Source organism: Salminus brasiliensis, chromosome 1 (assembly GCF_030463535.1).
Source record: "Salminus brasiliensis chromosome 1, fSalBra1.hap2, whole genome shotgun sequence".
NCBI lineage: Eukaryota > Metazoa > Chordata > Actinopteri > Characiformes > Bryconidae > Salminus > Salminus brasiliensis.
Genome location: NC_132878.1, coordinates 46,979,099 through 47,051,187, shown reverse-complemented (window position 1 = coordinate 47,051,187; position 72,089 = coordinate 46,979,099). Strand labels below are relative to the sequence as shown.

At 39.0% G+C, this 72,089-nt stretch overlaps 3 protein-coding genes across 6 annotated transcripts in view; 2 read left to right on the top strand and 1 right to left on the bottom strand.

Annotated features, from left to right (window-relative positions):
• stum (stum, mechanosensory transduction mediator homolog) overlaps positions 1 to 5,955 on the top strand; it is a 23,066-nt gene extending 17,111 nt beyond the window's left edge. Inside the window, exon 3 of one of the 2 annotated variants that reach the window (XM_072680243.1) lies at positions 144 to 5,955. In XM_072680243.1, coding sequence (XP_072536344.1) covers positions 144 to 253 — 110 coding nt within the window. In that variant the 3' untranslated portion in view covers positions 254 to 5,955. Of the gene's footprint in view, positions 1 to 76; positions 100 to 143 lie in introns of those variants that run through there. The other variant, XM_072680252.1, reaches the window with a different exon arrangement.
• Positions 5,956 to 14,523: 8,568 nt separating this feature from the next.
• On the bottom strand, positions 14,524 to 42,661 carry itpkb (inositol-trisphosphate 3-kinase B). Of its 2 annotated transcripts, XM_072680220.1 has the most exons (9): positions 42,377 to 42,661; positions 41,267 to 41,317; positions 39,122 to 40,382; positions 24,000 to 24,099; positions 23,492 to 23,705; positions 21,913 to 22,117; positions 20,070 to 20,171; positions 19,061 to 19,132; positions 14,524 to 18,272 (listed from the first exon to the last, which is right to left on the bottom strand). In XM_072680220.1, exons 3-9 carry the CDS (start codon positions 40,199 to 40,201, stop codon positions 18,060 to 18,062), a joined length of 1,986 nt encoding a protein of 661 aa, XP_072536321.1. In that variant the 5' UTR covers positions 40,202 to 40,382; positions 41,267 to 41,317; positions 42,377 to 42,661; the 3' UTR covers positions 14,524 to 18,059. The 2 variants fall into 2 exon arrangements, with proteins under 2 accessions (XP_072536321.1, XP_072536330.1); XM_072680229.1 differs by lacking the exon at positions 41,267 to 41,317.
• A 3,132-nt stretch (positions 42,662 to 45,793) lies between these two features.
• Positions 45,794 to 68,400, top strand: coq8aa (coenzyme Q8A, genome duplicate a). 2 transcript variants are annotated; one of them, XM_072680209.1, is made up of 15 exons: positions 45,794 to 45,900; positions 50,318 to 50,495; positions 50,941 to 51,198; positions 51,581 to 51,647; positions 55,575 to 55,649; positions 58,574 to 58,699; positions 61,020 to 61,105; positions 61,247 to 61,387; positions 61,990 to 62,071; positions 62,873 to 62,966; positions 64,144 to 64,285; positions 64,803 to 64,910; positions 65,405 to 65,470; positions 65,592 to 65,678; positions 65,764 to 68,400. In XM_072680209.1, the coding sequence occupies exons 2-15, from the start codon at positions 50,337 to 50,339 to the stop codon at positions 66,055 to 66,057; spliced, it is 1,785 nt and encodes a 594-aa protein (XP_072536310.1). In that variant the 5' UTR covers positions 45,794 to 45,900; positions 50,318 to 50,336; the 3' UTR covers positions 66,058 to 68,400. The 2 variants fall into 2 exon arrangements, with proteins under 2 accessions (XP_072536310.1, XP_072536300.1); XM_072680199.1 differs by having other exon boundaries at positions 50,866 to 51,198.
• Positions 68,401 to 72,089: the final 3,689 nt, after the last annotated feature.

Genomic DNA, 72,089 nt, shown 5'->3' with positions numbered 1-72,089 from the left:
TCTGTTTTCCTGCTGTTTTGTAGCCTAAGTGAATTTGCATGGTGAGTTTACACAATACTTGTTGCTATTCTTGTAGACTGCTGAGATTTAACTTCAACCATTTTCCAATTTCTTTCCAATGCTGCCCCATTTGAATCTTCAAGTCTCTGAAGGTAAGTGTGTCGTTTTGTGCATAAATCTTGCTCTACAACACCTTCTCAGACCTTCCTCAAACCTTTTCATTTTAAAACTTACAAAATGTATCTTGAAATAAGTCATACTACAGCATTTTTTTTTCAAATCTATCTGCAGCATCCACAAGGACCTGTGTTTTTGCCTGTACTATCCTCTTTACAAATAAAGCATTCTGTTGACTGTTGTCACTTTGTAAAGTAATGAGTGAGAGTCATATCTTTAATTTAAAACTAAAGACATTACTCATGATTTTAGGCAAAATGCTCATGAAATCACATTTATTAAGGACCAGACAGAGGACCTCAATTATTCATTTATTTATTTATTTATTTATTTATTCATTTACAAATATTTGGGACAATTATTGACTGAAATTTGAACATTGTGAATTTGAAAATTTGCAGTGTGAAGCTGTATGTTAAAAAGGGCTCAAGTATTTCTCTTGATTGAGGAGACTGTCCTATTTCTACATTGACAAAACAATTATGACCTTATTGTATCAGAATTTTATTTAATTGATTTTCAGGGTGTCAGGGTTTGAAAATCTATTCTTAAAGAACAGAAATATTCTAAACTACATTTTTAGCAGGCTGGTTGTTAAAGCACCATTTTAAAGCGGATGACTGCTCTAATTTTACATGACAAAAGCCGTCCTTTGCATACTGATCTGTGTTTTGGCTCTTATTATTCTGATGATTTATATGAACAATACCTGACGTTGCTGGCCCATATCTGCATAATTTTATTTAGAGGAGGGTTTAGAAACAAACATTGTAAAAGACACCATTTGTCCTTTTAGCTTTTATATAGTAATACAGAATTTAAAAAACATAATATTTAAAATGCAATTAATGTTATTAATTAAATTAAATAATACAAACATGTATACAATATATATTTGAGTATAAATTTAGTGGAATTTATTTATTGGGCTGCCATTGTCAAAAACATCTCAATTTCCATCTCCAAAATTTTACCTGAGACCTTTCGATTGGCCTATTCATTACCAAATTTTACACAATGCAAAGAGCAGCTGGTAAGCTACAGTATACTAAAAATGTCAAATATATTTTTTTTTTCAAAGATTACAATGGACAGTAGTTTCCCTGTACCTACAAAAAGTACTTGCATCTGCCCATTATCTTCTAGTAGTAAATGTGTTAACAGGTGTTAACAGTCAACAGGTTTTCTGTTACTTACTTTTATGAGAAAGTAAACCTTATGATATAGGCATGCTAGTTTCACATTAGATTAAAAAATGCTGGAGTATTCTTTGAAATCTTTAGGTGCATTGATGCAGGTCTGAACACAGCACAGCCTGGCCAGACAACCTTTACTTGCAGCCTGTTTGCCCTATTGGTCCCTTTTTGTTTACTTCAATCCATCTCTGCTTCTGTGCCTCCCACCTCCTCCCATCTGTCAGTCTCTTTACAGGCCGTTTGATCTGGGTTTTGTCTGTTGCATGTCTGCAGAGTGACGTCTCCTTGCAGAATAATAGAGACATGGAGAGAAAATGGCTACACTTCCTTTCAGCCACACATTTGCCCTTGGTGGATGAGGTTTCTTAGATACTTAGATGTCTTTATCACAAAATGACTTTGGAAATGATTTTCTTGTAATTAGCAATGGCACCCCAGCACTGAGTTGGAAAATGAGCTTATGACCTTTCTCCTCAAGCTTTTCACACAGTCCTCATAGAGCCAATATTATCATTTTCATGTTTTGACCCAAATAAGCACAAGGATGCTCTTTTCCGAATTGATGAAACTGAAATTCTATCGCAAAATCTTTAAAAAGACATTAGCTTCAAATAATGTAGCACCTGTAAGGGTTAGTCATGTGATAACAGCAGTCTGATCTTTCCAGGCGACCTGCTGATGTGTCAAATGCAGCCCAGATCCAGGTGGCTCCTCAAGCCCCAGTCAAGAATTGCTGCAACTGGCAGGATTGTTTTTGTCATGGCACAAAAAAACAGGTTATTTATGTATCCGTCTGTTCAGACTACAGCAGTCTAGCCCCTCCCATTCACACTGCTGTTATAAGGAATCTTTTTTAATTAAGTACAATACGTCAGCCAGTCAATTAGAATAGCAAATAAGACTAAAGAGTAACAAAACAGACTGATTAATCTTTTGGGATAAACTAGGTTAAAATAAATAAAAAAAATCTTACCCAAGATATCTTTATATATGAATCTTTATATATAAACATATATGCAGAACTCATTTTCTCATTCTAAATAAAACAGTTTTATGTAGGTTTAAAACTTGACACCTGTTTGCTGTTGGTTTCAGCAAAAAGTAGTTTTTAGACCGTAGTACAGCAAAGAAGCTATTCTTCAACTGTGATGCTACCAAGGTTTTAGTAAATTAGTATAGTGCAAATTGCATGTGTAGGCTGAATTGCCATTCTCTGTTTAGTGTAGGTTTTTCCTCAAAAAGATAAGTCAGCAAAACTCTATGAACTCCAAAAAGCTATGATGTCACATTTAGTGAGATTAGGATGGAGCATTTGTCAAACATGAAGTATTTTTAATAAAAACATTGTCCCACCTTAAGTAAATGCAACCTATCTAGCACAGACAATGTGGAAACTTAAAAAAAAAATTAAATTGTTCAGTAAAAGTGTAAAAGTGTTCTGTTGGAACATTAAACCACTTTGGAAAGATTCTGTAAATCTGTAAATCTGTCAATAGTCTATATAGGCTTTTGTTTTCCCTATAGCTGTTTTATGTTATGCTACAAGGCTTTCCAGAAATATCCCATGTTTGGAAATTTTGAAAGCTGATATTTATATCAGGACCACCACCATCATTTTCTTACCAAGTGCTGCTCTCTTTTGAGTTGAATCTTTTTAATTCCCTCACACTGTGCCTCCTCCTTTTGTCAGGCTACAGAGAGCAGGCGGCTGCCCAGCAGCTCTGAGATGTCTGCCTGCGCAAAGACAAGAACATGCACTTTTTAACCGGTGCTGTCTGGCTGCCACTGACAGGAGCGTTGAGGTAGCCTCCACTAGGACCGGGAGAAGGGCTAACTGCAGTAAGCTTCTCAGTCTAGAATCCAGGCTGCCGGAATGGCTGGTGTACACTACCGAAATGCAAAGTGCTCTGTAAATATTACAGGAATACCGCTAATGTGCCAACTCTCTGTAAGCTAAACGTATCTGTTCCTGTCAGGGCTAACGACTTAATTACTAAATCTGTCTTCTTTTCAATACTGTACCATACATGGAATGTAAGACTTGTACTAACTGTACAAAGGTGTACATATGCACATGCAGATGGAAGTGATTTAGGCACAGTTCGTTTATTCTCAAAAACACATGATTCTACTCACATGCTAACTGCTAGGTCAACAGACTGTGTTGGACTGTAGCCCTCCAGGACCAGAATGAAAACCCTTGCTCTACACCAGTGGTCTCCAACCCTCTTCCTGAAAAGCTACCTTCTTCCAGGTTCCAACTCCAGCCCAAATCTGACACACCCCATTCAGCCAATCAAGGACTTGTGAAGGCAGTAATTAGTTGTATTAGTATTCAGGATGAGGTGGAGTGAATTAGGGTTGGATTTAGGAAAGTACCGCTGCAGGAGCAGGGTTGCAAACCACTGCTCTACAACCTAAAGAACATTAATAATAGTAAATAACTTTGACTACTCCACTCAGTATTTCTATATCATATATTAATATTACAATGGGGTAACTTTCTTTTAAACTTTCCTCTGATTCTGTACTGTATTTTTGTTTAAATACTAAATTTATTAGCACTCCACCGCCCTCCTAGATTGTAAGTATAAAACAGGGCGATGTATACTATTTATTTAAAAAAATATTTTATACAACACAACAGTAGGCTAATCTGCATGGATACCCTGAGTGTCAGTATAAATCTGTGTTTGTCTTACTCCTCTTGACTTCAGAGCAGAAACACAAACAGGTGTACACTTTTGTAGTTTATTGTGTAGAAATTTATTGGTGGTTGTTTATTGGACTGCATAGCAGACGGAATGCTGTGATGAGTTATGTCCTTTCAGTGGCATGGCAAGTTCTGAATGGCCAAAATGGTATTACATTTTAAGAGTGAACATGAAAAATTATCCCTTTGTTCAAAATGGTTCCTTATCCTTATCGATCATATCTGTACTGTACAATCATTTTAATATGTTTCTCTGGATTTAAAAAGAACAACCAGCTGGGGCCCAAGAGAGCACAATTGGCCTTGCTCTCACAGATGACCCTTTCTCTCAAATAACTTCGGTGCAATGCTGGCCGGCACTGGCATTTGCTGGCATCGGTGCATCAGAACTGGGTACGCAGTGATTTCCTCCAAGCACATTGGTTGCCTGGTGACGTTGCATCGGCGGCAGTTCAGAAAAAGAGGTGATGGCTGGCTACGCATGTGATGGAGGAGGCGTGTGTTGGCCTTCACCCTCCCAGTGTTAGAAGCATTGTGTGTGATGGGCGAGAATATGCATGGGTTGGGTAATTTGCAATTTAAATTGGGAAGAAACTGGGTAAAAATCAGAAATACAAAACTTAAATAAAAAAAGAACAATGAATTCTGCCACTGTCAATCAAATCTTACTCCAACTCGTTAATGCCACACACCTCTTGCCTCCCAGCCCCTCTTTTTTTTCATCAAAGTATTGTGACTTTTGAATTGTGAACATTGTATTATGGATTACTTTGTGGGCTGACTGGATCCTCACTCTACAATAATGTGGCTGTATAGAGCCTTTTAAATCTCCACCTACATGTTGGTGATAGTTTAGCACGATTTGTTTTCTACAAAGTTAGTCCCATATCTGCACAGGGAAACAGCAGCATTATTCCCCATGATAATCAACTATGGATGTGTTTATTAAATATAATATTCTACAGATAAGGCAGATAGAGATCAGGCTGAAAATGTTGAAGTATTCTCTTAATAAATAGGGGCTGGTTTTTGGAACTTGGATACAGTAGAAGTCAAATGTTTGGACACTCATAGAAGAGTCTTTAATATTATCGTATAAAATTGTTGCAAATAATAATAAAGACAGTGTTATAAAAATAACCCATTTGGAAAGATCGAATACATCAAACAAAAGGTCTGAAGAAATTCAGATGATCTTATATTTTAGCTTCTACAAAGTAGCCACTGTTGGTCTTGATGACAGCTTTGCATGCTGTTGGAATTCTCTTCATAGAATGTGCTTGTAGCAGACTTGAAGACACTCCAAGGCTTGAACAAATAAAAAAAGGTGTCTACACTTTTGAGTGGTACTGCAAGTCAGTGACAGTACTGACACCCACAAGTGATCTTACAACATTCTTGCTACATCAGTGCTTTTGGGAAAAACAGGCTTGTTTAATTGCTAAACAGTGCATTTACAAAATATTTGTCCAATCAATATACTTTATATATTTCTTTGTTTACAGAGTAATTTCTAGGAATTTCCAGAGTAAAAATGCATTTAAAGGTCTATTATTAAACTCCTCTGGCAAGTCCCTTATTATTATTGAATAGGAGTCTTTGCAGATACCTTCTGTGGTGTATGTGTGCAAGTGTGTGTATGAATGTGAGTGTGTGGTCATTGTTGTGATACCAAGTGACTGAAACAATCTAAATATGTAACTCATATGTAACTCACGTTTCAAGTGCTGCATTTTGTATGCAACAGAATACAAAATTGGAATCATTGTCGTTTAAAGGTTAATTCAGGATTCAATTCAAAAGTCATGTATAGTGCCACATTGCTGTAACTTGAGAGGTGCCGTATCTAATAAAACATGTCAATAATTACCCTGTGCTGTAATTTGTTGTTGTTTTGGGGATTTTAATGGTGTTGGTGGTTTAGACAGAATTGCCCAGAAAAATTCTAGACAACTGTAATCCAGTTACTTTGTTTTGGAAAAGCCAATGAGCTACTCCATGGTAAGTCATCTTAAGCTTTCTTTCTCGAACTATTGCCTATGTTCACCTATGTCTTATAAACAGAAACATTGTTTAACATGTGACTTGGTGACTCTGAATGTAGTCTAGGCCTTTACCAAAGACCTAATGATTAATAGGAATTAAAAATACTGTTCCATAGATTCAGGCTTGTGTTAAACTCTGCAATAAATAACTGTTTTGGTTGAAAACAAGGGTCTGTCTTGAAAAACCCAATGAAAAAGTTTTCTTTGTGATATCTAGGTAGATACAGCCAAGTGGCTGTGAGATTCACACATTTGACTGTAATCTCATACTCTCACACCACATTTGCCATTCTTCATGCATATTTCCCTATTGGTTAGAACTGTAGTAGCAAAGGCATAACATCACATTCAGCTTAATCATCTTTCATCTTGGCAGTTGGACGGGCTTCGTATGTTACTGACTATAAATTCCAGATCTAGAATCAATCTGTAGAAATGTGAGGCAGTGGTGGCAGTTCTATACCAGGACTGCTGAAAGATAACTGCTATATGTTAATGTTACAATGCATATTACCACTGAATCTCTTTAATTCACCCTTACTTTACTTTTTTCCCCATTTTTTTTTTTATTTCCGTTTGTTAAATGGAAACTGGTACCCTTTTAGCTGGATGTAACTGCTTCTTCCAAGTTTTTAATCCAATTTTGTAGCTGTTTTTGTCCATTGGTCTGGGATCTGGTCTTCAATTTCCAACTCTCCACAGCACAACTAAGCTTTTTATATTCCCCTGCCTTTTCATGTAGCATTTGGTTAAAAAAGGGCCCCACTGCCTCTCCAAATAAGGAATGATGTTTAAGACCTCAGAACTGTTCCCAGCATTCCATTTGACTTGCTCCGGATTCTTATCTTCCAAGAGACAAGCAGAGGTCATTTGCAGGAATTGTGGTAAATGTGTCTCATTGTCATACCAATAAACTTTTCTTTCTAAACATAATATACTAATTCAAGTGTATTTTGATAAACAAACAGGCTGTAATAGCTGTACATTGGGTGTCTCCCCACAAACATTTAATGGTGCAACAAGGAATCACATAAGTAAATCGTTTGTTTTAAAGACTGTATTGCTACTAAAATACCACATATGTAAATTCACATTTCACTCTTTATGCTATACCAAGGATGTAAAGCTATTTTGCAAAATCCTCAATAGAATCTAAATTTCATATTTAATATGTACCCCATAATAAACTGCTCAAAAAATAAAGGGAACACTAAAATAACACATCCTAGATCTCAATGAATGAAATATTACAGTTGAAAATCTTTATTCATTATATAGTGAAATGCATTGAGAACATAATAGAAATAACATACAAATGATCAATGTAAATCAAAATTATTATCCTATGGTCTGGATATGGAATCATACTCAAAATAAGTAAATAATAAAAATACAGGCTAATCTAACTTCAGTGGAAATTCCCTAAGACAAGTTCAAATGAGGCTCAGTAGTGTGTGTTGCCTCATTGTGCCTGTATGATTTCCCTACAATGTCTGGGCATGCTCCTCCCAGACCTGGATTAAAGCATCAGTCAACTCCTGGACAGTCTGTGGTGCAATGTGGTGTTGGTGGATGGAACAAGACATGATATCCAAGATGTGCTCGATTGGATTCAGGTCTGGTGAACGGACAGGCCAGTCTATAGCATCAATGCCTTCATCATGCAGGAACTGCTGACACACATCAGCCACATGAGGTCTAGCATTGTCATGCATCAGAAGGAACCCAAGGCCCACTACACCATCATATGGTTTCACAATGGGTCTAAGGATCTCATCCCGGTATCTAATGACAGTGAGGGTACCTCACTAGCACATGGAGGGCTGTGCCTCCCCACACCATTATTGACCCACTGCCAATCGGTCATGCTGGGGGATGTTGCAGGCACAACGTTCTCCACGGCATCTCCAGATCTCCTGTCACGTCTGTCACATGTGCTCAGTGTGAACCTGCTCTCATCCATGAAAAGCACAGGGTGCCAATAGCAAATCTGCCAATCCTGGTGTTCTCTGGCAAATGCCAATCAGCCTGCACGGTGTTGGGCTGTAAGCACAAGCCCTATTTGTGGACATCAGGCCTTCATACCATCCATACCCTCATGGAGTCTGTTTCTGAAAGTTTAAACTGAAACATGCATGTAAGTAGCCTGCTGGAGGTCATTTTGCAGGGCTCTGGCACTGTTCCTCCTGTTCCCCCTTGCACAAAGGGGGCTGCTGCGTTTTTGCCCTCCTATGGCCCCCTCCATGTCTCCTGGTGTATTGGTCTGTTTTCTGGTATCTGCGCCATGCTCTGGACACTGTGCAGACAGACACAGCAAACCTTCTTGCCACAGCTTGCATTGATGTGCCACCCAGGATGAGTCACACTACCTGAGCAACTTCTGTGGGTTGTAGACATCGCCTCATGCTACCTCTAAGGGTGAAAGCACTGACAAAATGCCAAAGTGACCAAAACATCAGCCAGAAAGGAGAACAGAGAAGTAGTCTGTGGTCACCATCTGCAGAACCACTAATTTATAGGGGTTGTCAGGGTTCAGCTTCCGATTTATACACCAGCCACTGTCTGAAGAAGTCAAGGAGGATCATTAAGGACTCGCCCCAGCCACTGCCTGTTCTAACAGCTGCCCAGTGGCATGAGGTACAGATGCAAGAAGACCAGAAACAGCTTCTACCCTCAGGCAATTAGGATGTTGAACAGCCAGTAGCACCATGTACCAGTCCACAAGCTATCACACCTTCACTCCATACAAACACATCCTGCACCCTGCACTTATTTACTGGAACTCCTATGCTCAGTCACTGCACTGCACCCACAAAGACTTCTCTCACCACTCACACTACACCTGAATTCACACCCATCCAGTGTCTCTAAATAATGTAAACATTTCAGATTATATCAAACCTGTACATTTAAATGGCTTTAAACCAGTGCAATATTCTGAATAGAGACTATATATAGTGTGTATGTACTGTGTGTATATGTATAAGTTAATATGTAAATAGTATTTCTATTTTGTAAATATCGGTGTTCTTTTTTACTACCATGAGAGACGATGCAACTTTATACCTGTGTAATGTGATGTGACAAACATGATTTAATTTGATTTGATTTGGAAGCTTTGTCTTTTTGTTTGAAAGGAACGGTCCATCTGTAGCTTGAAGGCATGGTCTTTGGAACATCAGGAAACACTATGCATCTTTTTTTCTGGACAGTGTGGTAAAATATGGAACAGTTACAAATCCATGATCACACATTATTAAATGTGGCTTAAATTGACTTGACTTTGTTTGACATTCATTGGACTGACCAATACACAGTACAATGGGAATGTCCAAGGAGCTCAGTACAGATCTAAGAAAGATGATTGTAAATTTACTAAAAGTCCCTTTAAGTAATTTCTTTAAATTGTACATTATTGGTGGATACTTTGTCGTCATGCTCTGGGGCTGTTAAGCCTCCATTCGAACTGGTACATTGCACAAAATAACAGAATAATAAAGAAGGAACACTACGACAGTATTCTTCGATATAACTCCTCATATAATCAGTATGTAATCAATATCATTCAGTATAACCACCAGTTAGATGGGTGGAAACAACAGGACAGTGACCAGAAACACCTCAAATGTGGTTGTGGAAAAGATAAAGAAAACATTAAGCTTTTGGGATGGCTTTCCCTGAATCCTGACCTTAAACCCATCTGAAATATGTGGAAAGTGCTTGAAAGGCAGGGTTGTGCCAGAAAGCCAACACATTAAACTCCATCAAAAGTGCCTGGTCAAGGTGCTGAACAGAAGTTTGACCCTTTTGTTGATTTCAGGATCCTCTACATAAAAAAAGAAACAATAATAAAAACCGTGGTGCCCAATATTTATTTTCTCCTATTAAAGATGAATATTGTACACTCATTCTGCCCTAGAAAAATGTCATGACATTCACATCAGTTGATTTTTTTTTATTCACTATGTGTTCACTACAAAGCATTACGCATGACAAGTTATCTAGTTGGGTGTGATTTGAGATGATGTAAAATGCTTCAGGTTGTATTTTACACTGTAACAAATATTCCAGCCTAAATCATTATTTCTGGTGGCTACCAACAAGCCCAGAGGTCCAGCCCATCAAGGAGCCCTTAGCCTTTAATAATAGGCTGAGCATTACACTGTGTTTAGTCACACAACCCACACAACCTACTAAATGAATTTATAGAACTTAGATTCAAAGCAGAAGCCAGTCACACTGTTGAATGTGCTGTTTTAATAAGGTGACACATTAAAAAATTTGATTGCTTAACAAAATGGTTTGGGAAAAAAAATATTTAGATCAATACAACATTCAGCAAAAGGTTATAGTGGTTTGAAATGTTTAAATACACTATGCTATGTGTTCAGTTGTAATTCGTGCTTTATTGGGGATCAAACTAGCATACAACTCCCTACCTTTCATAATTGTTCCTATGAACAGTGAACAGTTTGTGGTGAACAGTGACACCACAAACAGTTTGCAAGGGCTGTTGATTTTGCTATATTAAAAAAGCCACAGTTGGTCTGATGCTCTTGAATTCTACATAAAGATTCATTTAGAATTTATTATTGTATTTATTTGTTGTCTTGGTCAGAACAAACTTTTGTTACACTTTCAATGGTGCAGCAGTTATATTGTGGTGCATGTACAAGCATCTGATTTAAGGTGAAAATTAAAATCTAAACTCAAATAAGACCTTAGCTTTATCGGAACACAGGAATAAAACCAGTGTGGTGTTGAGAAGTGGCCCCAGGATTAAATTAACATGCTGCTTATTAATCTATCCCCATCTTTGCCTGTAGACCTATGTAGATTGATAAAATTCCACCAAACAATAGATGCAAAAATCTGTGAAAGTGTGTTAAAATAGCACAGCTAATTAATTGACACTGAAAATCAACCATAGCCATACAGTTTATTTTTGGCATAATTTAATTCTGGTAGTTGTCAAAATTGCTAAAAGAAATGTTCAAAATGACTTTACAAAATGACCTCCATTAAAAGTTATATCATTTAGGTAGTGGTAGTTTGGAGCATGTTGTGGCTTTAAATGTATTCATGTTGGAGAGGTACATGAAAAGTGTTAAGGCAAAATAGCACCTTATTTGTAAGATGACAATTTCTAAATGGGAGAAAGTCAACAATGACATTTTAATCAATTTTTTTTTTAATTCTATATTTCACAGTTTCAACACAACCCTAAAGCATGTCTGATCCACCCCCAATTATCCCATTTGGATAATTTTTTTTCTCATTAAATTCTGCACTCTATTTTCTCAAGACATGCATTTGTTCATTGTGGGTAAAAAAAATAATTTTAACCCATCAGTCCACAGAACTTGTTTCCAAAAATTGACAATTCTTCCATGAAGGTTATGTTTGTACACAGTCAAGCAGTGCACCAACACTCCAGGATTTTGCTAAATTTCCCTAACCATCTTTTGCAGTCAAATAGGAGGTTTTGATATGCCTTATTACATGATAGCAATATTACATGTAGTTTTCAATAAAGGTTTTCTTCATCTTCTCGACCGCAACATGACCTCATGTATGCTAACAAAAGTGAACTACTCTTGACTAAAGTGCTGAATGTTGTATGGTTAATTTTGGAGATGTTCATCTTCAATGCCCTTAACTACTATTTGCTTTAAACAACACTATTCTGTGATGCTGAATGTTTTTTTAAAAGCTTGATTCTGATGGATAACGTCAGATCTTAGACACATATCATATTCATCCCAATTATCAATGGTGCCCTTCATAAAATGCCTGCCTCTCATATATATTTATTGTCATGATGCAATTTAGTGTCATAGTAATGCATTGCCATCCTGGGCCTGTTGTCACTGATATTTGTTACGGTGTGGTGTGGGGTTTGGACTCAAGTGTAGTTTAAGTTTGTTTTATTATGAGTAAATGGAAATAGAAACTTTCTTGTGGTGTGTGCTTGGTGAATGTTGGGCTTGAACTCCCAACCCTGGTAATGGGAGCCCAGTGTATTTCTGGGCAGGGGGGGGGGCAGTATAAACACTGATCATAAGCCACACACAACTCAAATGCATTTCTCTTTTTGCTTTTCTCTTTTCTGTTCACAACTGTTCTCTGTTCTCTTTTCTGTTCACAACTGTTCACTTTTTTTCTTTTCTATTCTGTTCACAATTTAAACCCACTGTTACCGTTCGCCCCTCTACAAAGGTGCGACGGGGAAGTGTGTTTGGCTGGATATATTTATACCATGCCACACAGGTGGGCCTGGTCTGCGTTGATTACCGCTGGGAATTCTGGGGCTTGGAGTTCTTTGCTCCAACCCCACCAGCTTTCCTACTTTGCTGGCCGGGCCCCCTGCTGGCGGCTGGCGGTACATGCTGCCTGCTCACAATATTAATTATTTCTTGAGTGACAGTTAGGGTTCATAACTGAATCAGCTGTTATTTCTTCAGCTGAAACTGTGTGTTTTATTTTTCTTGTGGGGACTTTACAATAAATAGAAAACCTTAACTGACATTGTTTCTAATATTTCTTGGGCCATCATGCTGCAGTATGTAGTTTATATGCAAAAGGCAGCTTTTGGGAAGGTGTTTATTTTAGTTACAGTGGTTCTGGTCTAGGCACATCAGTGTTTAGCTACACGTATACAGTTGAATTAAAAGCCCCCAAAAGATAGTAATACCATACGTTCACATGTGTGTGCATGGATACTTGTGTGTGTGGGTGGGTTGATTCCTGGCTCTTGGACGTGGCATTATTCCAAGCTCCCTGGTCCCAAGGCTAATATTTCTGAGCTACGCTGCCAACTCAGCGCCCCAGGCCAAACATTACTAAATAAGGAAGTTCATCTTTTTTAGAGGTTAAAAGAAGCCTCCTGATCTTTTACATTAAATGTCATCAAAGAACTACTTTGAGCATCATGTGACTGCACTGTTTGTTTGACTGTGGCAAAAATACCCAAAAACATGAGGAACACCTCCCACAATACATAATGAATTTAGAATTTAGTTAAAAGACATGATGAAATCACTGTGCTGATCAGTTATTAATCTCAGTGTTACTGAGTTCTACTAAAGCATGAGTAGACTGATAAATCACTGTGCTGATCCGTAATATATCTGTTTTACTAAACTCTGCGAAAAGCTTGAGTAGACTAATAAATCACTGTACTGATCAGTTATTAATTTCTGTACCGAGCATAAGTAGACTGATAAATCACTGTGCTGATCAGTTTTTTATCTCAGTAAAACTGAACTCTACTAAAGCACATGTAGACCATTACAGTACGGTGCTGATCACTTATTTTTCAAAATTCTGTGTGTCTTAGCCTGTAGTTTCTACAGTGGCTGAGGTCAAAATGGCTATAAATGAGACTTTGTGACCTTCACTTACAAATGCTGAAATCTGTCTGCATTTACTTCAACCTCTCCAAACAGTCAACAGTGCTGATGTGCAGACAGTGGAGAACCACTAGGTGGCCTTTTCTTCACAGGGCAAAGGACTCTGGTTCCTTTCATATACTTTAAAATGCCTTCTTATGTGAATGTATGATCTTGATATTGATCTGAAATCTCAAAACTTATTCCTTGTGAAATTTATGGTCTCCCCAAATTTCTAGATTCACAAATAAGCTAATTTATTGAAAATTTCTTACTAGCTCTGGGCCTTTTGTTGTCCTACCTGTAACGTGACTAATATTTATGCTGCCAAAAGGGTGACTACATGCTAGTTTGGCATTATTTCTATTACCCCTGATTTCAGAAGAAACAAAGAATGAGAAGGTGGCCCAATACTTTTTGTCCATATAGTGTGTAATAATTACAATAAGGCAATACTTTCTTAGTCTCACAGTGGGGAGATTACAGGTAAAAGCACACTTAGTGTGGAGATAAACATTAACTTTTGCACAGTACTGTAAGAAACAATGTTTCACTGTATGTAAGTGTCTACTGACAATAGACAATACTGTCTATTGCCCATTTACAGACAAAATTAATTCAAATATCTAGTGCAGTTATGTTTCCAAAAAGGGGAAACCTGAGTATCTCCATACGGTTATGTGTATTATTCTCATTTCAGGTTTAGTCTCATCATTTTACTGAGCAGAGGGTTGTTAATTCTCACCTAAAAATGTCTCATTGAGCTTGTTAAGCCTTTCTCTTTTAAAACTCTTCAAATGCGATTAATGCCTGAAAATAGGTCAAGTTGAATGAGGAGATAAGATCAGAGGGCTATGCCTTTTTATGACAGGGAGCAACTCGTTAAACCTGGCTGTGAAGTGTGACAGAGAAAATCCTCTAAGATGATTCTGCCTCACAGATCTACACTTCCAGAATTCCAGTGTTTGCAGCTCGGAAGGAGGACAGGGAACACACACATGAGCGTTTCACCAATTGTTCATTTACTTCCATGAAATTGTACAGCAAAGCATAGTTCATTGCAATATTGACACGCCACACAAATCAGGAAAGAGATGTACAGAGATGTACAGACTTCTGATGCCTCTCAAATTGGGAAGAGCATTTCACATTTCACCCATTCATACTAAGTATTATTTGGCACTAACCTGTACTTATTGTTTTGCCTCATCCAAACCCTGACTAATGTAAGATATTACCAATGGGACAACCGTGGTTTCTCTCCTTGTACAGAAAAAAGGATAAAACGGAAAAAAAACAAAGCCTTTTACCAAGCACAATATATATTAGCCAACATACAGTGAGATGCTAAACTATTAAAAGATGTGCAGCTAATCTAAAATAAAAGTAAGAGACATGCAGCTACATTTAGTGTTTTTGTCCAAAATATTACAGACAATAAATATAAGTATGTGTATGACACCCTTGACCGTTTTCATACAGTTTCGCCTCACACAAACATGATTGAAAAAGTTAAGACACATTAAGGAGAAATAGTTTGTTCTATAAAATACAGCACCAGTTCAGCAGGGGGCGCCCCACACCCATATCTCAGCTATAGCAGGCACTCTGTTTTAATCCCAAAAGAACGGATTGGGTCCAAAACCTTATACCATAACTGCTTAACTGCTTTTACCATACATCAGGAGTGTCCAGTTTTATTCGCAATGGGCCACTGTCGGTGCAAGTTTTCATTCCAACAAAGCATTTTCACACATTACGAACTGTTTGACAGACCAACTGATTAAACAAGCGGAATTGGGTGTGTTCCTGCTTGGCTAAGTAAGACTGGAAACTCCTGCCATACATGTTATACTAATGAATGTACTGCTAAAAGCAGTGTACTACTTTGGACATACTACATTAGTAGCACATGTATGTATAGTAAATATACACCACTTCATCACAGGTTTTTTAGTAAAGGCAATGGTTCCACCTTGAACTATGACAATTTAAATAACCATTTGAATGTTTAAATGGTTATGTGTACAGTTAGATGTTTCTTATCTATTAGGATAAAAATGTTGTCCAAAAAACATGTATATCCAACAACTTTACAAAAGAATGAAGAAGTCACTTTCAATGGAAGTAGAGACGACATGTTTTTTTTAAGAATAAAATATATATATATAGTTCCATTCCAAGCAAACTCTTTTTAGAATCAGATCTTAGAATCAGTTCTAAGTTTTACTTTTGGACTTTTGGGTACATCAGCTGTATTAAAAAAATATTAACAATCTTCAGTCAGGTATGCATGCTTTGGTCCTTCTATTAACATTCACCTTGTGGTTGGTATACATTTTAAATTAGGAAGGCATCTCCACGGCTTTAATGTTCTGATGCATAGTTGACTGATTCACACATTCTCAAAAAAACAAATAAAAAAGGGACAGTGAAATGAGTAACTTTTTGTCTACCCCTGCCTTTTTGGGAACTGGTAAATGCCGTGGAGGAGACTTGCCCACTGATCTATTTTCATTTCCTTAATAGGAACACATATCTATTAAGCTCAGCTAAAGAGCTGAGGTCAAATCTAGAACCATGGCAGTGACTGTTTATACCATTCTAAAGAAGAAAGACATAGTCACACACTGACTGCACCTTTTTGTCAGTTCTTCCTCACTCCTAGTTCACATCAACCATGGTCCATCAACTGTTGAACTCGGTCTTCTGTCAGCGGGCAGCTGCCATTCTTACCCACAAATTAGCTTTTATCGCCGCCTTTTGTTTTGCTTGGCTCGTATCCGATTTTTTGGCTGGGCCTGAGTACGCAGGAGTAGCAGATTTACATAGCAAATGGTCATGCAAAGAGCAATCGCCTCGCCTCGAAATAAGCTTAAAAAAGTCATTACTTTTTTCCACAGGTTGACATCTGAATGCAGAATTGATCTGTAGAAAGAGCGACTAAATGAACACAATGTCAGTCCTGAAGGCCCCAGGTGCAACTGCACGGTTTTGTGCTTTCTGTGCTCTGATCAGCTCAAGCACAACTTGAAAACTAGTCAATAAATGGAAATGATGAGCAGTGCTAATGAGTACAAGCAGAAGTTTTTTTCAAAATTCTGCCTAACTCAATGGTTAAGATTCAGAGAGGGTTTGGTATGAAATGGTTGAATGCATTTCATTGACGATTTATAACAAACACCGAACCAGTGAAGTGTGTTGAATTTTATATGTCACTTTATTAATGAAATTTATTTTAAAATGGTGGTCAATCTGAAGCAGATTGCAGGATTTCTTTTGCCTTACACCCTTTATGTATTTAAAAATGTTATTTAGTGCAAAAGCTTCTCAAACCAAAATAATTTCTTGCATTTATAGCCCTTTTCTATGCATTTCACACCAAACCAAACGGAATAAATGTGTTACACATATTAATGATTTCATTATAAAATCAATGGTATAAAATTAACAATTAAATGTAATTTGGTGGAATTTGGTAAATACATGTTTCTAACAAGTTACAGCTTGCAAAGGGTGACATGCAGCCACATATCAATTTCAACTAGGCAGCAAGCCTTTTAGTCAGTGTTTTTAAGACACAGTTAGGCTAAACAGCAATATATAGCACACCCTATGGGATAACAGTCAAAGGCACTGTGATTTGTTGGATTTTTCTCTATTGGTCAGAAGCTAATTCTGGAGAAAAAAGGCAGTGGGAGACAGATTAGCTGATTTCAGATCAGTACTCTTACTCCAAGAGGCATTACATACTGAGCCTGAACTCAATTTTCTGATGGATTTGTGCTTGTTCTCACCTCTCATCTTGGTCACTTGATTAAAGCGATATTAACTGCAGAATCCCAGTTAGGAATGAAAACAAAGCTATATGTAGCTGTCTGACTTTGCAATCTCTTGTTCTATAAAAGGCATTTAGTATAAATGACTGTAGGCACAATGTTAACACTACAAAAACTAGTTTTCACTCTCCGATAAGAACTACATAATAACAAAAGTCCCTAAGTAATGGAATAACATATAACTACAATGTCCCAAATAAAACCACAACCAATTTAACCACTGCATGCTGAATTTTAGAATAATTTAAAGAATGTTAAAATTAAAATTAAAAACCTTATTCCAATGGCTTATTTTCTGATACATAAAAGTATGTTTGAAGAAGGCACAAGTGCTTGACACTGTAACACTAGTAATACAAACATCACATTGAAGAAAGAAAAGGAGGAATGTAGCATTCAGACATGCATTGACAAAGCACTAGCTGCAGACACCTCCTCTACTGAAAGCACTGTACTGTACACTCTATACACTATATGTACAGTATCCATATCTTTACATACTTACACACACAACATCACATGTGGCTGCCGTTTCTTTTGGGGTGGGGTAATTGGGGTAGCTTTCTATGGTACCCAGGCAGGTCCTGTACTGTAGTGTGGGCAATCCACCCAGGGGGAGATACAGAGATATAGAGAGAAATATATAGAGGGTCGAGAGAAAGAGAGTGAGGGAGATATGTGGGGGTGACCTTGTCTCTCTAAAGAGGCTTTGGCACCACCATGTGGCTGATAATGTCTATAAGATGGTCCAGGCCCCAAAGGTAGCCGTCCTCACGGTTGCCTTCTAACCATTTGTCCCGGTGGCTCAGTATCTGACCCTCGGGGAGTGGAGTGGTCTTTCCAAAGTCTATCATCCACACTTTTGCATGCTCCCTCTTGTCATGTACGAAGAGGAGAGAACTGCCAATCACCTGAGGACAAAGAGTGAGGAAAGGGACATTTATTAATCTATATGCTAAATGGTTAAAATTCTTTCAATACTTGTTATAGAACCTTTATGTTTAGTGTTTGTAACCCCCCAAAAAAGACCTGTAGTCCCTGTAGATTTATAAAAAAAGATTTACTTAATGATATGAACAAACAGCAGCATTAGTACAAAAAGTATTAAAGGATTAAATCAAGCAGAATGCATTAGAATTCCTAAATTCATAATTTTGCATACTAATAAGATGCCAGCACCTTATCTAAGTAGGTGTGACAGCCCATAGCAGAGGATGAGGTCACTCAAGTACTGAGGGGCAAGGCCAGCGGAACAATTTTGTAATCAATGCAGTATTGATAATAGTGAACTAAGTGGACTCTAGCTGCTACATTCTGGACTAACCGAAGCTTATTTAGGCTCTTAGCAGAAAAAAAGGCATTATAGTAGCCTAACCTTGATGTAACAAAGGTGTGAACCAGTTTCTTTCATAACTGGCTCCTACCCCAGTGGATAAAGGTGGTTCCTACCTTTTCAAGCTAGAACTAATTATGTGTTCCATGTGCTCTACAAAGAATTTTTTTTTATTCATATAAGACCTTTCCCTAAAAGACTATCTGTACATAATCGAACATACACTGCACTGACAGTTAACATAGTACATAGTACTAACTCTAATAGTTAAACACAATACACTGTGCTCACAGTGTATTAACACGATGTACTTTTAATCAAAAATCCAATAAATAAATAATTAAGGACAAATGCAGTGCTGTTTACCTCATGTGTCTTGAAAAACGGTGAAATTTCCAGGGTGTCCCTGATTTCCTTTAGTCGGTTGAGATAGGAATTCTGCCCAAACAGAAACAACGTTGATACTACATTGATAAATACATATGAATACACCATGTATGTAGAGTGTTATGTAAATCTACAGAATTATCTGCAATAACTACAGAATTTTTAACAAAAACTAGTCAAACTATAAATTCATATTTTAGAAGATTTTCCAAAATGCCAGGCCTATGAAATAAATCGAATAAATAAATCAGCTTTGTACATGTGGAATACATGAACGTAATATGCATAATTAGCATCTCCCAAACAACCCTGAGTAGCTGATCAGAAATCCAACTTGCAATGAAAATCTGTAGTGGTTTATTATATCTACAATGTAGTTCCATCTACAACAAAGTCAATAAATACATTTACAATCGTACTTAGCATCTGCATATAGTAAGCTTTCTTCAGCAAACAGTCAGACAATTACAGCTGTCAGGCAGGACAAGCATGGTGTCAGATAAACAACCAATGGCTGGACAAGGCCAAACGTCTTTGGATTATTTGTCCTAAAGGTTTTCAGATATATTGGTGTCACAACCAAACCAAGGAACTGTTTGTCGTTTTTTTCTATTGACTGTCTCTGTAAGATTCTCAATGTATGCCTCTTTTCTTACTCTGAACAACACAACTAAAGCATTAAAAAAAGAGAAAAAAGTGTTCAAAAGCAAAAAAGAGCCTAACAATCAAATACTTTCAGTGCAGACTACAAGCTCAACATGAGTGAAAAAAAAGTTTTTTTTCCACTAGCACAGACAAAATGTGATATGAAACAAGTTGTTCCCATAGCATTTCTCTGCAACTGAGGAAGACACAGAGGAAACCCTTAATCTGAACAAATGCCTTTGGGAGTTGGGAGTATTTTTTAAGGTGTTCCCCCAGTTTCTTGGCACTTACTCAAGGGAGTTCCACGCTGGCAAATGGCCCTAACACACAAACACACACTCACCAGGATATTCATGTTTCCTTTGACAAAGTCTTGGAACGCCTCTGTCACCTGCTCTCGACTCTTGGTCTTTTTAAAGTCTCTGTTTACTGTCCCGTCTTCCTTCTGCGGGTGGGCAAGGAAATGGCAGGCGTAAGAGGAATTATTAAAAGAATACTTCAGATAATGATCAGATAATGCTAGCTAACAACAAGTAAAAGTCAACATTACACAAATGGTAGAAATAGAAACATGTCATGGCCTTCACACACTAAGAAAACTAAAGAAAAATAAGTTTAATAATAAGTTAAGTTAAAACATATATTTTTTATTATGTTTTTTAGACTATTTTATTATTTTATAGCATGTTTTACAGTTGTGCTACATATTATGTGCATACACTAAGACTGTAAATCTCTTATCTACTTGTCAGACAATAGAGAACCAATTACTGCTTAGGCATGTAAAAGCATGTTCATTATTATTTATTAAATTATACATTCAGAATTTGAGAATAAAAAATCTTATGAGACTTTCAACAGACAAAATTTCTATAATCTGATTATGCGTCTAAGGCAATATTCTAATTTTCTCCACTAAACTAAATCCTGAAATAGGCTGTTGACACAGTACTTAAGTCAAATTCAGTAGTTCTTCCATCTGTGACTTTGATCATGCATGTATTTCACTGGCTGACAGACATAGCATGGACAATGAGTTTAGAACCAGAGACATAACAACAGCTGCCTGTTCTCCAAACTCGCACTCACTTTTCAATACGCAACACTCTCCGAGGGCAACCTCTGATACCATGACAACAGAAAGGACAAATGGAAGAGAGAGGGAGAGAGAGCCTTAGCCCTAGCCTTCTATGGACATGCTTGGCCATGTGCAAGTGGAAAGTCTGAACAAAGAAAACCGTCAGCCTTTTCCTATTCACATACCACATGGAAATCTCTCCTTAATGAAGACATATTTTGGAAAACTAAACTACAGACCCAACAGGGTCCCCTTAATCCTCTCTTTCCCTGACTCAATGGAACCACTGCAGTGACGTTTAATTTAATTAGCCCAAGCCCTCCAAGCTGTATTCCGTCTTTTTGACATTTCCCTGCAAGGATTTATTTGGGTTTATATAGCAACCACTGCTGTGTGCAGGCAAAGGCCAGAGTTTCGGAGCCAAAATCATGTTGTGAGGACTGCTGCCTGTCACTAACTGATGTTACCTTCAATGGAAGTGCCACCACCAGCCTCAATGTATGACAGAAACATTCAGCAGAGGCAGCAGAGCCCGTCCTCTTGAGAAACGGCACTCCTCCCCTGCCACTTCAGCCTTTTAGCTCATTATGTAATTAAGATCCATGCACCGACATGGGCCAGCACAGTGATTCAATTTATGGAGGCGAGACTTCACTTTCTATTTCACTTTGAGTCACTCTGAGACTCATTTACAAGAGAAACTAAATAAATGGGCCATGAGATGAGAAAATCCCATCCTGTTGAAGGCTGGGTAAAGATACTTTATCAGTAGCAAAGAGTTGGCAGAGGTGCCAAACCCGTCCCTGCTCCAACAGACCTGATTCAACTAATCAGCTCATTAACAAGCTGTTCATGAACTGTAGTGGGCATGTTAGAGGAGGAAGACAACAGGAATGTGCAGCAATGTACAGCAATAAACTGTTAATGTCTGAGTTAATAAGAGAATCTTGGTACTTGAAACAAAATCACCCAACATAGCTAGGTAGGCTCATAATGAAGGAAAGCTTGTCATGACACTTAGGATCTCACTTGCATGATGCTTGCAGACACGTATTGTCTAGATCTAGTTTAACCACTTTTGCAGATGGCTCAGTTCCAGATATCTTACTTTGATGCCCTCAATGCGGAAGCCCAGTGTGGCTGTGGAGCTGATTGTCTCTCTCCACTGCATGTAGCGAGGTTTTGTGACTGCCTTTTGATCTTTCTCCTCTTGCGTTGGTGCGTCCGGGTCCACATCGACCATCTTAAGGTACATATCGTTCCGCAGACTGGGCTTCTTTCTGGCTTTCGTAAGCTCTTCTTCTAGATACGTCCTGTAGTAGCAGAAAGAGAAAACACCATCAAATTCTGTTTTAACACAGGAAATGACTTTAAATAAGCCATTGCACTCAAATATCTGACTCAATTTATGATAAATTCAAATTTGCAATTTCAATATTTTAGAGAAAATATCACCTCAGACAAAATACAGATCACCCCTGGCAAGACCCTAACTTTATATTAATTTATAGTAATTTATAGATTTTTGTTTTTGTTTAAAACAAAACCCTCTTTCTACCCTGGATCAAATGCAGCTTTCTTTGGCAATAGTGCAGAACCTAAAAAATGTGTTAAAATGGACAACAGTAATCCTTAAGCACACCACGGTTTTGTTTGGAACAGGCCTGCATACATTCTGTTAATATCCTGACCATCTGGCTATCTCTGCATTCAGAGCTGTGTTTCAGCCAGGCAAGAAGAACAGAATAATTAGCGTCTTGCAGTGTCAAAGACCATGTTCCATCAACTAAAACAAGTACATTTATCAGACAGAGGCTGTATTTGACTGAATTTTAGAAGTGATGATGAAACCTGAGAAGTTGACAAGCAACACAATTGCATTTGTTACTATTATATGGGGGATAAAATGAGCACTACCAAAAACAAAACATTGTCTCAGCAGTGATGTTGATCATTCTGACATGCAGTGCTTCATTCTTCATTTGAATGAGCTTGATTTCCAATTGTCCCCCTCACCCTCTCTCTTCCTCCATCTCTCTTTCTCAACAGAACAGAAAACTGCTGCCAGAGACAGTCCAGATGGTGTGCCAATGAGTGAGTGTCCACAAGGTTTAGCTTGAAGACTTTACACTATTCATGCAGACTGGCTAAACCAGTGATGCCCAACCCTGTACCTGGAGATCTACCTTCATGCATAGTTTAATATAGATCTACCACCTGATACATCTAATAAAGATTCATCATCTGAATAGTAAAGCCAGGTGTGTTGGATTATAGCTGCAGCTCTATTTGTATATATTATACAATAACGTAAAAAACAAATTTTAATCTGGAACCCCTCGTCTCCCACTTTGTCAATTTTCCAAGAGTAAATTTTTGCTGTAGTTGGGGAACATGAGAAAAGAGCATAAGATAAAGTAGGTTTACATGAACAAAATATTCTGATAACTGCAAATAAATCTGGCAATAGTTTATCCAACGTATCTACACATTTAGTAATATAGTAATAATTTTATTATTGGCCCAGGTCCAGGTTCACATCATGAACTCCCGAAATCCAGATATAAGATATAAAATATATTGTTTATGTGATCCTTTAAAAATAATTAGCTACTATTAATTTGCAAATAAACACACTTAGTCTGAGACCACTGAAATGGCATCTTGTACATCTGCACTGCACCAACCTCACGCCCATCTTGCAATCCATAACACATGGCATGTCAAACTCTGCCAGTAGGTCATCCATCTGGTTGTACTTCTCGCCGTCCTTCTCCACATCACCATGGTATGCTGGCACATATGGCTTCAGAACATCCTTCATCAGCCAGTCTAGGCAGCGCTGCTCACACTCACAGTGCTTTTTCAGGATGCGGCCGTTGGCTCCTGCCTTGAAACTGCCTGGAAGAGGCACAGAGAGGTAATATAGGACATGCAAATCAAATACTTTTATTAAAAACCTTTGATTTCATTTTCCTAAAACTTTGATTTCATTTTGAACAGTAATGCAATTTACCTGCAGCCTACTAGAATACCCGTTTAGAATATTATTTATTTTTGTTCAAGTTCAAAATGCTGCTGGAAGTGCAAGCCAACTTCAAAAACAATCAATATTGTGCCAATCTCAAGCAAGCTGGCTTTGTTTTGTTAAACGTTATGTAACAACATGGTTTGAAGGCCATTGCCAAGGCCTACCTGCATGGCCAGCCAGCTGGATCCAAGGGTACTTCTTCTTGAAGGACATCACAAAAGGGGACCAGTGCACCATGTTCTTGATCTTCTTCCATGATTTATGCTGTCCAGAGATACAGTGAAAAAAGCAAATAAGAAATGCAGCTTTTGGTGGAGTCAGAGTAAGACAAAAACATGGGTTTTTGTTCATGAGCAGTTGACAGTAGAGATAATCCAGTAGAGAGTATCCGTACAAATGTTTATGTAAATAATTACTTATGCAAGTTGGCTGGTTTCTTTTGGGATTTTTAGTGGGAGAAGGATATTTTCCTATATTAGAATACATCAAGACCTGAACGGCTTACCCAGGGCCGCACCAAAGAAATTGTAAAGATGGATTTTGCATGTATTTGACTGTCTTTACCTGTCTGTCTCAACCACTCTTTATCATCTTTCCAGATGCAATATGACAAACAAAAGGACAAGATACTCACAGTTCATATTGTACTTGGGTGAATAGAACTTGCCTACCGAAAGTATTTTTTGCCAAAGTTTAGAGATGAACATATTGGATAGCATGGTTTTACTTGCCCTTTCAGCATGCTAAGCACTAAGCCATGCACAAAAAAACTGATGAGATGGTGGAGGAGACAATGAGAAATGGGCAAAGAAGAGAGAACATGAGCACTAAATAGCTAACAGCTTGGGGTTGATCACACTGCCTTTCTGTTACAGAACAAAACGACACAGTGCACAAAGGTGTAAGGGCAGATGAACTCCGTCTGATCTGACTGTGGTGCATCCACACAACAAGCCTGTATTACATGTATCTAGCTCTACTTTACAGGTGATACCACATGATGTGCCTCTGTTGTTATTATCATACAAAGTAATCATTTTCATTTAGAACACAATCCAAAGTGGACACACTCACAGACAGGAGAGCTGTTTTCTTTGAACTGAACTTTTCTTTCTCAAGCTTTTCATGCTGGCATTAATGCTGCATTCTTTCTTGCAGTCTCTGTGGTAGACTGGAGGGGGTTCCCTTAGTGACTGGGGCAGACCTCGCTAGCTCTCGCAGGGGAGGGCTAAATGGTGGCTACAATTAGGACTGTTCCTGCATCCTAAAGATCCTGGCTTGGCTGGGACAACACAAATAAAGCAATATATATCCTATTCCAAGTCTAGCCACCTTCACTTTTATATGATACACTTTGGAAAAGAGACTACTAAGCTTTTAAATTAGCTACTTTTAAAAAAGGCTATCAGTATCATGCATAGCCTACTTAAACACTGTACTACCCCAGTGGGAAAAAAATGACAGTGCGAGTGTGTGATAATTTTAGCTAGATTCAGATTAAGAGATTTTTTCTGATCAAGCGTTTTCTGCTGACAATAGCTTGATATCGACATCAATACTGATGTCATTTCTGTTCAGCAGTTTTTAATGGTGGAATAAATCAATTACTAGATATGAATCCTCAGGCTTCTACAAGATAAATATTGTAATACAGAGCACAATAAAAAAAATCGGAATAGAAAACTTCTATCATATGCTATAGTGCTATAATTACATTTCCCAGACTTCAGTAAGCCAGATGTTTTAGTACAGAAAATCTTATTCTAGTGATAGTGATGTAATTTGCTACATTAGCAGGCGTACTGCAATAAACTGCCATCCTGTTGCATTATCCAACCAAAGCTGATTTAAATGGAGAAACTGGGGTCCACAGAAGGCATGATTTAAAAAAAAAAATTAAATCAGCAAACAATCAGATTAACATGATTGATCACTTACCCCAAATGCAACTGAATCAGCCATGGCATGTTTGATTTGTTTACAGCAAATGATGCTAGGCTAACGTTGTTAAAAAACACTGGACCACTGGATTTAATGTCTCTTAACCTTCTCAAAATGCCTCAAGCTCTTTATTTGATGTGAAGTATGATTTACTTCAGATTTACTATAAAAACAAAAATAAAGGTCTTTGCAGAGCTCAGGGTAACAAAAGGGTAACATTTTTTTAACAGTTCCAATTCAGCTTAAAAAAGGCCTATCCAACCTTTTTATGTAGCTAATCAGTAGATCTTTAAACCACATAAATGAAGATATATTGAAATACATAGATTAATTAGACTTGTGTGACTTCAAGTCTAGTGTTTGTTGCTGACATTAGCCTAGCATCTTCCATTGTAAACTTTGTAAAACATTGTAAGATACCAAGCATGACATGGCTATTTCACAGCATCTGGGGTAAGTCATCAAACATGTTCATTTAATCTTTTGCCAAACTGTTCCTGTATGAGTTATCATAGTCATCACTTAAGAGCTTTACTGATCTAAAACATGTCTTATAAGACATATTATAGCTCTCTGACTCTTATTATGTATGCTGCTGCCTGGATGCCTGCCATCGCTTTCTCTGTTCCCTTGCAATCTGCGTACACAACCCCTAAAGTAAGGGCATGCAGTGGAAACTCAGTGCCCCCCGGGATTCAGCCGCAGTGCTTGGGGAAAGCCAGTCTTTGGACATTAAAAATAAACCCTCATGATGGACTAGCAAAGGATGCAAGGTTTCCCCCTGGCCCTTGTGCAAAAATATGTGGTCTGGAAGTTATGACCATAGATTGCTAGACAGCATTTATTTCACAATTAAAATACATAAGCAAATGTAATATAAATTGTATAGCCTTATTAGTCCAGGGGCTGATTAAAAATAGAAAAGGAAAAAGAGTGATACCATCTTTAAAACAAGATGAAACATGACACGGTTCCTGGATCATCTCAAATCAGAATCAAAAGATGAAACATGACACGGTTCCTGGATCATTTCAAATCAAATCAAAAGCAGAGCCCATCTAGATATGGTGGCCTGAGCTTTTAAAACATGAGTGGTGATGGACAGAAAGTGTTAACTGAAAAATCACCATAACAAAGGATACTTCCTCTTAATTCTAAACCAATTGAGTCTCTCAGAAAAACAAACTACACGTCTGAGAGCGTTCTACTCATGGGTGAGGGTTGGGCAAAATAGAGAATAAAGAAATGTCTATTAGTAGGGTTGCACAATTACACTGAAAAGAATAACATTTTAACACTGTTAATGTCAAGCCAAGAATCAAGTATCAAGAATTGTTACACTCTATCCAATCCATATGTAAACTTGAAGTGTTGTTGTTCTGTCTTCTGTCAGTCATCTGTAGACTTTTTTCTGGCTGACAGATGGAACAAAAAAAAATCAGCAGTACAGACTCAGCAGCAAGCACAACATAGCCTAACTCCTCATGAACTCCTCATGAAGAAAAAAGTTCATAATAAACACATAAAATAAAGTTTAAGGCCAGTGCTATTACCTGAAACTCTCTGGTGATCAGGATGATTGATGTAGCAAGAAAACTTAATGCAGGAAGAAGGAGACTCCAGACATGTGAGGCCAATGCTGACATGGTGCCAACAGTTGGGTGCCACTTTAGTGTGCTGCACAGAAGAGTGGTATTGACCAGGACTTAATGGAACAAAAAGGGCAGGGCAATGGGTTTCTCTTATTTGTTTTTTTGCATGAACGTATTTTAAAAAAAAATCAGGTCATGCAAATGTACCAGGGAAGCATGCGCTTGCTCTGGAACTATATGGAAACCTCTTTGGTTGCTGACCAAAGCATTAATCCATGCAAATTTGAGGGTTCACCACAAGGGCTTACAAGAGATGAGGAGTGGCTAGAAAAAATCTTCCTTAATAAGATAATCCTTTATTAGTCCCACAGTGGGGACTAATTACTTTGTAATTATTATGTAATTATGAATTATTATGTAATTATTACATTGATCCACACATACTGTCTTACAGTCCTCATGGCATCATACACTTACAAACATGAGGCCAAAAAAATGAAGTCACTTTAGTTTGACAATTGTGACCCAGGCTGCTCTATCCCAGACCATTTTGCAGCTACACTTCCGTGGTACGTTAGACAATGTGGACAGGCGCTAGAGCAGTTAAAATAAGAAAAGGCAAGATTCACTGTTATTTTCAGACTGAGGTGAAGTCATATCCTCGCTTTGACATCACAGAGCTACTTTGTGCGACAGCCAGTTTTCCTTTTCCTGTATCCGACTTATGATGAATTGACATTTTTTAGCCTACAACTGCAGGTGACAGACGACTGGACACTATCTTCCTCTTATGAATAACAAAACAGACCGTGTTTGTGTCTTTTTCTGTCCGTTTCCACACAGTCCCACTTTAGAAAAACACTTTAGAAGTGCAATTATGAATTTGCCTCAGTAATGGAATTTATAAAACACTACAGGGGTAAGATAATTTATTGCAGCCTTTGGCTTTTATGTCTGAATCATCATGAATGGAAATCACAGAGGAAACAATAAACCCTAATTTGCTGAGGTCTTATGCAAAATATACATTTACTGTTGTTTACTTTGGCCTCTGTAAACAGAAAGGCCTTTATTCAGACTAGTTTACAATGATGAAGGATCCCCTATTTGCATGCAGGACTATAATTTGCATGACTGTTGTGCTTTGCCCTGAAAAAAATATCAGCCTATTATAATTTCCACTTGGCTAGTGAAAACTGAACAACAACTCAAGTGGATGTTAAGATTAAAAATGTTAAATATGTAAAAAAAAAAAAAAAAAAGCCTATACATATCTTACTATCTAACAAGCAATAATAGCATGCATATGCAAGTAGTAGTAGGTCAAAAGGAGAACTAAAGGTGAGCAACCTCCCTTCTGTTGATATGAGCAAGCATCGTCTCAAAACCACAAAAGTTTCCGATGCCTGTGTAGGGAGTCACTAGCACGAGGTTAGAGTAGAAGCTTGCAGGCGGCAGCAATAATACATTTCATTTTGATGGGAGGTATGGACAATTCAAGCCTGCTTTTAATCTGATCTCAACAAGGTGTTCCTGATTCCTTACTAGAAACCGGTTCACCAGGTCACTTCTCGGAACTGAGCAAGATACTTGACTGTACACTGAACAATAAAGTAAAAATGCTTTACACATTTGCCTTGTCTGCCTTTTGGGAATGTCTGGAAAGCGAATACAAAAGTCCCAGGGGACATTTCTGTATGTGATGGTCAATGACTGGACAGTGCCACCCCAACCCGACCTTGGCCATTGCATACAATGCTATCAATAGTCTTCAGGTTTCTAGAGTCGGGGACCGGAAGAGGCAGCGACATATCATGGAATAACATTCAGCGGTGCAGAGTATTGCCATTGTTCTGATAAAGGCCGGACAGGCTAAATTGAGCATGAGGAAAGGGATGCCGCTGTTTCGCAGAGTCCCCCCCTCGCCTTCACTGGCGTTGTTAAAGTTTCCACTGAGCGCTGCTGGGGAAGGAAGTGGCTTTTAACCCCTCGAGAGGAACCTCTCAGTTAAGACAGGAAAGCGCCGGGCTTGGTGACAGAACTTTCCACATCTACGACCAATGCATCGCAAAAACAGAGATCTTTGCTGAGACAAGGTGCTCAACCATAGACAGTTAGACAGCTGCTTCTCTGTCTGGCCCAAGACAACATGCGTACTCACTGGTCACTGTGTCCGCTGCTTTCACTTAATAATAGAATGACAGAAACTGACATTTTGACAGTTTAGAATTTTTGAGGTGCAATCGTTTTGGCTAATTTAACATCTCCATGTCTACTGATCTCTGAAATATACTTTATTTGTGCATATTTTTGTCTGACATTGTTATAAAAATTTATATTAAAGCAAAACATTTATATAAAAGCATATACACCATATATAAACTGGATTTGGCTATTCAAGTGCATCTGTTGGTTTCCCTCAAAAACATTTAAAACAATATGCGAGCAAAAGGGATTCTGACAAAACAAGGATACCATAAAAAACAAAAACAAAGCAGTAAAAATACACAATGAATACTAATTAACACTAATAAATAGGTTAAATCGGGGTTGGGTTTCCTGAAAACATTTTAACAGACAGATTCATGAACAGTGGAGTGAGCATCAATTACACTGAAAACTCTCACAACCAGTTAAGATGCTCTTAACATTAGGATGCTTTTGAGAAATGGGTCCGAGATCTGAAAGAAGTAGGGTCAGTTATTATCTATAAACGTTTATAACCAACTTAATATCAAATATCAGAACTTTAACGTCAGTCTGGTAAGACCTCACAGTTCTCAATGACCCAATGCAGGGTCATTAACAAACAAATTATTCACATCCTACAGCAGTGAGGGGAGCACTCAGAAGGTAACAAAATAGTCTAGATGTCTACAGGTGGGCCGCTTGTCCTAAAGACTTGGATGGGTAACATGTGAGCATGCAGGGAAATTTCTTTTTGCTAATGGTGCCAAAACATTAGAAATAATTATATTGAGTAAAACTACTGCAGAAATGCTGCATTTCACTGTCAGGAGTATCACAATAAAAAAAAACTTGCTCAGTACATATGCTTAAGATTTGCTGTTTACTATGTTAGTGTTTATTCAAAATGCTAACACTGCTAACAGTGAATAAAAGCTAAAGTAAAGGCTAGGTGGAACTGTTATCACTTGCTTGTGATTTACTGTTGGTCACATTAGTATTTAAAAAGGTTAACAATGCTGACAGTAAGTGAAAGCTAGTAATGGCCAAATTAAATTCGGCAAAAGTGATTGTGCTAACAGGTAGCAATTGCCAGTGATCTACTTTTAGTCACATTACCGTTTCTAAGTATGTGAGTGTTTCTAAGAGTGCTTGAAGGAGCTGAACCCTGGGGAACCCAAAAGTCCTGACCAAGACAAAGCAGAGTGCATAAACATGCACCTCACGTGGGGTGCCTGTGTGTAGAAAATCCCCAAAGGTCTGAGTGTGTTTGAAAAAGGCTCATGCATTCCACTTTGCGCAAGTATACAACGGCTCATTAGTATCAGATGGTAATTTCCTTCCGTGGCTATCCCCTGTTGTGCACAGCAATGGGGTGTACCACTCAAGAAAAAAAAACCTGAAAAAAAACAAAAAAAAACGAAATAAGGCCGGTGAACTTCCTGTCTGTTGCATATGAAACAGCTCTCTCCAGCAGAGCTGCTGCAGCAAAGAAGCCCAGCTGTTTGAAGCAGGCATGCCTTGACGTCAGCTGGTCGCCAGGCAACCGTCAACCACAGGGGTGTTACATTTTCCATTGCTTGTAGTTCTCAGATCCTCCAACAAAAACAAGCTGCAGTCGTGCCGATCTCACTTTTTTGGTTGGGTGATGGTATCAATTTGTTAACATCGCCGATAGAAAGCTTTTGCTGAGTTGCTTTCAAAAGTCAGGGGAAGTGTAGTAATCAGCCACTTAGGCTACGTAAATTTCTCAGTCATTCAAGAACTTCTACAAGATCTGACAAATCCACTCACACTTATAGTGCTTACAAGAGGATAACTCTCTTTTGAATAGAAGCATGGCATTTCTTTCATTCATTCTGTGACCAAATGCAATGACCAAATGCTTTGACAAAGGGACTTAATTGACCTCTTAAAGTTGTATTTCACCATGACAGGAACCAGATGTCTTTAAAAGCTATGTCAAAAAAATACACCACTGAACCATTATCAACTGGTGATTTTAGAGAGTAAACATAGTGACATTTTTGTTTTGTGTAGACATCGCAACCCATATTTCCTATTACCACCATTCTAAATAAATTGGACTTTTGAGTTTTTACGGGATGCACAATGTCATGTCAAACCACTCTGAATGACATTTTAAGAAATAAATGATGGAATGCCCTTATTAAACATAAAAATTACTAATTCTTGTGTTCAATCTGCTGTTCCTATTTAAAAAACAGTTGACAGTAAAGTACCACTTCTTTCACACAAGAAAACAAAAAAGGTGAGTCACATATCAGTGGCATTGTATTGTTACTCGTTGAAGTTAAATCAGGTGTACCTGAGGGAGGAAAGCACAAAACTATGCAAAAATCCACTATGCAGAGTTCCCCACCCCTGCCATAACTCATCATGCAGCTGAAAAAGATTAAAAGGGACATAACTAGATGCACTATTTGTATATGATCATACAAATCAGCCCACCATATTGCTGCACCCATAGTTGATCATGGTCTATATTAACTATGTTGTTCATCACACATAACACATGTAGCCCCTGCAAATAGCACAATCCCACTCATCATGGGCTGTAGCTTACAGGCCTAGACATGTGCTTAATGCAACATGCAAGCTTTTACAAAGACTGGGACAAAAAAAGCATGTCTTGCACCTTAGACAAAAAAATAGGAGTGAATGCAACCACTATGCAATGCTAATGCTTAGTCACAAAGCCTGTTCCTGTTTATTAACAAAGAAAACAACATGCACATCATACAAGATGCCTATCCACACAGAACAGAGTTATATTTATATGTGATGCATTCCAAGCTGTATAAGAACAATCATCTAAGCTGCTTTTTCAGTGTCAACTTGCTTCGATGTTTTTACGAATGTTCACTGAATATTTTGCAAGCTGTCACGCGATATATGACATGCTGTATTTGGTGCAACAGAAATGACATGCATATTCAGTACCCTTTTAGTGGTCCATTAGTAGCCTTTAGTGGCCCTGTGCACTGTAAGGAAACTTTGTGCAGCAGTAAAATAAACAAAACATTTGCACCCTGTGTGTGCTGACAGTGAGGACTGCAGTGCATTACTTGGGTTATGCTTGATACAACAAGTAACCACAAGACTGTAGTGTCTTTCTGCAAATGCACACAAACGCAAACACATTCGCCGACCAATACACACACACACACACACCAAGGGCTCTTCTCACATCTCACTGCCACAGGAAAAGGAGACACCATTACTCTAAGCATGCTCACAACAAGATAGGTCATGTACTAAAACAATGCTCTTAAATGTCCTGCTAAGTTTCTCCATTTAAAACTAAACTCTCTAAATGTTCTGTGTTCAATGTTTTAACATTTTAAAGACACAATTTGCAGAGATAATTCCTGGCAGAGAAAAAATTATACTCACTATGTCACGTTAGGGTCTCACTCAGTTAGTGGTACAAAGCAATCCAGATTGCTTGATGTCAGAATAACAGGTACATTAAACTCTGCAAAGACCTCTGGTTATATCTGGTTTATTCAATTCAAGTCCAACCCACATAGTCATTTCACAAATATATCCCTGTAGCAAACACCATTAACAAAGCATTTTACAATCACAATGAAGTTTTAAATCACAGTGGATTTATAGGATTAATAAAGTCTAGCATCAAGGCACGCTGAACTGTAGACTCAACTGTCTAAAATGTCCCAAAATGTTCTGAACCTGATATGTTTTGTACAGTTCTTGATATTGCTACAATCAAGCTAAACAATACTAACTGTCCTAAACGACTAGCGATAAAAGACCTCATCAAAATACACACCAACTAGCCTTGTCCAGTGTTGTATTAACATGGCTTTGGTAGTAGTACCTTTCATTTTGACTAGATGGTTGGCATATGATAGAATTTAAAATAGAATTTCACAACAGGCTTCTTTTCATGCAACATTTTTTCAACAGGTGCTTGCAGAATGTATGCAATATTTTATGTACTTTGACTTGTAAATTACTTTAGAGGATCCAGTGTAGAATCTAATGGACTGGAACATTTTTCTTCACAACATATAATAATAAACTACCTGAATGTCTGTTACAAACTTAAAACATCCATGTTTAACCTAAAGAACAGCTACAGTGGGGCTATTTAGTCATCCACTGATTGTGCAAGTTCTCCTACTTAGAAAGATGAGAGAGGTCTGTAATTTTCATCATAGATACACTTCAACTATGAGAGACAAAATGAGAAAAAAAATCCAGGAAATCACATTGTAGGATTTTTAAAGACTTTATTTGTAAATTATGGTGGAAAATAAGTATTTGGTCAATAACAAAAGTTCAACTCAATACTTTGTAACATAACCTTTGTTGGCAATGACAGAGGTCAAAAGTTTCCTGTAAGTCTTCACCAGGTTTGCACACACTGTAGCTGGTATTTTGGCCCATTCCTCATGCAGATCTCCTCTAGAACAGTGATGTTTTGGGGCTGTCGCTGAGCAACACAGACTTTCAACTCCCTCCACGCATTTTCTATGGGGTTGAGGTCTGGAGACTGGCTAGGCCACTCCAGGACCTTGAAATGCTTTTTACAGAGACACTCCTTCATTGCCCGAGCGGTGTGTTTGGGATCATTGTCATGCTGGAAGACGTAGCCACGTTCCATCTTCAATGCTCTCACTGATGGAAGGAGGTTTTGGCTTAAAATCTCACTATACATGGCCCCGTTCATTCTTCCCTTAACACGGATCAGTCGTCCTGTCTACTTTGCAGAAAAACAGCCCCAAAGCATGATGTTTCCACCCCCATGCTTCACAGTAGGTATGGTGTTCTTGGGATACAACTCTGCATTCTTCTTCCTCCAAACACGACGAGTTGAGTTTTTACCACAAGTTCTATTTGGGTTTCATCTGACCACATGATATTCTCCCAATCCTCTTCTGGATCATCCATATGCTCTCTGAGAAACTTCAGACAGGCCTGGACATGTACTGGCATAAGCAGGGGGACACGCCTGGCACTGCAGGATTTGAGTCCCTCTTGGCATGGTGTGTTACTGATGGTAGTCTTTGTTACTTTGGTCCCAGCTTTTTGCAGGTCATTCATCAGGTACCTTCATGTAGCTCTGGGATTTTTGTTCACCGTTCTCATGATCATTTTGACCTCACAGGATCAGATCTTGCGTGGGGCGAATATCAATGGTCTTGTATGTCTTCCATTTTTTTACAATTGCTCCCACAGTTGATTTATTCACACCAACCTGCTTGCCTATTGTAGATTCCCTCTTCCCAGCCTGGTGCAGGTCTACAGGTCTACCAGGTCTATTTTCTTCCTGGTGTCCTTCAACAGCTCTTTGGTTTTGGCCAGGTGTCTTTTATACAGAAAACGAGGTCAAACAGGTGCCATTAATACAGGTAACGGGTGGAGGAAAGAAGAGCTTCTTACAGAAGAAGTTACAGGTCTGTGAGAGCCAGAAATCTTGCTTGTTTGTGGGTGACCAAATACGTACAATACCTACAATGTGATTTCCTGGATTTTATTCCTTATTTTGTCTCTCATAATTGAAGTGTACCTATAATAAAAATTACAGACCTCTCTCATCGTTTTAAGTAGGAGAACTTACACAATCAGTGGCTGACTAAATACTTTTTTGCACCACCGTATACAATGTAAATTGTGGTCCATGTTGATATGATTGTTACACAATTCCTGCAAATTTTTCAGGAGAACTTTCATGCTGCAAACCTCTCCCTCTACCACATCCCCAAGGTGTTCTACTGGATTCAGGTAACTGGGAAGGCCACTTAAGACCAATGAACTCATTGTTATCTTCATCAAATCAGTGTGCTTTGTGATCTGGTCATGCTAGAAGCAGCCATTCACAGAAAATTGTGACCATAAAGGGATGCGCATTGTCAACAACCATACTCATGCTGTGGCATTCAAGCAATGATTGACTCGTATTAAGAGGCCTAAAGTGTGCAAAAAACATTTTCTACACCATCACACCACCACTTTAATGAGAAGGTGCACAGGTGTTCCTGCTATGTAATGATATGCTTGGCTGGCTCATTGTCATGCTCATGATCTTTTGTTGACTCTTTTTCAATCTCTGCATAAACAAATTTTTTTTTTGATAAAATCACGTTTTTCTTGGTGATAATAAGTTAACAAATCCTCTACAGCTATGGGTCTCACCCAGCTATGGGTCCATGATGTAGAGTCCTGGCTCTCCTGGACACTTATAAACTTTGACTTGAGCTAAAAGAAACTAGGTAAGATATACCATAACATCTACTATGCTCAACACTTTGTTAGTCAACTAAAATACTAAAATATTTCAACTATATTTCAAGTAGAATGACAGCTACTGTTTGGTTTTAGTGAGAAAAGTGACAACAAAATATAACCTGTAATGACTGTATGGTCATATTATACTGTGCCACAGTGGTCATACCATTAAGAAATGGTCTCTTTCTTACAGAGAAACACGCCATACAAAGGCTGAATACAAATACACACAAATCGTTGTTTGAAACCCTGCCTTGTTTTTAGATCATGTCCTCTGTGGCAATAATTGTCCAGCAAAAATATTATGGACATCTCAAGAAGATGGCTGATGTCTCGAGTGTAAATATAATACAGACATTTGAGAAGACCCATCCAAAACGAACTAAGTAGCTTTATGGGAACATCCCACCCAACTTATTTAGTTATCCAGTCTCCTACTCTGCCATCTCTGTTTCAGCAAATACACAGAACACATTCCAGCCTACCTGTGACTGGCTTCGAAAGAGGAAGTATAGGGTTCATTTAAATTACATTTAAAGCAACTCCTCCCCGAAGGCAAGGTTAACTTCATTACGCTTTCCATGGATTTCACACAGAACTCGTGGCATATAGTCTAATTTGTTTGTATTTGAACAGATAAATGAATACACATTCACTATTTGGCATCATCTTTTGGATGATTTGGAGTCATATTACATCACATTTTTGTAAACGTCTTAACAGTTAAGAATAATTAGGGTAGATAATTTCACAATCAACCATTATGCAGGAAAAAGTTCCTAATGCATTTGAAATGTAATTACATCATAGCTGTCCACAACATAATACTGGTGTAAAGTCAAACCCAATGGAAACGTCTGTAGGTCACTTGTTTGACTAAAACCACTGATAACACCAGTTAACACCACTCAATTTTCCTCCCACAAGCATCACTCGGTTTGCTCGTAAAAAAATAGGCTCTTTTAGCTCTAAAAGATGAAGGGATTCTCTGACAAGTATTGTACCCTCAAGTTTAAAATGATGAAATAGCTGTCCACAACATAAACCTACAACAAGTGTAAAGTCAAACCCAGTGGAAACTTTTATGGGTCACTCATTTAAGCAAAACCACTGATAACACCAAGTTAGCAACACTCAATTTTCCAAAGCCCTAGAACAACCCACAAAACAAAAACCACAGTGTCAACGGCCATGTAAGTACAGATAGGTGACACAACCAGCAATATTCACTAAAAATAAGCTCCTTTATAATAACATTTTCAGGAGATAGATGTCAAATCACATAACACATTGCCTGTTGCTGTCGAATTAGACTCACTTTATCTGTGGCAAAGAGGTTGTGGAAACTGTGTATGTCTAAAAATATTTGTGCTGCCCGTTCTAAAGAAGCCAAAACGCTCATGCCACTGCTCGTGAGTAAGTTAAGCTTTAGCATACTGACCAAGCAGTACCATTTTCATTTAAGTTTAAATATTTTTGCTTTAATGTGTAAATGCTAGAAAGACTTTAGAGAAGAAAGAAGATTTAAGAAATGTTTTTACAAACCATCCACTGACTCCCATCTCATAACCATGTGTAAACAGCTCCAGGTGTGGACATGAGTAACCGCCTTTTACTGGAAATTACTAACTACATTTACGGACTAAGGCACAAGATAAAAACCTGTATGATTAATAAAAAATATGAAAAAGCTTTGATGCAGAAATCTAAACATTCTCAACCAAAGGACTTTACTGTTCCCTCAATTTAAACCTGGCCACAAAGTCCAACTCTTTGCACTCTCAGAACTAACATAGCATTTATTCTACATGTTTATGTCGTCAGGAGTAATCTACACACTCTGTGGCAATTCTGAATAATTTAACACATACATGTGTAAAATGTCTATTTTAATGATATTTTGCGTTAACATATAGTCATTTATAAACTTTTATTTTACAGTGTGCCAATAGAGGGACAATTTGCTTACGTACAGTGGAGATTGTATCACTTGAGTTTAAGACTATTGAGTGATCTTGGCCTTGTGGGTACTCAGCGTGTATACACTGTCTTTTAAGAGCAGTACGAATAAGTCCTAATAGATGGTAGAATGGGATGTTTCTTGGTGTTTATGTGAAACAAACGTCCCATGATAAGCCTGCTGGCAGTCGGCTGACGTGGTGTGCAGGGAGACATTATTCCACTGCTCATGATGCTGTTGGAGGGCCTCGTGATGGCCATCACTAAACAACAGAGCTCTCTGTGACAGCAGCAACATGTATGTAAACCACAGATTCTCTCAACAATTCGGCCAGTGGGACGTGTCTCACTGTGGGAGAGTATGTGGGCTTCCACTGTCTCAAGAGTGTAAGCCTCACACTGATGATAATACAAATTTATTGTCATTATATTTTTCACAGTATCAGATTATATTTTAGTTAGTATTAATAGAATTAATTAGTTAACATTAATAACATTAATGAACCTCATGTTTTAATGAAGTTATCAAGTTAGTATTAATAGCATTACTGACCCCATGTTACTAAGTGTGTATTACTGTCCTGAGTGTTTTAATTGAACTGATATGTTCCCATCTCTTAAAGCCAATGGTGTACAATGTCACTATGATGCAAAAAGAGTAAATATCAATAAACATATTGCAAAAACACTGCTAACCTGAAAAGCAATTTCACTGTATCTCAAAATAATGGTATTCACTTTAATACATTGCCCAGCACTATTCAATACTTGTTAAATGCTACAGTTGTATAAGAAAGGGTATTAATGGGCACACTAAATGCACTAAATCCTTTTTAGCAACTGGATGATTTGTTGGCAAATTACCCATAAAATAGGTTATATGAGACCCAGGTCTGCTTGTTAACCTTGTACTGAGCTATTTGTTCCTGGATCTGCCTTTGTGCTCCACTTAAAGGGCGGCCAGCAAAAGTCTGGGAGAAAACTCCCCACAGTCTGACAGCAGAACACAGCAGAACACAGAAGTACCTTTGTATGTGAGAATGTCAAGCATTACTCAAGGAGAATACTGACTAGATATAAACAGGAATGCTCAGCAACAGGGGCGATGCATTCGAGCAAGACCCATATCAGTCAACATGCTGCCTTCAATTTGAGAAAATTCCCACACCAAGGCAAGATCCACACAAAACAAAAAAGAATACAAAAGACAAACACAGTGTATACACATTTCCAGTTGGTAAATTAAAATATAGTATCACACCTTCCTTGTTTACATAAAGTTTAACCTCAAACATGTGCTAAGGAAAGAACATTCAATCTAGACTCACCGCTTTCTGCTGGGTCTGCAAGAAGGCTGGCGTGCGCTCAGGATCACTGGAAATGTCGTCCTCTGATTCCTCCCAAGAGGATGAAAAGCCTGTAGAGGATGCTGATGAGGAAGACAGTTTCCGTTGTGCTCGAGAGGGCCGTGGGCTGACCTCAGGCTCCTGGCTCTCCCCGCAGGCCTCCATGCCATGGTCAGTCACTATGACTGCAGGTATTGGGGCCACCTCCAGGCAGCTGCCCTCTGTTTCTGCTTTAGGCTGTGAGCCGGACTTAGTCCATGTCTCCAATTGCTCAGGGGCAGCCAAGTCATTACTAACCCCTTGTGAGGTACTGGAGAGGCTACTAATAGGGCTGTCACCTCTGCTCCAAAATCCCTCAGATTTGCTGCCCCGCAAAGCCCCATCAGCTTCTGGGTAGCCTGTGTCATTCTCCTCCAGGTTTCCTTCTGACTCACGGCAGTTTTTCCCATTCTGCAGCTCCTTGGGAATCCCTGCAAGGTGGTCACTGGTCCGGGAGTCAAGAAGGTTTCCTGGGATCTGACAAGGCTTATCTGACTGAAGGAAGTCAGGGTCAGGGCATAGCTTGTCCAGTTGAGGGAAGGAACCACGATTTGGGCTGGGTCTCCTCGAAAGACGTGGGCTCCGCTGAAGCTCCCTGTTCTGAGCCTGAGCAGATATATGCTCGAATAAGTCCACCTTCTTGTTCACTTCCACATTCTGTAGCTCACGGCTGCGCTGGAGCTGCTGAGCAGCACGTCGTTCTGTCTCCTCCTGGTCATCCTCAGGCCCAGAACCACTCAGTCGTCGCACCCGGGTCCCCACGTTCACCCCCAGCTGGTCTGGGGACCGGTACGTTCTAGAACTGCTGGAACCAGTCATCATCGGAGGAAAGACAAATGAAGTTCCAGAAGAGCCAGGACTCAAGCTACCAGGGCTGCACGGAGTGCCGGTGCCCCCCAGCAGTGGGCAAAAGGTGGTACGGTCTGGGACCGGCAGGACAGGCCTCCCAGTTCGAGGGCTGCTCTTATCAGTCAGGTTATTGGGGTTCATCATTATTAGGTTGTTCAGGGCATAAGCAGCCATAGTAGCAGGCTGGCTCTGTCCATATGTACTCCCATTTAGGCCTAGTCATCGACACTGCACTGGCCTCTGCAGCCAACCATCATGAGGTCAGTGTAAGAAAAAAAAACTGGACTGGTGACACAAGCCCTTGTGCTTCATTCAATCATTGTCAGTCACTGCCCTTCTGTGCCCAGGTAAGATACTAAAAAGAAAAACAATACTGTTTTGAAAAAATATATATTAAAAAATGTATGTGCATATGTTATACAGCAATGAGAACTTGACAGTTTAAATTGTTTCCTTAAATAGCATGACATTTACTATTACATTGTTTTGCTAAACTAACTGAGTGAACTTTCATAATTGCAGGTGTAACACCTACATAACATCTAATAATAACATAACATCTGGATAATTAATGTTGTAAGACCAGCAAATTTGAATACACAAAAAAATACATATTACAAAGATTACTACCCACATAACATGTGTACAGCATAAATGCTCCCCCTTATTTGCATAAAATACACACAAAGCTCACCAAATACTGTGCGTTTCAAGAGAATATTAATAATGTAATACACTAATGGTCACATAAATGGAAAAAATGACATTTCGTTTAAAAGTATTAATCATGACATAATATTAAGCTCACTGCAAATCTAACATCTAATGTTCTAAGTTCTAATGAGTTAAGCAGGATACATAATTATCCTGAGTAACACAACACTGGATAAAATGTCCTAAACCAGAGAGAGATTTTTTTTTAAATGGTGAGGCCCCAGCTCCACTGATGCTAAACATTTGTGGATTAGAGTAAAGGAGAAACAAGCCAATTAGTCCACAATCCATTTACAGAAAGGGGAAATACCAGGACATGGAGAGATTCTGTGTTAAAACAATATATTTGAAATTTGGTTAATTGACACAAAATGTTCCATGTCCAATTACCAGCATTTAATTGGACAGAACAGGTCCAGCATCCATTTCATTGCTGAGTAAAGGGAAGAGTGAGGTGTTTTGGCTTTGTGGCCTTAGTATTAATAATGTTTTACTTTTGAACATGCTTTATTACTTCATACTTACTCATAACAGTTGCCCTGCCTTGTGTCAGCAAAAGCAACTGCTTCCAGGGAACTTCAATGGAAAAAGACAGTCAGCAATTTGACAACAAACCTGATTCAAATGTATAACCTGCAGAGATTAAATTTGATTCAATCTGATTAAGACTGCATAAAGCCTAAAACCAAGGTATGTCTGTAATGCAAACATCTTCTATCTATTTATTTTATTCCACAGTGATGATATACCCTATGCTTTACTTTCAAGACCCTTAAACTGGTCGTTACCTACCTTAACGGACAGATACTCAAGTACTGGTCCTAATGTGTACTTGGCCACAAAGAAGGCTTGGCCAAGACATTAAAGGAATTTAATACAAACATGTCAACAATGCAAGGCTAAGCCTGACAGTAGACTGCTATACCTAATCTAAAAAAAACTCACCATACTTCAGTAAATTTGCACAGCAGTTAAACTCCTAACGTTACACTGTTACAGTGTTAGGGACTGAACACTGTAGGCGTTAAATCAACACTGCAGGCGTTCGGTCACCATGTGGGCTTTTGCTTTATGGATTAGCCAGTAAAATGAGTAAAAGAGAGTCAACAAACACGTGGTGGCACCCAACTCGGTGGGTGTTAATATCCTACCTTTACCACCAGCGAGTCTGAAGAACATGAATGAAGAGGCTTAGATGAATGCAAAGACTTCACAGTTTGCTGCCTATCAGTGTTCCAGCACAAAATGTAAATGGACGTCTACTAATTGATGTTTACCTCCCAATACAGATCTGTTCATATATTTATATTACTATACACAGAAGAGTGTGTGAGCTTCTCTTGATGCAGTTTAAATCAATTTGCCTCTAAGCTCACGTTGAGTTTTACAAATGTTACTTGCATTACCACAGGGTAATAGCCGGACTAGTACGTTGTTATAAAGCATCCATATTCGCTCATTTATCTTCTCAAACTCTCGACTCCAGCTCGACAGACGACTTAAGTTTAAGCTAAGGCATTTCACCTCACCCCGGGGCAAAAATCGCCCCGAACAATCCACTTCTGCCATCAAAGCCCCACAAACTCAACAAACTTGTGTTAGCTATGCGGTTGAGCAGAACTCTTGACGACTCACCTCGTTTCTGACAAGTGTGGAAGTTGAGGTTAATACCCGTCGTCCTGTCTTCCTTGTGCACAAATAAATAAACACAATCTACTCCCCCAGTCAGCTCGCCACAAGTCGTGTCGTAATGCAAGCCTGGCGGAGCCTAACTTGCTCGAGGTCCAGTGTAATTCAGCAGATGGGTCGACATGCTCTTCAGCAGTTCGCTTCGAGTGCTCGGCTGTTTGCTTAACGTACAAAGAAAGGCAGGAAGGAAGTTGAGCTGCCAGTCGCTGTGAATGCAGAGCGCCGTCTCTCTCTCTCTCTCTCTCTCTCTCTCTCTCTCTCTCTCTCTCTCTCTCTCTCTCTCTCTCTCTCTCTCTCCTCCTTTACACACACCGGCCACTGAGGGAAGAGCCCTTCAATCCACTACTCGTTAGGACTGCAGTTTACTTTTCTCTTATTGTACCTGGCTGATATAGCCACAACAATATGAAAGAGGTGTCTTTAGCAAAGGCAATGAACATAGCTATGTAGAACCACGGAAACTGCTTAAAGAGTCCATATTACATATTACTAAACTAATTTAACTTGAATTAAATTTTTTTATCAAATAGTTTGATGTATCATGTAAATAATGTTAAGGCACTTCACAGTTGATGCAGTCATTATATGGAAGTTATACTGAAAAATAGGCAGTTTTGAAGTCACTGTCGAAAACTTAGGTATTTACACCGTTACACCTTTCTGCCTTCAGCAGTTTCACCCTGTCCAATTAAACTGTCCAAAGGTTAAAGAGCTGTGTCATGCCACACAATGAAATGCGTTTTTCAATTAGACGTGATACAGGGCGGCCAATTACAACATTTGTTTTGTTTTTTTGCTAGCAGTGTATGTTTCAGTGCATTTCAGTGTGCGTGTGTGTGTGTGTGTGTGTGTGTGTGTGTGTGTAGATATGGTTTTATGGATTTCTAATGTGTTTCTGTTTGGGCTTCCTGTGATTTCTATATGAATGCAGCTTGTAGCTTGTGTAGTTTATTCGTGCCTATTAACCTAAAGCTATTCAAGACATTTCAGAGGTCACTCAAGTGTCATGATATTTATTACTTGATTACTTACACATGACAACTAGAGATGGTAACAGTGCTCTTTGTTGTGCTTGTGTTTTGGTGATTGATCAAAGTTGTATATCTTATATAATGATATTTTGTTATTTTGTGTATATATATAATGATCATTTTGTTTCCCATGAGACAAAGGAAATGTGTCGCTGGGATGACTTAAGTGAATGGAAAATACTATGCTGTAGTGGCCACTCTGATTTGAATGAGACGGTCTGGCTGATAGTAGTATGAAAATGAATTTTCCATGTCCTGAGACAAGGACCTGGCCTAAGTGCAGACTCAGAAAGGAACAACAACCCTTACACATCTCTCAGTATGTTTCCAAGAACAGTACAGTATTTAGCCAAACAAATCAACTATATTAGCCTTCTGTGTGGTAAGTTTGTATATGGACTTTAATGACAAAAGTGTCTGAACTGTACTTTTTGGGTACAAACACTGCCATGCTGTTCACATTCCCTACAGTCTTCGCAAAAATTGTTATGGTATTTGTTCTTGGTAGATATGTATTTACTTTTAAAATGTTAATCTACAAATGTTTCCCTGATTTTCCCTGAGAAAGTGAATGTAATAAGCATCCAATTGAATCTCAAGGAACAGTTTGGACCTTCAAGGGTGCATCAATAAAACTAGATGGCGCTATATGTGTTGTGATTCTCTTTGAAGTGATCATAAAAAGGATTCGTTTCTTCTGGCAGCAGGCTGCGTACAGTCATGGACAACACATGACTGTCACTCATTGAACTGTTTGCACTGAAATAGGTTACACCACAAAATAAACTTTCTCACTTCAGGCACACAGTGCTCTCTTTTCGCTGGAAGTTGCTGAAGTTTAGATAGTGACGAATCATTTGTGGTTTTTCCATCTCCCTGACTAAACAAATTCACCTGCTTATATATGAAAATGCATCAGGCCCGTGTGGTTTGAAGGAAAGGAGAGAAAGTTGTGGTCCAAGAGCAAACTATTTATTACCTGGCGTTATATTCATTGGAAGGTAACTGGGATGAAAACAATACATTTGCATTGTACTTGCTGGGATTTCTCGGCGACTAAATTAAGCTGTATGCATATAGTTTGCATTTTCATTCAGTCGTGGTAATTGATGTTTAGCCAAGGTGTGCCTCTCTCCGGACAAAAAAGTGGCCACTTCTTCAAACATTGCAGAGCAGAACATGCGATCAGCACAGTGCAAAGAAATGATGCAATCAGGAATCCAGCTGAGATAAAACTGTGGTGTCGAGCAATAAACAAACACGGGTGAACTGTTGTGTCTGTTGCTCTCAGGTAAGGAGAAATGTTTCAGAGAGAAATTGCCAAAAATATGTCAAGTGTTGGACAAACATTCAAACAATGAATCCGCAATAACATAATCTGAAGAAGTGAAGCGCTGGTGCACCATTAGTCTTCACAGGACATGTACGCCCCCTGGCGGTTGGCACTGAAAACACATATGTAAACATATCTAAGGAATACTGGCTCATCATCCCCGTTAAATAAATCGTTGTTTTATTTTACGTTCCAGTTTTAATTAAAATGTTGAAAGTGAATGTGTAGCTGACAAGACAAAGTGATTACACACTTGAACCTACGAGCTTACTTTTACAAGCAGTTTTTTACCAGTAGATGTCAGCAACGAGTTATCAAAAACTTTTTATTCATTAATGCAGACAGAAATGTGAGGTTGAATATACAGCAGATTATTTTTCAAATAGAAAAAGACGGCTCCTACATTTCTGCATATTCATATTCTGCATTCTTACATCTAAACACGCAGAGCTGTTTTAAGGGAAAGGCTCCATTCTATATAAACCTTTTGTATATCAATATTAAATTATTTTATTGAAAGTCATTTTGGTCTCATTAGGTTTTGACACAATGACCAGAAGTCGCGTCCACTGGTTCCTGTAACCTCCATAGTCCTTTACAATGCACCATTTAACGTTAAACCACTCTAGATGACTTGTTTACCTTTACTTTAGGTATACATATGACACAATAGCTGGAGTCTCCAAATAAAGCAATTAAAGTTCTGTCACTGATATGTACATTAAACAATTTCTAGGAAGTGATATTTTGAACTCGCAGAAAACCACACAAACACACCCTCGGTAGAGTACAGAGGCCCTCGTTTGGGGTTAAAACACAGCAAGCTTATTCGCGGAGGAATGCCCTATTTACTTGGTGTAAGGATGTGCAGGGAAAGGGTGCGTCATTTTCTCCACACAACGAACCAATGGGAGTTTAGAAGTCACGTTGACTGAGAACGTCACCTCGGTTGAACGACCAATAGTACATTGACATGGGCGGGAGCAGAAGGTCTAGACGGCCTACAGAGTTAGTAAACATCGCTCCTGAAGCTCATGGTGCTAGAGCAGTCACACTGATTGGGATACAACGTGGAGAGAACAGCTTCATATTCGCAAACAGTGGAGGTAAGTAACCGTTTCGTAGTCAGTTTATTAACAGTTGTTTCTTGATGTCAGAAGTGACCGAAATCAAATAGGATTGCAAAGAGATCAGCGAGCACGGAGAGCGTGTTTCTTTTCCATCGTGCACTGGAAGGTGCAGCGTCCTTCAGCACGTTAGCTAACCCTAGCCCACAGTGCTAACCTACAGTCAGCTTTAAAAGTTCAGATACAACAGTGTTTTTATACTCGCCCAAGGTAACAACACTAACAAATTCGCTTAGCTTGCCCCTCTTGACTAGTTGTTCATTTGAAATGTGGCATGCATGCGCGACACACGTTTATTCCTTCCTGATTTGACGCCTCACAAGTGTTTGGCAGAAAGTTCATGTTTGGCAGTATTTCTGAGTAACGGTTGGTGGCCACGTGTCCAAGACGCGCTATGGTCACTGCTTTTGTACAGTAAATCCAGTGCCACTACGGATTTAAACTGTAATATCTGCACTTATATACTACATATACTAAAGCATAGTAGCTAGATATATAAATTACGTTGTTACGTTATTAAGGAGTCGTCAGGTCAGTTCAAGGCGAGATTGCGGCGTGGATGCATGCTGTTTTGTATTTCAACACACGGAGCACTGATCTTGGCAAGAAGATTGGATAGATAAGAGAAATACCGAAGGTTCTGTTCTGATGTCGTGGAAAGGATTTCAGAAGCAAAACATTTTTTAATACAGACATTTTGTATTAAAGGTTCAATTCGTATAGTTAAGAGAACAGTTCTGCAGACAAAATGCATGAAGTATCTTAGAATATCAGATTTGACACAATTTAATCGAGAACATGTAAGTGGTGCAAAGTGTCTGTAAACAATAGTGCCAGTGCAAATTGTATCTTGTGCGGCGGTCAGAAGGGTCAGAGGAAATGTTTACATGCCCCACGTTGCTTCTGACACACAGTTGAGTGTTTGGCTTTAAGCGAGCATGTGTGCTTTAAAGTGTGATGGAAATTTGTTTGTTTGTTTGTTTGCATCGTGCTGCCGGTCAGAACAAGCTGATCTGGGACAGAACGTTAATAAGGAGTTTTAAAGCTGTTCCTTTTGTCCTGACGGTGCAGTATCAACCGTGATTGCGACTTGATAAACCACCATATCTTGCCCTACGTCTACAAACACTAATCTGGGTCTGTGAGAACAGGAAGAAGATGGGTGTTTCTCCACACATGCTCTGTGATTGGCTGTCTCGTAGATTAACTGTTTGTTTCCCCTGCATTAGCATGACCTCTGGATGATTGCCCACGGAGATGCCATTGTTTTATGAGATCTGTTTTTTCATGATCTGTTGTTCAACATTGCTTCTCCTACACGTCACAACCCAGACATGGTTAAAATGACTAGTTAATGCCTAATTGCCAGTTTAATGTTTCGGAGGAGTGGCTTATGTTTTGTAGGTGAAGATGCTTTCATAGTTAAGTTCTCCTCAGTATTACAAATGGAGACTGTGCTATGTTTTTGGGTAACGGATCTCTAGGTAGAGAACATTGCTCAATTATAATGTGCAGGCAAGCTCAGCTCAGAAGTAAGATTATTTTTTTTCCAGACAGTGTGCTTTGCAGATTGTATGACAGAAATGCCTTAAACAAATGCAAGGGCCTGTTCAATCATGCCACAGCACTTCCCCAGATGAAAATCTATCAGTAGCATGTTGCCCTCCCACACCAATTTTCCTTTTTCCTGTATCAAAAACTGTAATGCAAATACTACAAATCAAGAATGTGCTTGGATATATTGTTGTTGGACAAATTAGTTTAACCAGTGTTTCAGTGTTAAGAATGTTTTGGTCCACTGTTTTAAAAGTTTGGTATTTTATTTGCATTTGCTACAGTTGTAACCCTATAGAAAGGTTATAAATCTTTTTATTGAGTTAGCCTGTCCAGAGCAAGATGAAGATGCTCAAGTCTTCAGGAGTGTCAGGACTAACTAAGCCCTTGCAAAAATACACAAAACAGTGAAGCTTAGCGTTTATTGAGCATGAACTGGCATTGGTGGGCCTTGTTTAGGTCTACAGAGCTAGAAAGTATGTAATGTGGGCAGATTTATCTGGAGTTGTTCTTACATGGCAGTTGAATATCTGGACTTGAACCTTGTCAGCCACTCACTTTGTTATGACAGCCAAAACAACAACAACAACAACAACAAAAAACTAAAAACAAAATGAGAGCCATCTTTTCCATGATGGCCATGTACAAGGAAACATCTGTTTATATGTGCCAGTATACTGCCTGGGCACGTTTGCAGCCCATGTAGGAAAAAGATATACTTGGAGAGGAGAAAGAAAACACTTAGGCTGTACCTAACCATAATCTGCAGGCTGAAAAGAATCTAGTGTTGACTTGGGCATTGAGTGCACTATTCAGCAGCTTCAGTTAGTGTTCCTACTTTTACCAGTTAGTACAGTTTTTTTTTTTTTTTTTTTTTTTTTTTTTTATATAAAGGAACCTGTTTCAGCACTGCAGATAATATGCCTTAACATAGAAGCCTTGTTTAATATAAACCTTCTCTAACATATAATATAAACCGTGTTTAACAGCCCAGCAATGGCTTTTAACAAAATGTCTAAAGCTATGATGGCCGTTTAGCAACTGCTGTTAGCATGCTATTATTGGGCTAGCTATCAAAAAGTACTTTTGTGATTTCAAAATAGTTCTAAGCATAACATCATTTAAGCCCCAGTTCATTTTAATGATGGAATATGTTCTGTGATTGGTAACTTTTTAACAAACCCAACTCTGGGAGGGAGAGAGAGGAAGAGAGAACAAATATATAGTCACTTGCGGCAGAACAAGGGGTCCAAGCACTGAAATGCAAGTAAAATTGGGTAAATTTTAGCATTTCAGCAAATTGGCAATTGTTTAAGCCTTGGCAACAAGGTTCCAATAAATCTAGGAATACTGGTGGAAATGCTGTAAATTGGTAACCACCAAGCCAACACACCTAACACACAGCCATAAGATTCACACCCAAGGTTTGATTTAAAATATCAATCATAATTACTGAAACTAATGCCTTAGCTTCTATGTAATCAGGTGAAACCACTAAGAATTGATGTCAGAAAGTGGGCTTAAAACAAAGAAAGGTCTGGCGTACAGACCTGGAACTTTAAACCAAAATGCTCATATTAGCTTTACCACTGTGCCATCCCAGGGTGAATTTTAAGCAGGGCTTACTCTGCAGATATAAATATTAAATCAGTGTAATTAGGTGTGTAGCGAAACATGCATTTCTTGCGCACAATGGAATTAGTGCATGGACTCATACATGGGCTATGCAGTGATAAACAGAACCAAATTTCTCAAGCATGAGTTTGACTCTGAAACCTTAAGCTTTAAGCCTTTAGCAAGTTGGCAACATGCCATGCTAAGCTTTGGTCAAGCTGATTGGCATCTGACTGTGGCATATGCAAATGACATGCAGAAGAGCTAGAAGCCCCGCCTGCTTCTTTCAAATCAGAGATAGTGATTCCTCTGACATTATTTTTGGGATGGTTAGACTTAAGCTTTGAAACACAAGATGTTTCATTTTTTTGTAGTCAGTTGTGACCTATTGCTTTTGGTTTTTATTTGTACCAGGTAATTTTACAGATGGAAGTTTAAATGGTAACTAGATTTAAAACCACATGTTTGTTCACAATGGAACAGGAAATTATAAATGAGATTCATTTTTTTTTATTTACATGGCAATATTTTAACTTCCTGTGTAAAGTGAGATTTTGTCATAAAATAAAGTACTGTAACAATAAAAGATTTTTACTCATGGTTTTCCACAATGCAACTAAATATACTCTATGTGAACATAGCACATGTTCTCGGTCAGTCACATTCAAGTGTCCTTAGTTTGTGTATGTCAGTCACATAGTAAGAGTCTAAACCTCTCATATCATAAAATGTGTTTAACCTTTGTTGTGATCTTTTGGCTGAGAAGAGCAGTGATAACAGCTGTGTTTTAATTGCAGGCCAGGTAGTGTTGATCTGCTGAACTGGGCAACGAGTTGGCAGCAGCCTTGTTGATATGGCTCACCTCCCACACCCCAAAAAAACCTCTGTTACAGCCTGCCTTTTACAAAGGCTTTCTTTTAGGCTGCTCATCTAACCTTGCAATGTTTCCTGTCATTAGCCCAGAGAGTTAGTGCAGCTACTATTTGTTTAGCTTTTTTTTTGCAATGTAAAATACACAAACATTTTTTGTAGACTTTTTAACTGTAGGCCTCCAGTGAACTTAAAAGAAAAATAACATACATTTGCTGTTATCAGAAACAAAAGCTGATACATTATTTATCTGATGGAGTATTAGAAGCACTCTTAAAGTGGGACCTAGAATGGTGCAGAACGTCTTTAAGCTTGTCCCTGTCCCTGTCCCTGACTCAGAAACTTACTTCTCTCCTAGGTGTGAGGGAGCACGCGCCATGGCAGGTGATATGCTGTTGTTGATGAGGGGCTTGGCCAAGCTGAGTCAGGCCGTGATCGGGACCCAGACCAGCATGCTGCGAAGTGGAGGGGCTGTAGCCCAAAACATGCAGATGACCGCTGAACAAGGCATGAGCGTAGCCATGCAGAAGATACAGGTGAGCCCATGTTATGCATATATTATTTGATATAGATCAAATAATACTAACCTGATTTCCACTAACTGCCTTGTTAGTCACAAGCAGAGCAAAGACATGCAGCTTCCTATAGAGCTAGGTTTTGAGACTGTTTAAATCATTTGTAATTATAATATAATAACTGTTGAATGTGACCGTGTACTTTGGGTTGTTGTTTTTGTTTTGTTTTTTTAATCTAGTGATGCAATTTTATATGATGGGGATAAAATAATGCTGGTTTGTTACTCTCTAAATTTAGTTTTATTAGACACTTATTTTTATTATTTATTTGCATTTGAAGTAAATAAGTGCAATGTATAACGCATTGTTTCTGATCTACATTTTGCTATAGGAGTTTACAGGCCAGCAACAGATTGCAACAGACTTCAGCGCAAATATAGACAATACATATGATTTTTCCGGCCAGGAGGACAGCTTTGAGGGTGTGGAACATGGAGGCTCAGTCGACGATGCACTCAGGAATGCTACCATGAGTACGGCCAGAACGTACAACCAGCCCACAAGCAAATCTAATCTTTTTGAGGGCTACAAGGACCCTACCAAGCAGTTCACTGGGACACGATCCTATCACCAAGAACACTCTTCTGTGGGTGGTCTAACTGCTGAGGACATTGACAAGGCCAGAGAGGCCAAGCGAAGTGGCAGCAAGGCCCATAAACAAATGGTACAGAAGCTGTATTTCATAATGTGTCATCACCCATTTGTAACCAGTTCTAAATAGATCATGTGTGTTAGAGAATTGCAGGAATTAAGCAATTTAGCTTTACATACTAACCTGTACACATGGTGTATCTAATACCAAAGAAGTTTTGTGCTGTATGAAACCGATATGTAGAGCAGGTGAGAACAAGTGGGGGGGGGGGGGATAATAATAATAATGATGATGGTAATACATGTTATAGAAAACAGTCATAATCTGACCATATAATTGTAACAACAATTTTGAGATGGCAGAGATCTAAATGGCAGAGTGTCTTTTAAGCATGGCCTAAATTTGTGAATCACAGCGTTTGCTGTATGATATGAAGGCTATCTTCTGTTTTCAGCTAAGCGAAAGGGCAAGGGAGCGGAAGGTTCCTGTAACGCGTCTGGGAAGACTGGCCAATTTCGGAGGTAAGACAGATTGACCTCTAACTTGTTTGCAAACAAATTGTAGTTGCCACAGCACCAGATGATTGGTCCTTGTCTTGTGGTTAGCTTATCTATGCTTAATGGCTTTGATCAACTATATTACATAAGCTTTTGTCCCAAATATTATTTGCCTGCATCACTGAAGCATCCCACTCAGGCATGGGTCAATATTTACACAAAGCATTAGTTATTTCTTCCCATGTCAAACCTGTTTTAATGGCACAAGGCCACCAGGGTTCTTCAAAGTAAACCTTTTAAAGGGGTCGTTTGTTTAAGCAAAAAAAACAACAACTCTGTGTGTGTGTGTGTATATATATATATATATATATATATATATATATATATATATATATATATATATATATATATATATATATATAATGTTTGTATTAGTTCATTCAGTTGTTTACTTGACCCATCTGGTGTCTTTGCAGTGTGCGGTTAGCGCACAAGTCTGTCCTATGCTCAGAATGTTTTCTTACATGACAAGGGCAGGAGCAGATTAAAGACTGGACCTTAATCTGTATGTTGACCAGTCATAGTCTAGGCTGCTGACCCTAGGATTACCTAGGGAAGTTTAGTAGCTGAGAATGCACATCTGCTTTCTTCGGAAAATGACCTGGGCTTGAATGCAGTGCCGCAATGTGCAATAGGAAGACTTTCGTCATTCTCAGTATTGACAAATTGCTGCTGTGATCTTGTATTGAATAATACTTCATTGTCTATTTTGAGTGTAATTGTTTGTGCAACATAAAATACCTGCATACAAATGTACATACTCCTCATGGACATACATGTAATGGCGATACTGGGCTTTCAGTTATCTGGTGGCTGGGTATTTAACTCTTGGCCAGATTGTTCAATTGAATTTGGTTTCCTGGCACAAAACCAAACTTTTAAATGGAGATGCATCTGAACTGATCCTATATCAGTATTGATATTGACATAAATGACTCCTCGAATATTGTATGGACAAGGCCAGTCCACTTAATAATCCAGTCCATGTCAATTGTTTGATATTTAGGTCTGGAAACAGAGCAAGACCTCTACTTGTAACATGTGGAAAGCCAGTGTGCTGAAGGAAGCATGTTTGCGTCATACAATACAGGCTACAAGTTATGTACAGTTGATAATCTTGTAATCTGCAGTTGTTCTGAAATAGTTTCAAGAGACGGTCCTGATTGTAAAATTGTGTAAATCTACAATCATCTATATGAGATCTGCACTTGGCTACTACTGTGTATAGCAAAGACCAGGGGACACTTACCACTGGCACTTACCACTGGCCTGAATGCTAGGTGATTTCTTTCTGTTTCAGAGAGGTCAGAGGTCATCAAACCTGCCAATTACTCAGTTGGGCTTGAAAGTACACTCAGCACCACCTGTTTACTGTTGATAGACTTAAATGGACACAATATCCTTTTGTTTGTTTGTTGCATGTTTGTGTGCACATGGTATCTCACCCCCCCCAAATCTGAGTGCTGATCCTCCTCACAGCTTTCCAAACAGAGTGCAGAGGGTAGCAAGAATATAGGTGCTGTTGGGACAGAACGTTCGCTCACTGGTGGCAGTGCTGCTGTTTTTTGTTAACCCCCATCCCCCCCCCCCCCTCCCCTTGACAGTAGAGACAGTTATTCCAACAAAAGCAGGATAAACTGAGAAAGAAGTATACTGAATAGATTCTGCTGATGAACCTTTGTCCCCAGTTATCCCACTGTGGACATGTATGGTGAGAATTTGGCTAGCAGTGGTTGTAAGAAAGTTGAGTTAGGCTTCTCAGCTGATATGCAGCTGGTCTTGATTGAAAGACAAACCAATGCTTAGTAGTTGTACTTTTTATGGCAAGTGTCTGTTGTGTGAAGGTCACCACCTTGACTTTGGTGTGGCTTATGACGTGAGCCCTTAAAAAGGTTGCCCTTTACAAATGGCATGTTGTAGCTGCTGTTTGGTCAAGATGTCCTTTGTCCAACATGCTGTTGAGGTTGAGGCCCTGGCCTGTTGAAGCATTAATTTTTGGTTTCACCTTAACAAACTTGTGTTGTGAGTTCATTCAGTGTTATGGTGTAGTCTGAAAATGTGGATATACTGTGCCTTTTAAGGAACATCCATCACCATGTGTTTCCATTCTTCATTTCCTTAAAAAATTGGAGGTAATTGGGTAGAACAAGCCCTCGAAACCTATCGTGATAACAGTGCAAGAATGTGACGATGCATTGAGGATAATGGACAGTTTATTAACCATGAAATTTGATGAGGTTGCACTGTTTAAACTTCAAACTTGTAGTGTGGGATTTATTTTATTGTAATCATTATCTTCATCCATGTTTGTTTACATGCTTCAAGTTGGTTGATGCTGGTTGTTTGCAAACATTGGTGTTAATAATACAGCAGCATTAAACCATTAAAATTGCGTTAATGCAATGGTGCAAAAGGTGGAACTCTGAAGTGTGGAAGTCCAGCAGGCTATCTGTGTAATGTGCATAACAGATAGACAAGATATATTAATGAGAAATCCGGCCGGCACCTCATGAAAAGATAGAAGCACTTTGGCTCTGGTTGGCAACCACAACCAGGCGTTTTTCGTTGCTGCCAACCAAAGGACCATCAAACAAGCGTTGTCAAAGTGTCCACCTAACTCGGAAAAGGGTAAAGCGAATTACAGACTCGATCACAACATTTATTACTAAGGTTTGTCTTCTGGAATCACATATGATTCTGTAGCAAACAAAGTCATCACATCATGTTACAGCTAACAAGTAGCACTTTCTTCTGTTACTATTTCTGTGCATTTTATCACCAATAAATGGCAGCTAATGGGCTTCGCGACCAGAGCAGTGAATGAGTCACATGGGTGCAAATATGGCTGAGCTGTTAAAAAAAGTAGAGTAGTTTTTATGTGCTTAAAATAATGTCCAAATAGAGTAATTAAATATGGTTTATATCCAGTCAAGCCTAAACAAACACACAGTCCCTGCCTATCGACGTAGAAGCCCAGATCCTAGATCTAATCTTTTTTTCTTTGGTCACATAGAAAAAATTTCTGTGGTATTAGACAGACAAATGTGTAACGTAATGTAGATGAACATATGGCCTGCAATGAGTTTTTGTGGATCTACCCTTGTTTTTGCAAGTATGTAAGACTGTCTGAAATATTAAATTGTAGGAAGCAGATTGCAGAAGCATAATGAGGTGTTTTGACAGTTGAGGACAGGTGATGTCCATGGGCTACTTCTGTTTGGCCAAGACCAAACTAAACAAACAGCACTGTGATTTAATTATTTACCATAACTGATTTATCCCACTAGCCAAACCAAGAATACAGGAATGAACCTGTTATTTCTATAAAAAAAACTTACCAATTTCCTAAGATCAATTTAATAAACGTACTTATAGTTAAAGATTAGTTTAGGATAACTTTGTCTTCCTATCAGTGATTGTGTGTTTTGACTGCATAGTGCAGAAGCTGCCTGCATCAGTTCACAACAAGCTTTTAGCTCCGCCTAAATTTCACAAACCAGGGATGTTGCATAACCTCACGATTACATAACATGCAACTGTCGGTGGAGGACGGGAGAAAGGCGAAACTTGTTATTGTTTTTATGCTACGCCGTGCGTGCGTGCGTGCGTGTGTGTTCAAATATATATATTACTTACAGAGAGAACACCCACCCCTGTCCTGTTTAGAGTATTTTCTGTTCAGCTCTGCTGTTTAAACCATAGACTAAAATGAGCCTCAAGAGCCACACTGATGTCAGAATTTAAGTTACATTACAGTTTAACTGAAATTGAGAAAGTGACCAGTACAGAGAATTACAAATCATAGAGACTTGCTTGAAGAATATTTATTTCCCTTCATCTGTTCATTTTAATGTGGAGAGGCTGTGTTTCCTTTTTTCTGTCTTGTCACAGGCCTGGCGGTGGGACTAGGCATTGGCGCATTAGCTGAAGTAGCAAAGAAAAGCCTTCGCTCAGAGGATAAAAACGGTAGGTATTTTTTCCTCCCCGCTTGGTTCAGACTTTTGAGGTCTCATTATTTTCATTCATTTAATTATCTTTTTTTCTCTTTTTTTTTATAATGAAATATGTCAGTTGGTTAATTTTAAACCACTACATCATTGGCCTTAAATTAGTTTAAGCTTTTTTTTTTCTTTTTTTTTTTCTTCAATTTCTTTCATTTAAGCCACTTGGGGTGAGGTGAGATGCTGAGCCCTCCATACCCCCCTCTTAACCGCTGCAGCTGTTGGAAAAGAATCAGAGCAAACACATTTTGTTGAGCTGACCTTTCCACAGCTTTCCTAAATTAGGTTGTCATCATGGCACAGATTAATATACACCCCAGTCATTGTCTCTTAATACACACAGAGCAGGAAGAGTAGAACAGGAATACCCAGACATGTTGGTCCTGTGAACTGGAATGTGTAATCTGAGTAATAAGTCACAAAAATAATGTATGTAATTTTTTACCTCACTGTTAAAATACAGCTTGTCTGATAAGACTGAAAATATGCATGGATGCTAAGGATGCATGTAAAGTACAGCTGTAACATGATTTTTAAACCAGGTGTAATAATTTAAGAGACCAAATGAAGGGCGGTGTGAAGAATACAGAGGCTAATGCAGAGGGGGTGGATTGAATCAGAATCCGAATCGGACTTTATTGGCCAAGTATGCTTACACATACAAGGAATTTGTTTTTGGTTACATTAGCTCACAGTGCACGATAACGGACATTACAGAAGTAACAAACACACACACACACAGTGACATACACGCACAGACACACCTGTAAACTTAACATGTGCAGAATTGTATATTTAAAGTAAAGTGCTAAGTGCAGCAGTAAAGAACAGTGCAGACTGGATTAAATAGATATAAATATGGAGAACAGAGGAGTCACTGGTTGAGACTGTAGTACAGATTGTTCTGTGACACTATCAGATAAATAAAGTGCAGTACAGAGAAAGAAGAGTGAGAGAACATCTGGATAGGATGTATGTGTATAGTAGACTGTGTTTAGAAAGTAGTGTTGTAATGTTCAGCTGTTCATGAGTGTGATGGCTTGTGGGAAGAAGCTTCTCTGTAGCCTGGAGGTCTTGATCCTCAACTGGCTGAAACGTCTGAGGGAAGATACTGGAACAGGTGATGTCCAGGGTGTGTCGGATCACGGACGATGTTTTCTACACGCTTCCTGGTTCTGGCCGTGTGCAGGTCCGGTAGGGAGGGTAACTTCACACCGATGGTTCTCTCTGCAGACCTGATGATGCGCTGCAGTCTGTGGGTGTCGTGTTTGGTGGCTGAGCTGCCCCACACTGTGATGGATGCGGTGAGGACAGATTCTATGGTGGCGGTGTAGAACTGCACCATCAGCTCCTTGGGCAGGTTGAACTTCCCCAGCTTACGCAGGAAGTACAGCCTCTGCTGAGCTCTCTTGATGATGGTGCTGATGTTGCAGTCCCATTTCAAGTCCTTGGAGATTATTGTGCCCAGGAACTTATAGGAATCCACAGAATCCGTTGAGCACTGGACAGTGGTAGAAGCCACAGAAGTAGAAATGTTTTGGGACTAATTTAGATTTTGAACTAGTGTTTATTACTGCACTATTTTATTTATTGCAATGTAAGAATTAAAAATCTATTGTTTGTGGCTAAGGTGGTTAACTATCCAATCTACCTGGCTCACAAGGTCTTTGATAACTAACACAGGAAGCATTAAGCATTAAACACTGATGATCCTGAAAATATATATGATCATGCATTTATTTACCCTGCAGCCCAAAAACGGTCTCCATCCTTATTAGGGCTTTTGTGCCGTTGAGTGATTGTCAGATTTTTGTCAGAATTTATTCTGAAATTTTGTATATGCAGTTACTAAAAGGGTAAATTGTTAACTTTTGCTGTTAAAATAGGATCAGTTATATAGATAATGTAGCAACAGGAACCATTGTTTGTTTGGTTTTGTTTCCTGAGGGATGAATAACCTCTTCTGAGGCCATATTATGAACTAAAGATAAAACCAAGGATGAAGTTTGAATTTCCTTTTTTAACAATTAAATAGAACAATGTTAAACCTTAAGCTGTAAGCCTTGGATTTGCATGGTATTCTGGGAACTGTAGTGGTTTAGGAGTATTTCTATGGTAACTGTAGTCATGTTTTCCTCCCTCTCACTGAGGTCTAGACGCTTGTTTTTATTTCTCTTCGTATCACTCCCTGTTCCTCTGTTGAAACAACAATACAAGCAAGTATTTCACCAAAATGTTACACCTCTACACTGTTTCCTGGGACTGAACAGAGATGTGTACCTTTACACTCCTACATCCAGCCAAATATTTTGATTACAAGTAATCAAACAATGAAAAGGTCACAAAATGGAAAAAATAGGCTTAACTACATAGTAAAACACGTACATAAGCTTTTAAGCATTATAGAAAATTGAGTAATTGAGAGATTTCATAAATTGCAATAAAGGTCTCATTCCCACTTTTTTTTTACTGATTCCTGTAAAGCTGCTTCGGGACCTTGGCAGTTGTAAAAAAAGCACTGCGCAAATATATTTTATTTGACTTTTGATTTGAATTTGGTGAACTTGCTCCATGTGTAATTCAGGCTCAAGATGGCCCCACATGTGAGCAGCATCCAGATTTTGTTGCACATACCTTGCCATTAAAGTGCACTTTGTTAGATTGATAAATTGCCAATATACAGTATTTCATATGTATGTGTCTCAGACATAAGTTTAAATAAAAATATGTGAAATAAATGTCCCTAAATTAGGATTACAGTAAAATATTATAATAATTTTGTTTATTTATTTATCAAATATCTGACTGATCATAGTCGCATGATTCCAGTACCATTGTGCATCCCTAATTGAAACAGAATTGTCCTGTAATTGTCTCTATTCCTCTTAGGTGATAGAAAGGCTGTCCTAGATTCCAGCCCTTTTTTGTCTGAGGCCAACGCTGAGCGCATTGTGAGGACGTTATGCAAAGTACGCGGAGCAGCCCTTAAACTTGGACAGATGCTCAGCATTCAAGGTAAATGAGCCTGTTTTATTTATAATAATCTCCCGCTCATAAAACTCTGCTCATCCCCATTAACTTATGATCTGACTGTAAACAATGTGAAATCCCTGACCCACCCTCATTGAACCACCCCTAAAAGACATGCATTTCTGCAAACAGAGCCATGACTTGTGTACTTTTGCACAATAAGAAGATGTAGTGTATGTTCATCACAATGATTTTAAATAAATAAAACCGGTCAGATGTATGCCACCGGTGATGGAAAATGCTGAGCATATTTTCACCAAATGTGACAATTTTATACACATCATTCTAAATTGGCATACAAATTTAGGTAGGGGGCAATAATAACCCTCTCGAGGCTTAGCATAAATGATTCACACGGTCATCTGTCCCAGTTTGCCTCAACACCCTAAACCATTTTGCTCCTCGTCACTGCTGTAAGACCCAGCAATATGACTCCACCCTCTTGGTCAGCTGCAACACTCGAGCCTTACAGTCTCTGACACTCGACCCAACATTTTATTTGACGTTTGATTTGGCAGCGGTCGTCAGTATGTGCATGTGGAGTATTTCAGATAGACATGAGAAGCATCTCTGCATGTGTGTTGGAGAATCAGAAGCGCAGTGGTCCCTTATCGTCCTTCTCTTCTCATTGATGGGCATAATATCTGAAGGTAGCATTTCTGTCAATAAACACTGCAATTTTTTTGCACCTCCAACAGGGTAAATGATAGACAGCTAGCCGTGGCTAAATTCTGGATCATGTTAAGGGAAGGAATGGGACAGATCGATGGCATGCTTCTGGCATTGTCCAGCAAAGAGTTCACTCACTGAACACCAGAACAGCTCAGTGAGCGACAGTGACAGTCCTGGCATGGGCTGAGTTTAAAATAAACCAGTCACCATACCGAAAGGCGTGGAATGATTGGCTGTTGCCCACAGTCATGACTGTAGGCTTTTTATAAGCAAATAGTTGAGAGAAGTTCATGTAAACTGTTTATGGCTATAGTTAATGGAAAAGAACACAAAAGGTTGTCCTAGATGGTTAATGTAGAGCACTTGCACTTAATTCCAAATATGAATTCGTAACAAACGGGTGAAATTGATAACTGCAAACCAACAGGACACTCCAGATTACTGTACTTCTGAGGTGAGGCAAACATGCCAAAATTAAGGCATTTTTGCTTTGAGGAAAGTTGAGGAAGTTAGAAACTTGAATATGTTTAATCTTAACCTTGACCTTGACTGTTCCTAAGTTGGCTCTACATGAACTCTCAGCAGCTGATCATGTATGTGATGCTCTGGTGTTTATTTCTCCCTCTCTCTGTGGTTCAGTCTCTCTGATCTTTTTCCCTTGGCAGAACACAGAAGTATGACCTAACCTCTTTCTCTCATGCAGCTTCTACATTAACATGCAGGCCCTATCTACACAGGACACAATGCTTTCTTTTAACAAGAACATATGCAATGTATAATTAGATACTCTGAGGAAAATGTGAACAGTTTTCCTCTTACACTGTGAGAGCCTAATGCAGTTTCAGGATTAAATAGCACTTGTTCTGTCTGTTCTATACATAATTTATTCATACAAACCTATTTTTTCTTTTTCATACATTGTGAAGAGAGGATAGCGTAACATTTAGTGGTGATTTTGTAAACCTATGGATTACATTCAGTCCCTACCTTTTTAAACAAAGAAATCAACTGCAAACTAACAGTAGGATTTCACAAGCAACTTACTGGCAGATCATCAGTAGTGATAAAAACAGCTTAGTAATGATTGTCGTTTTCTTAATAAATTGCATTGCAATTTAATATTCTCATTTGCTTTAGCATGTGTGATTTAATTCATGTTGTTTCACAAAATTATCAAAAGTGAAGTTTGTCTTTTACGCTTTCATCTGTGCAGTAATGTACTTGTCAGTTTACTGTTGCATTTCTGTAGTTTTCAACATCTGGTCAGACATATATAAACAAAGGCAGTAATCATGTGACTACAAACATGTGCTGAAAAATATTTGACAATAGAATAACTGTATTTTGACATGACCGCCCAGATGTACATACATAAGAAGGTACAGACATTATATGCCTTGATGTTACTGCCAAATTTAATCACAGTTTGTGTTATTGTTTTACGTAATTTCTTTTTTTTAAAGCTTAAGTGAAATGTGCACCCCTGTAGAAAGTTTTGGGGGGAAGGATCATTAACTCCAGGATCTCTTCCTCCCTAATCCCTCAATGTTGATAGCTCAGTAATTTCATATTGTTTGGTTGTAGCCATGTAGCCAATATACTGGATAATACATTGCTCTTATTCCATTTTCAGATGATGCCTTTATCAATCCTCAGCTAGCTAAGATCTTTGAGCGGGTCCGTCAGAGTGCTGACTTCATGCCCATTAAACAGATGACGGTACGGGCTGCTTGAATAATGCGTTGATAATAGATCATTTGCCTTGTACAGAGTAAACTTTTAGATAATCTTTTTCATATAATAATTCTTCGCTTTGAACAGTTTACAGGAAGACTAAAACGATCAATTTTCTGTGTACAGAAAGCTCTGAACAGTGACTTGGGCCCCAACTGGAAGGACAAACTGGAAATGTTTGAGGAGAGGCCTTTTGCTGCTGCCTCAATTGGTCAGGTGCATCTGGCCAGGATGAAAGATGGTCGAGAGGTTGCCATGAAGATCCAGGTAACCAGAGGCAGAGAGATTAAAAGCCGGTAGTATGCTTTAAGTAAAAACCCAGACCTTTGGTCAGAACTCTAAAATCGCAACATTGCTTGTTCAGTACTGAATGAGAAGAACGTACCCAGATGACACAACAATAAAATGTAGTTATAATGGCTTGTTTGGCAGTAGTTTAGTAGTTGGTTTAGTTTACTTTTATTATTTGAAGGAACTGGCAGCTTAACACTAGGCATATGTTACCCAAACAATGCTAGATATTGCTTTAAATAAAGTAAGGAATAGGACAGTTGGCATTTTCACAGTGTTATACTAGGAAAGCTCTTTTATGGAAAAACATTGGACATGGAGATCTAAAACCTTAGAGCCCTGATTCAAGACACCTATTGCTTCTGAAAGGCTTCATTACCTGGATCAGGTTTGTCAGATTAGGGCTAACCCTGCAGGGCAGTAAAATTAGCAGGAGTTTACCATGCATCAGGCCAGTGGACTGAGATCCGTCAGTAAAAGTACTGCTGTAATGATTATTTTTGTGCATTTTTGCTGTATCTATATGCAGATGCCATAAATCAGTAATGTGCTATGTTTTTCTGCATCTTGTTTTGTAGTACCCTGGAGTTGCACAGAGCATCAACAGTGATGTAAACAACTTGATGGCTGTCCTTAGTATGAGCAATGCCCTGCCTGAAGGTGAGGTGAAGGCATTTTAGTATTTAGTATTTACAAATTCCCTGCTCATATTGTGTATTATGGCCAGGAGTGTCTAAACATTTGTATAGCACTGTATAGTGCAGTATACCAGTTCACTTTAATTTGATGGTTTGCTCTCCCTATGAGTAATGTTGTAGTTGTCATAGTGTTTATTAATAAAATGTCATTGACTGATTCACAGGTTGAAACTATAGATAGAACATTTTGTATGTTGAACTGATGTTTCCTGGGAAGAACATATTGTCTCTTTGGGTGTGTTCACTGTTCTAAGTTAGTGCATCTGCGATCCAAGAAGCTGTTCTGAAACCCAAAGCCACTGGGCCGTGGGGAGTTCTGGTAGCATGTGAACAGATAGGGTTAGTCAACACTGAGAGAAGTCATTGTCTTTGCTGCTTTGCACATGCACTGTGTCACATATGTTGAAGCCTCTATACACAATTAGTGTGTCTCAGAATATTCAGCTGATATTATATTCAGGGCCAGTGCTACAGCTCTGATTAGTTCATGGATCATGCTGGCCCATCAGATGGTATGTACATGTTTAGCTTTGTTTCTTCTCATAACACAACCTTGTTATGTAGTGTATGTTTGTGAGAGGGGGGAAAAAGATATAAAGCCAGCCTGAGACATAATTAATTTGAATGAGTAATTGAAGACAAAATGTAAATATGTAACCCTCAATTGGCACATAGTTAGCTAGACTCCTCTATATTAATATGTCTTTATCTATTATAATACTTATGTCTCCTATTTCCCATTTGCCTGTGTTTGCCCAATCAGGCCTTTTCCCAGAGCACTTGATAGACGTGATGCGTCGGGAGCTGGCTCTGGAGTGTGACTATATAAGGGAGGCCAAGTGTGCCCGCAAATTCAAGTGAGTTAACCACCAGGGGACCTTATTCAGTGCTGTTTGTCATATTTTCCACATATAAATGATTTCCATTTTTCTTAACCTGTCTGAAAAACTGACTGCCTCTGTTGCCATTTGCTACTGTTTGTCATGAACTGTACTTCAGCTAAACTCTGCTGACTCTTCCTTCACTGATCTGTGCCACACTAAGTTCATTCCAGCTATGCTTCATGGCTTTGTGTCCCCCCAGGAACATTTGCACATAAATAAACATTGGAGTATTCAGAATGAGTGTGCACTTGTGGAATGATGACCCTCTGTGATTTCACAGCTCAGGACTAAGAATAGCCCGTTTGGCTTTTGGGGCTGGTGTTGAGTTTCGATGACTTGATGTGAAGGAACTGTGTGTGCTAGTTGCCAGATGGTAAATATAGTTACACTTGAACTAAGAAACGGTGACAACAAGGCTACCAAATGCCAGCCCCTTCAAAGTCTCCACCCTAATGCCACTCCATTTACTCCTTTTTTTGGATGTAAACCAAATAAATAATGTTCTAGATCGTTAAAGTTATATCCTTTAGGTATGAAAGGTGACCACAAACCCAACTCTGGGTGTCCTGGTTTCAAACTGACTAGGGCATGAGCTAGAGCCATAAGAGGGTAGTATTTGAACTGAAGCCATGTGAAGTGTTCCTTTTCTTCAGTTATGTGCCATAGTATTGCAAATTCCACAGTGACTGTTTCTACTGTTTTTTTTTATTTGTTCTGCGCCCCCCCCCCCCCCCCCCCCCTTCCTTTTTTCAGTCTACTATTCAAACACTTAATACTAGTTGGCAGAAGTGATTTAAACAATCCTCATTCTCATTCTGTGCCACTTTGTATTGTTTTGCTGGGTCTGTGTTTTTTGACTGTAGGATGTTAATCTGTGTTTTGTGACGTGTTTCTATCATATTACTGTACTCATGTTTTTGTTTGGTTTATGTCAAATTTGATAATACATAAATAATAAATAAATAAATAAATAATGTGAAGAGTTCCCTTGTCACTCTTATCTCTCCTGTAACTAAGTGCAGATTCCTGAGCCTTGTAAAACAAAACAAACTTCCAGCCGCCTGAGTTTTAATGAGTCAGCACCTTGCATCATTGTTGGCATCATGGCACGGGCCTTTCTCCACTAACTGTAAGCTGTGTTTTTTGGCAGGGAGTTACTGAAAGGCCACCCTTTTTTCTACGTGCCTGACGTGATCGACGAGCTGAGCAGCCAGCATGTCCTCACGACCGAGCTGGTGCCTGGCTTTCCCTTGGACCAGGCTGAGGGCCTCTCTCAGGATCTTAAAAATGAGGTGTGCAGGCTGATCTGATCAACTTAAAGGGATGATTAACCATACTAAAAAATGAATGAAAATTTCTTGTGAGATGAGCATTACAAAAACCTTTATTGCACGCTCTGCACACTTAAAGCAATTAGCCGGTCAATAATTTTGTATTCAATTAAAACTTTATAGGCTACATGTAGAAGAGATGACTCCTAAAAGACTGATGGACAATGTTTCATAGAAAGGGTATCTATTGCATAGAAAATATTTTATCAAAACTTCGATAACTTTGTGTATGACACTAACCATGCTTCCCATATCCAGTATGTGTAGTAGAGGGGGAGGAAAAAGCTTTTTATATTGAATTTTATGTATTTATTTATTTATTTGTTTGTTTGTTTATTTTCTACATTTTTATTCTCCCCAGTGCAATATCGCCATCTGGTGGTATAATCTTTTTTAGGAACAGCAATGCTTCAATACTTGTTTGTCATTACAGCAACAAATTCTAAATATTTGCTTCAATGCACTTGTGTTCCATCAGATCTGTGAGAACATCCTGACTCTGTGCTTAAGGGAGCTCTTTGAGTTTCAGTATATGCAGACAGATCCCAACTGGTCTAACTTCTTCTATGACCCTCAAACCCACAAGGTAAGGAGCTGACTGCCATTCCATACTGTGTAATGAAACTGAATTTGAAATACGATCATTAAGTTGTTCTTTATTGCCCTGTGTAAGTAGTAAAAATATACTATTGTTTAAAATTTTTAATCACTATTAAAGTTTAAAAATGTCAGCTTCTTCAGCTTCATAGGTTTTAACTTATTTATTGAAGCTGTATAAAAGACAGGATGAACCTAGTTGAATATTATTCCATGACTAAAAACAAAAGCTATCTAGCATTTTGTAACCTTTAGAAGGTATTAAATGAATATTCAGAATGCCTAGTTCACAAAAAGGTGATCAGTCTAGAGGCATATAACTAACATAAACCGATAATTACAGTATACGTACAGTATACATTCTTTCAATTCATATTTTAAATGTCTATTGTTTTGTATATCATACCTACATTTCAGTCTGTGAGCAAAATAAGTGACATGACAAGTCATGTATGGCTCATTTTTTCACACTGGAATTTGTAGGTTGCCTTGTTGGACTTTGGTGCAACACGAGGCTTTGATGAAAGTTTCACTGATGTCTATATAGAGGTAAGAATTTATTTTAAAAGGTAAATTAGTTAATCATGGGTTCATCAGTTATGATTGTGTGTATGTACAGATGGGGGGGGGACAACCATACACAGAAAAAGACAACTTGTTTGTTTAACAGGTCATCAAGGCTGCAGCAGAGGGAAACCGAGAGGGAGTGCTGAAGCGCTCTATAGATATGAAGTTTCTCACTGGGTATGAATCCAAGGTAGGAACACCATTACCACACATATCTAAATGATATCAAGTGCTGTAATTCTTCACCTATGACGCAAGCTAATTCTCTGCTGCAGGCTATGGTAAATGCACATGTGGACGCAGTGATGATCCTGGGCGAGGCCTTCGCTTCAAGCGAACCTTTCAACTTTGGCGCTCAGAGCACCACTGAGCGCATCCACAACCTGATTCCTGTGATGCTGAAACAGCGCCTGACACCGCCACCCGAGGAAACCTACTCCCTGCACCGCAAGATGGGCGGTTCCTTCCTCATCTGCTCGCGTCTTAACGCCAAGCTTCCCTGCAAGACCATGTTCCAGCAGGCCTACAGCAACTACTGGAGCAAACGCCAGAAAGAACCAAGTCAGTGACGGACACCCACCTTGTGGCCAGTCACAACGCAGCATGTTGGGAGTCTGGCAGGGCAAAAGCAGAGGCGAGCTTCTCGTGTCTGGCCAGCGACTCGGCTTATGAATGTAAACAAAGACAGCACTTTCTCCCCTAACTCATACCCGCCCAAGCCGAAATCATAAACTTAACAATTATGATTTTGTTTTGCTTAATAGGGTACATTATCCAGTGATTTGTGTGGCTTTTATTCTTTTGACCGCATTTGTCAGGTTGTTGTTCAGTTGGATACAGAGAGGGTGTATCGTGCCTAAGAAACCATAACCATGTTGGTTGCTTCTAATGCTGAGGATGCATGTTGACGGAGCTCTAAAAGATGCTCTTCCTGCTTGTTGGATTAAGTCTGACATGTAGTTTGAATATATATATATATTTGAGTAAGATCAGTATGTTTTTGTTTCACATATGCTTATTGCACAAACTTGCAGGTTAAGCCAGGCCCAAGTTGTACAAGAGGAGGGGAGGAGGGGGTGGGGGGATGGGAGAGGGAAATGTGTCTAGAATGTTACCGACAACCCATTAAGGTGTTTCTTCACCGGCATTTTGAAACATAAATCATCAGCACAGATTTGGCCAGAAAAAAATCTATTTTTGTACCCTTAAAGATTTGTAGATAGCTACACAGCTTCACAGATATGTGCATATATGTATAATTAAGATGATGGACTGTTCAGTCATGTGGACGACCAATGTCCAGTGTTATTAGACGTACGTTGCAGGATTTGCATGCATTAATTGAAACACCCATTATTGAAAATCCTGCTTCAGATTTTCCTGTTTTTATATTCTGGTAAATTTTGGAACAGCAGAATATTAACAATGGCAATGTTTATGATGTAACTGTATTTGATTAAATATATGCCTATAGTAATTCTAGGTGTGAGCTCCTCGGACATAGCATTAATCACTGCAAGTCATGCACTGACCTTATATCAGAATTTTTGGAAAACACCGGTTTCAATATTCCTTTGATGTGTTGTTACCAAAGGCTCCTGATGATGATGATGATACTGGAAAATTAAATTTTTTGGGAAAAAATGCTTATGCAAGATCGTTTGCTTATGAGTCGTTTGTTTTTATTTTTGTTTGTTTTATATCCAAGATATTAGAAAAGGCTGTGGCCCAACAACTCTGCTTATACCTGAGTAAAAATGACATGTATGAGAAATTTCAATCTGGATTCAGACCCAATCACAGCACAGAGACAGCCCTGGTGAAAATTACAAATGATCTCCTTCTTGCCTCTGACCAAGGCTATGTATCTTTATTAGCCCTACTAGACCTTAGTGCAGCCTTTGATACAATAGATCATATTATATTACTAGAAAGGCTGGTTGGAATGAAATGGTTGGAATCACCGGAACTGCCCTATTGTAGTTCAGATCATATCTAACGGGACGCTATCAGTTTGTAAAGATAAAATAAATTTATCTATTATCTATTTATTAAAATTATCTTCAAATTACACAGAAGTAAGATATGGAGTTCCGCAAGGCTCAATTTTAGGACCGCTATTTACATTATACATGTTACCACGGGGCTCAGTTATAAGCAGACATGGCGTTAATTTCCATTTTTATACAGATGACAGCTCTATATATCAGCCAAACCTGATGATAAATTTAGATTACAGAAAATGGAGGACTGTGTAAAGGATATAAAACTCTGGATGTCACATAACCTTCTCCTTAACAGTGACAGTGAACGAGGTTCTTCTTTTAGGCCCAAAAGACTAGAAATAAACTTCAAATTTAATGTTAGACTTGACTGATTCTTCCATTATTCCTGGTCTAGCAGCTAAAAATCTTGGCATCATATTTGACTCCAATTTATCATTTGAGCAACATATAGCCAATATTAGTAGAACAGCCTTTATGCATATTAAGAACGTTGCCAAACTAAGAAACTCCTTATCTCTACAGGACGCAGAAAAGCTAGTACATGCTTTTATTACCTCAAGGCTAGATTACTGTAATGCACTTTTGTCAGGTTGTTCCAGCAGGAACCTCAATAAACTTCTGATCTCCATAAAATCCTCGCAGAACTAACTCTTTACCTTCTCTGAGTAAATGGTCACCCAGCCCGACCTGCTGGAAGATTGCCCGCTGAGGTCCACTCTACCTGCGTCAGACCAGCTGCCACCTACCAGTCCGACCATCAGGCTCACTGGGGGGTCTTTGATCTTTCATGTCTTACGTTATTTCTTTTTTGTCTCTGTCTTTTACTAAGTACTAATTATGTAAAGCTGCTTTGTGACGACAACAGTTGTAAAAAGCGCTATACAAATAAATTTGACTTGACTTTAATTGTTTGTTTTTTTCATGATTCTGTGCAAATTGCTAACTGATTTCATTTATACAGATATTTTACTTCTTTCAGTAAGTTTTATTTAAATTAAATGCTTTTCCCAATTTGAATTACCATGTTTTATGATCATGCAACAACTGGGTCGAAATGATAATAGTTTTAGGCAAGAAAAAGTTTAATTAACAAGGTCCTATATGTAATACTCATTAATTTTGTCCAGCTAAATTAGATTCCGCTTTCTGCTAGACAAATTAAGTGACTTGTTTATAGAGGGCATATCTGTCCGTTTAGAGACAGCTCCATAAAATTCATACTTCTCCATACCCATTTCGTTATTTCCAGCTACACCACTTCATTCACACACAATGTGTCCATTATACACCATGCCTCCTTTGGGGCAAAAACAGACTCAAGAAACTGCCAGAACTGACTAAAGAGGTGCATAGCCTTGCTGTGATGGTCATAAATCTGAATCACCTAGTCTAAGGCAAAGCCCTGCAGAAGCAGAACCACAAAACCTACTTTGTCCTCCTCGGACTGGATTCAGAAAAGTGGGCCAGATAGCACAGGCACTCCCCACTGCTCAAAGCGAGGGTAAAGGGGTGACGAGGAGACGGTGGGAGTGATGTCCCTCGCTGCAACCTTCAACGGTGAAGTCATCTGTAACATACTGGTTGAGGCAGACTTTATTAGCACTAAAACACTACTTGTTGTCAGGACAGGCAGATGTCAGAAAACAGGCAGGTCCACAGTAACACAGACAATTCCATAATCCAGGAAACAGAACTAAACAGACAAAAAACAACAAAACAACAAGACAGGTATTGAAACAGTGACATTACCATAAAGAACACTGCAAACTGATGTGCTAAGATGAGTCCAAATCAATCCATTAATGAACAGCACCTGTGTTCTCGAGATGAGCCTCAGGTAAAGAGTGGAGTTTCACCCTTATGACTTATGCATGAGCTCCCCATTGAGGCCAGCAGCGGGAGACGTTACAAAGTGTAACTCCTACCTTTGTGTTACCACATCCCAAGCTCCAAAAATCGATTTGTGACGGTAGATAGTGAAAGTGGATTAACGAAAAAACACATACTTACAGTTTATGTTTTTATTACAGATCTTTATAATGAATTTCTGTTTTCAGCTGTTTTTAATTTGATGCTGTAAACTGTAAACTGTCACACACCACACTCCTGTTAGTTATCAGTGCAGCCATTATTTAGTCATAGACACAGGGCAATAAGGTAATTACAGCAGTTCATACGTTATTAGATGCAACAGCACTTTTACTAATGTGATTAGTGAAACTAATGTGATAAAAAATATAATATACATGACCCCAAATAACTGGGGAAATCCTACATTTAACAAGTACTTTGGGACATCTAAAATACTGGGTAGCATGACCAAAAATGTTCTACAATTTGCATTTCATTGTGTATGATGCCTTGAAAAAAGCAGTCAGTCCCTTGCATCTTTGGTTTAGCATAGATTACACAGAATGTACCAGACCTATACCTTTAGATACTCTGTGAATGGAAAATTGGACCAGGATAATTCTATATGCTACAGAGATAAATGAAAAAGTATTTGTCCCTCCCTTATTTTTCTATGTGGCATATTTGTCATTTGTCATTATGTTTTGGATCATCCAACTAATTTTAATGTAAAATAGAAATACAACATAAGAAAACTTAATGCCGCTTTTAAATGACCATTTAATTTAATTGTAGCAGAAGACCCCGGATTACATTCATAACAACCTTTCAGGTTGTTTGCGAGTTAAACCAGACATCCGGCCCCAACTCGCTAACACAAACACTTTTTCCTTGGAATGCACTGGGGCCCAGCTTAAGTCAATAGAACAGTCATAAAAAGAGGAACCCAACAGACTCCCCTCTTTTGAAATGCAGATGATTGACATTCAGCCTTGCTACAAAGATAGAGGGGCTAACACACATTGGGAGTCAATAGTGCCTTCTTGAAGCCAAGGAAAGAATGGCATCTCATGGAAGACTGTATGAAAGGTGAACAAAATCACACAAAAATCATCAATGGAAATCAAATTTATTAACCAATGGAGGCCTGGATTTGGAGTCACACACAAAATTAAAGTGGAAAAACACACTACAGGCTGATCCAACTTTGATGTAATGTCCTTAAAACAGTCAAAGTCAAAATGAGGCTCAGTATTGTGTGTGGCCTCCACGTGCCTGTATGACCTCCCTACAACGCCTGGGTATGCTCCTGATGAGGTGGCAGATGGTCTCCTGAGGGATCTCCTCCCAGACCTGGACTAAAGCATCCGCCAACTCCTGGACAGTCTGTGGTGCAACGTGACGTTGGTGGATGGAGCGAGACATGACGTCCCAGATGTGCTCAATCGGATTCAGGCCTGCATTAGGAGGAACCCAGGGCCAACCGCACCAGCATGGGGTCTCACAAGGGGTCTGAGGATTTCATCTCGGTACCTAATGACAGTCAGGCTACCTCTGGCGAGCACATATAGGGCTGTGCGGCCCTCCAAAGAAATGCCACCCCATACCATTACTGACCCACTGCCAAACCGGTCATGCTGAAGGATGTTGCAGGCAGCAGATCGCTCTCCACGGTATCTCCAGACTCTGTCACGTGTGCTCAGTGTGAAACCTTTCATCTGTGAAGAGCACAGGGCACCAGTGGCGAATTTGCCAATCCTGGTGTTCTCTGGCAAATGCCAAGTGTCCTGCACAGTGTTGGGCTGTGAGCACAACCCCCATCTGTGGATGTCGGGCCCTCATACCATCCTCATGGAGTCAGTTTTTAACCATTTGTGCAGACACATGCACATTTGTGGCCTGCTGGAGGTCACAGCCCTGCCAGGGCTCCTCTTGTTTTTGTTCCTTTCACAAAGGCGGAGGTAGCGGTCATGCTGCTGGGTTGTTGCCCTCCTACAGCCTCCTCCACGTCTCCTGGTAGCGCCTCCAGCCTCTGCACACTATGCTGACAGACAGACAGCAAACCCTTTTGCCACAGCTCGCATTGATGTGCCATCCTGGATGAGCTGCACTACCCGAGCCACTTGTGTGGGCTCCGTGTGGGCTCCGTCTCATGCTACCACGAGTGTGAAAGCACCACCAACATTCAAAAGTGATCAAAACATCAGCCAGAAAGCATAGGTACTGAGAAGTGGTCTGTGATCCCCACCGGCAGAACCACTCCTTTATTGAGTGTGTCTTGCTAATTGACAATAACTTCCACCTGTTGTCTATTCCATTTGCACAACAGCATGTGAAATTGATTGTCAATCAGTGTTGAGCAGTGTATATATACACAGTGGAGGAAATAAGTATCTCTCTGCAGATCATCTCCAAATCCTTAAGGTTTTTAGGCATGCATTTGGAAACACAAAGCTTCAGCTCTCTCCATAGATTTTCTATAGGATTGAGGTCAGGAGACTGGCTAGGTCATTCAATGACCCTGATATGCTTCTTATGGAGCCACTCCTTTGTTTCCTTGGCTGTATGTTTTTGGTCGTTGTCGTGCTGGAAGACCCATTTTCAGTGCATTGGCAGGGGCAAGGAGGTTGTCACCCAGGATTTTGTGATACATGGCCCCGTTCATCTTCCCGTCGATGCGATGAAGTTGGCCTGTGCCCTTAAAAGAAAAACACCCCCAAAACATAATACTTCCACCACCATGC

Bases quoted from the DNA above. Each gene is read 5' to 3' on its own strand.
- coq8aa (XM_072680199.1), top strand. From the start codon at position 50,337: ATGGCAGGTGATATGCTGTTGTTGATGAGGGGCTTGGCCAAGCTGAGT. The intron at 50,496-50,865 runs GTGAGCCCATGT...ATTTTGCTATAG, and splicing joins TAGCCATGCAGAAGATACAG to GAGTTTACAGGCCAGCAACA. The intron at 51,648-55,574 runs GTAAGACAGATT...GTCTTGTCACAG, and splicing joins AAGACTGGCCAATTTCGGAG to GCCTGGCGGTGGGACTAGGC.
- itpkb (XM_072680220.1), bottom strand. From the start codon at position 40,201: ATGGCTGCTTATGCCCTGAACAACCTAATAATGATGAACCCCAATAAC. The intron at 23,706-23,999 runs GTAGGCCTTGGC...TGCCTCTTCCAG, and splicing joins CCAGCTGGCTGGCCATGCAG to GCAGTTTCAAGGCAGGAGCC. The intron at 22,118-23,491 runs GTTGGTGCAGTG...CTGCTACTACAG, and splicing joins GATTGCAAGATGGGCGTGAG to GACGTATCTAGAAGAAGAGC.